The sequence below is a fragment of a genome, unplaced genomic scaffold, assembly GCF_019419815.1.
Source record: "Pyrus x bretschneideri cultivar Hongxiangsu unplaced genomic scaffold, Pyrus_bretschneideri_v1 Contig34, whole genome shotgun sequence".
NCBI classification, from domain to species: domain Eukaryota; kingdom Viridiplantae; phylum Streptophyta; class Magnoliopsida; order Rosales; family Rosaceae; genus Pyrus; species Pyrus x bretschneideri.
The window spans coordinates 139,116-211,204 of NW_025999657.1; the positions used below are offsets into that span (position 1 = coordinate 139,116).

Sequence of the window (72,089 nt, forward strand, 5' to 3'; positions counted from 1 at the left end):
AGTACTACATGAAGGTTCCAATCTGTCCAAGGCTTATGTCTTCCGTGCACTGCGATTTCAAATGTAAAGTCAGTATAATGATCCCAGATTACTTAAAAGTGACAAGTACTTGCAGAAGCCAAGGACCTTATGGTGTTTCCACTCACCTCGTTGTAAATTTCATGATCATCCACACATAATGCGTTGTATGGATCCACATTGATATACTCGCCATTGCAATTTGTTTCAAGTGACTAGCAAAAATATAAAAGTTGTGAGTTGAGAGACGATGCTTGTAAGACATATATTTTTGAATGCTAAAATCCAACATTTTGATCAAATATAGTCAGACTAATCTGAATAGCCACAACTAATCTCTACTTGAAACCAACAAGAGGCTATTTCACCTGGATCAAAATCTTGATGAAATGTAGTACTGTAACTTTGCCAAAATCAATAGTCTGTACCCTGTTTACGAGTTAGTCTTTATGATCATGAGTTTGGTTGAATGGCTTGTATGAAGTAAACTGTTTTTGTACGGTACTTTGATCATATCTATTGGTCTAATGAAGTTTTGGTACCATTGATTGATTACAATGTCTGCTTACTAGAGTGTTTACTGGGCATCCCGAAACATGTTTTAGTTGTTATAAATAGTGATTAAGATAATCTTTAAAATTTATCACAGATTCCTAATTACCCATTCTTTTTTGTTTCACTTGATGCACTTTTTTTTGTTGGTTATGAAAATTGATTAGTTTCAAATGCAAAAAAGGATTAGTTTCTAATGTTATATTTTTATGGTTCAAAAAGTGTATAGATATCGCAGTTGATCTCTCGTCGTCGGAGTGTGACCAATGTGCTTCTCGCATTGTCAGCATCTACTGCTCCAGGCGAGTACTCCATTGATTGGGGAGCCTACACGTCTTACTGAGGCTACTCCTACAGCATCCTAGGTGCCCGTATCATTGACATCATCAGTATCGGTTCAGCCGCTCTGTGCACGGCGGCCTCACCGGCGCCGTTGCGAGCCGGAGCCTTTTGATCACACTTCCTCGGCATCCAGAGTCGAGGGTGGGGCCCCCCAGCCAAGTAGTTTTTTCTAATTCTCACTACGTTGTATTTTTTTTCATTTTAAAACTATTATTTTTATGATTGTGAGAATTTGCTGGATTGTAAAAATGTATTGCGGGTTGTGAATTACTCTTATTTTACTGTTTTAAGGTTTTGGGAAATGATATACTATTAGGGGAGGTTTTGCCTAATTTTCTGTAGAAATTTAAGCTTAGAGCGTACGTTTGTCCACCTCCTTGATCAAGATTGCGTATGACTCGCGACATTGTGAAGCGACTACCTCACAGCAACATAGCAGCATCGCTACTAGTTGTGGTGATGTTATTCGACATTGTTGTCGTGTGCAGTGGGAGTCTTGTGCACAAATTCCTGAGGAGACAAAGAAACTGGTGTAAGACAAGTTGTCGGTTAGTATATTAATTTTTAGCCTTTATCATTTTTTTAATTTTGTTTACAAATATTATAAACCAAAATATATTATCTCAATATTATTAAATTTCTTACTATTATTTTATTGTTTTTCATATTTGTAGGTCATTTATGATCTTTAGGACATATCCCCCAAGTTCATGGCCTACTTAGAGGTGACCCTAGCAACCCAGTAGAAAAATTGGAAGAGCGATCTTCACACACATTTTAAGCTATGGGATGTTCACGTGCATTTTAAGCTATGGGATGATCTGGAGATTGCTCGCCTAGAGGGTCGCCCAACCGAGTTGGAGGATCGGCCAGAGGATTGGGAGTGGCTCTGCAAACATTTTATGAACCCAAAATTTGTGGTATGTACATAATATTTTAATAATAATTTATTACTGTTTTAGTTATTTTTTTAATCTTTTTTTAATAATTTCTTTCAAATAGTCGCACTAACATTTATATTGTGCATTTAACAGAAGAAATTTGTTGCTGGCAAGATAGCTTGGGAGTCACAGACACCTCTCCACCATTCCAATTCGAAGGCCTTTTCATATAGCCTTGAGGCACAATGTCAGGTAAAAGTATATTAATTTTGAAATTTTATACAATTTATTTTTAATTATTGATTAATAAAATTTTCTCAATTTTTTTTTTCCAGGAGGGTTCTAAGTTCCCAAAGATCGGCCTGTTCAATTTACATTCGACCCGGCGATGAGACTACTGAGCACTTCATGTAAGTATATGTAATTGTTATTATTCTTATATTTATGAATCATTCAATTATTTATATTTTGTTATTAAACATTATATGTTTTTTCTTTATTATTACAGGATGCTATGGTGGAAAAGCGCACTGCTATTCTCCAAGAAGCAACATCGCAGCTTCCCCCGGAGACCTCGATCTAGGACGTCACTATACCCGAGGACGCAGGTTTTCAGATCCTGACTAAGGTTCTGGATTAGAAGTTCGGTCGTCGTCATGGCAAGGTTGATCGGTGTATGGGGAAGACACGGATTCATGAAACGGGTGCCTCATCTTCCAAATCGACCACAGAAGAAGTCAATGCCCTGAAAGAGGTGACAACCCTAAAAGGTCAGCTTGTGGTCTAGGGCGAGCAAATGACTATGACTGTACAAGCCTTACAGATGTCCGGCCTCCAAATCCCAAAGCCAGCACCTGATCTTGCTCCACCTTCGACCTCCCAGCCACTTCGCCCAATTGATACCCAGTAGCCTGATGTATCAAACTTAGAAGACTACTTGTTGTAGTTTTTTCCTTTTTGTTCGGACATCTTGTATGTACATTTTCATATATTTTATAATTAAATACTTTTTCTTGGTTTATTAATTATTTTTTACAATTTAATTACAATATTTATTAAAAATTAAATAAAAAATAGTTTTGCCAAAAAAAAAACAAGTGTTTGGGCGACGAAGAAGTAACATGCGTCACTCAAAGTAGTTTTGCGTGACGGATAACCTACGTCACGCAATGTAGTTTTGTGCGACATAGGGACTTGTGTCACTTAAACCCTGCTTTCAATACCTTGGCGCGATGGTTAGCGCGCGATGAAGGCTTCGTCGCTCTAATTTTCAGGCCACGTTTTTTGACTTTGCTCGACGAAGGACTTGCATCGCTCAAAGTGTTTTTTGTACTATTGAGAAGTAGTCATAAAACATTCAGTTAAAGTTTTCGATTTCTGTCAAATGTTAAAGGAACAAAACTAACCAAATGATTTTGTATAGTTTTTCAATCACAAGAATCACTTTGCTATAGATATCTGGAATAAAAATGTTGAGCTCACAAAGTTTATGATTGTAGATCCCATGACTAACACTTTACTAGTGGGAGTATTTGCAAGGTATCTGTTTCATTTTAGGCATTTATAAAGTAAAAATTACCTTTTGTATTGAAAATTTGAAGTGTTAGTGGCTAATACTTTAAGAGGAAATTTTGTTCATAAGTTTTAATAAGAGGTCTTGATTTGTAAATAGTATGTCATATTTTACTTGTTCTCTTATCATATTCTAAATTGATAGAAAAGTTGGATTTTGGTACCAACGTTATTGAGTTCTTTTGTGAACTTCTTTTGTTTTGAGGAACTATCGTTTTGTTTTGTTAGTTCTCAATGTCGTGGCTCTAGTAGTAACATAGTGTTTCAAGTCAAGTGTGCATGTGATCATAGAGTGCAAAGTGCAATTTAGACGTGCTTTGTTTTCCATGGTTCTGCATTTTTCTTGGAATGACAAGTTACTAAGCAGAGTAGTTGCAAGCTTCTGTAGACTCAATGATCATCATGAGTCTTACTATATTAAGGTATATCATTGACATTCAAGTGGGGGAATGTAAAACTTTATATGAATGACAATGAGATAACAACTGGACTGCTTGAGTTACACGTAATTTGTTGTACGAGTCCTGTGGGACTTAAGGAGTCTGAGATCCTTTACATGATAAGAATCGTGGAGTTTAATAATTGTGCAACTAACTAATTGAAACTCTTATTAAGTAATTACGGATATATAGAGTCACGATGAGACTTAATCTTGTTGAAGAGATAGAGATTATCACTCTTACTGATAATAGGCTGATTCGAGTGAAACTCTAATATGATAATGTGAAGATATATATATAAAATAGGCTGAAGAAGTCCCTGCTTCCACACAATTAGTTTCTCAAAACTAAACCCTATTCGATAGTAGAGATCGTTGCTGTGTGCTGGAAGTAGAAGACTACTTCTGTTATTCATTCAATGGCGACTCCATCAGGTAATGTGATGTTATGATTTAGTTGTTACTGATCTATTTGTTCATGTTGGTAATCCTAACACTGCGTTGGTAATATTGTTAGCTTAATTCTTATGTAATTCTTATTGTAGCTCGTTCAAGCATTGAAGCTTAATATAGAGTTATGGCTTCCGTTTCTAGCGGATTAATGTGGTTCCGAAGACTTTCAAATGACTTGAACTTCGAAGATCCTCAATCCATAGGCCATGACTTTCTTTTGTGATAAGCATATCGAAGTTGGCCGGCATTTTGTTTGAGAAAAGATTGAGTCAAACATTCAAACAACTTGCATCTACAGTAATGAGCAGTTGCTGATGCCGTAAGGACAGAGTTGCCAAATGCACCAGATGTAGCAATTTATTTCCAGCACGTTTTCATCGCCATATCTTCAAGCGTCTCGATATTGTTCTTCCAGAACCTCCGATGACATAGGTCAATCGCTGAATCTCGAAATTCTTCTTCTGATATATTTCTTTGTTGCGTTATTGTTTAATTTCTTATATCTTCATCTATTTCATGTTTTGCTACTCCGGCGGCAGATCCAGAATTCTGTCTTGCAAAAGACATTTTTAAGCAACAAAGTGATGTACAAGGTATTTGAAGCCTTGGTTCTTTCAATCTGACGAATGATTAACTGTCTGCGGAAAGTCTCGTTGTTTAACATAATTAATTTAGATAATAAAAAAATGAAGTTCTAAAAGGAAAAGGAGAGAAGGGACAAAGTATCCTATTGGAATATATATTCATGTATGAGTTATTATTAAGATTATAAATGTTTCTTTACACCCAAGACTCAGATCTGTCAGCATATTACCTCTCTTAAGTTTTCCTCTACTAATAATCTTGAGCATAGAAGTCAATAATTTCCTTAAGATTGAGCTCAAACAAAGAAGACCAATCATTATACATCAACCACAACATGTGCTCGAACAGAATAGAATCAACATCCACAAAAACCATCCTACTTCCCTTACCAGTCCGATCATCAAAATTCTCCACCTTCTTGTCCTTGTTCATCGTCTCCATCAAAACCCGAAAAGGGTTCTCTTCTAGTACTAATGGGTCTACCAAGAACTCCTTCTTCTCCTTCCCCACGACCACGATCACTGGATTCTCTGAGTTGCCGAACCCATCTTTGGTTAAGGGCCGGTAGCCATGTAGCCGTGATCCCATGCACCTCTTTTTCAGCATTGAGATTGGCAAGACCAAGCAAGCCATTGAAACTGAACAAATGAGTTTTCTAAAATATATACAACATAGGGTATGATATGAGAGTGTATATATATGTGTTTGTGTGTGTATATATATGCAATTGGGTTGTGTATTGGGGATGTTTGTTTGGTTGTTTTGTGGCTAAATGGTGTTCTAGGATATGCTTGTTACATTTGGAAGTGAAAGCAAAGGCATTTATGGGTAAAGAGGGTGATTGAATTGGCCAGGCAACGGCTACAGACAGAGAGAGGTTTAATTTTTAATTTGGATTAAGAAATAGTGGTTTTGTACTTATATGTGTTTTATGTGGTTTGATGTGTCGCTTTGCCGGCAAAAGAGCCATTGGAAAAATCGCTTTGGTGGTAGGAGATTAGGAGTTCGACTGAGACTTGCCGAATAGGAGGCAGCTGTGGACTGCGGGCCTACCCGCGCCTGCTGGCTGTTGGCGCGTTCCTCATTGACAATGTTATCAACAGAAACTTACAGAGAGTGTGATCGGGTCGGTGGTCTATTGCCAAAATGCATGACTGAATTGGTTGCTTCAGACTTAACTTTAACTCTTCATCTTCGTGTTTAAGTAACTTGAGTTATATTTTTAAAATATTATGATTAATATTGGGTAAAGATTTACGTTCTTATTTTTCATTTACAGTAACGGGTTTCATTTTGAGATTCTCCTTTTTATAATTTTTTTTCACTACATATACAAAAATAAGTTATCAAAATTACGAGAAGAAAAATACTTACAAACAAAGGATTTGTTTGATGCATTCAATATGAAAACAAAATATCGATAGTTCTAGTAGGGTCTCCATTTTATCAGTGATTAAGTTCGTAGTATGATGTTGTATATATAGTATTACACACCATGATAATATCTCTTGACTAGTCCCATACAAAACGACATGTCAACTAAAACGTTGAATGACTAAGTCCTAAAATCGTATTTTAACAATTAGATCAAATGCAAAGAGTATACGTATACATGTACCATTTGAAAAATAAATGAGTCATAAACTAAGGTGGACTTATGAGCCATACTATGCCTTTCCACTTGCCTTCCTTGACTCCAAGAAAAAGAGAGAGGGATCTGAGAAGATTGAATAATTCATGTGTACACAAAATTTGATGAAAGGGCCATCATTATTTAATTAAATGGCACTTAAAATCGTGACAAAACAGACCTTAAAATCTGATGGGGGACTTGAAATTGTAAGTTATAACGAACACATCACTATTTAAGATCGCTCCGATCAACACTTTAAAATCAATTCCTCGCCCCCAAAGGTAGCTGAGCGGATTTTGACAATCCAAAACCAGCCAGACTTCCGGCAAGTAGAAGAAAGAGGGGCCGGAGCAGATTCCACGACACGAGATGAATGAAAATACAGTAAGCCAACTGAAACAGATCGAGAAGTGGTCATAATTAAAATGCAATTTGCAACTCATGAGAACCTAAAGAACAGGCGGCGTATTCTCAGCTATCAGCAATAGCCATGGTTCAATCATATGAAGAGTGAAGACGAGGAAGAAGAAAAAAAAAAAAAGCTCAATAATCTAGAACTAAGATAACCCCCTCGGACTCGGAGTTGTTTTGGAGAGTGAAGGATGTCAATCGGCATTTGAAATTACAACGCAGTGAGTCAAATGTGGTCGCTGTACTGGTAAACCGGCTGGGAAGCATCATCATCTTCTTAAATTTCCTCACTGTTGAGCTTGACCCCATAACTGATACATCTGCATATTAGGGGGTTGATTAGCATTACTGTAGAGCACAGGTCCCCTGTTGCTGTTGTTGAGAGGACTGCTTCCATTCTCGTCAGATGACTCGCTTGACCCTCCTCCTTGTGAGGATGGGCTCGCTGCTGTCATTGGCGCACCAAAGTTCAGCATTTGTGATGCTAGGGGAGAGGAAGTTCCCGATTTTACCAAGTTGGAGTTGGATTTTTTCCCGTCAGCAATGAAACTACCCACAATCACCTGGAGTTAAAATTCAAATTGAGTTAAGAGAATAACAGGATTATACTTTCCTGTCAAAAAATTCTCAATACAGTTAACTCGAAAAGTTTCTTGCCCTGAACATCCTTTACAACTGCAGAAGGTGAAGATAGTCATAATTTTATATAACTTATACGCTTAGCAAATAGTAGCAGAGTGGTACCTGTACTGGTGATGCTGCCATAAGCATGCCAGCAACTCCACCTCCCAAAACTTGACCATCAGACCCTGCCAAGGATACACTCAAACCACCACTTCTGCTGCGATTCCCATTATTTTCAGAAAACAAGTAGGAACCTGACAGAGAAATAATCTCGTATCGACCCTGCAAAGAAAAACACAGAGATAATAAAAATTAGCACAAAGAATAACTAATTAATTAAAAAGCTAAATATAAAAAAAGAAGCAGCCAGGTATATAAGACTGTTGAACAGAAAACACCAGAAATGGATCGCGTGACTACATAACATCGAGTGCTCAAACAAATTTGTAATTTCATTGGACAAAGGCCAACCCACTTGAAAGGGTATTACATTACCAATGTATTGGTCTGTGTAAGTGCAGTGGACATGAAAGTGAGTCATGCTTGTGGGAAAGAAGGAGTAATTCATCAGAACTACTCCAATTGATAATAAAGACTATTTTAATTTACAGTAGCAAGTATTTAAATCATATATCGAAGAAATTGCTATCCATTATACAAAAATTAAAAATAAAATTAAAAAAAAACTCATTCTATATAAACAACATATTTTGAAAGTATAGTAGAAGGTTTGAAGTGATGAGCTTCAGCTGCATACGCTAAATCTTCAAATCGTGAGACTACTTTATGTTCAATGGTTAGCACTGCATTTCATTATCTGCCTTGTTACAGATCAAAGAGGTAACTCTACTATGTTTCCCTAACTCGCCCAAAATCAGATAAATAACTCTTATGAGCTCAAATGTCTCGTAGCACAAGTTTCCTAACTCAATGGAGTTTACGTTAAACGGAAAACTTCTATTGGTCACAATGCATGGTGATTCATGCTTGGATTTTATATCAAGGGTTGAAATTAAAACTTCAAAAGTACATCCAATTATTCTGCACCATGAGATCTGTTAGCCTCAATTATCATACAATGAGAATATATGGTGCAAGCTTATGGAGGATACAACCTATAGCCTCCAAACAATAAAAGCATATCATTATTGGAGGAAACAAGGGAAAAATACGGTTCATTTTCACAGCAACAACAGCATTGCAGTCTGGAAATAGCAGAAAATGAACTGTTGCAAAGGAAGATGATCAACTTTAGATGCCACCACTCCACACTAATAACTTCAAAATGACTTCTTTTTTTCCCTAGATCATGACACATTGAGACAGATAATGTTTTTCTAAAAGATACAAGAAAAGTAAATATCAGCAAAATCAAGAAGAGGAGGATAACAACATAGCTCCACACAAGTTTGTAAATCTTTGCATCTGTTATCTCAAGTCCACTCAAACTAAATTCTTGTGCTACAGGTACTGCAGTATCACAGTATGCACATAATAAACCAAATATATGTTCCAATCTCCATTCAAATATAACTGCTATAAAAACATCAAAGGTACCTCATATGTGACAGTACCACCAGACATTGCTGGCTGGCGAAGGGTAACATTGCAGGTGGCACCATTTGCAGAGAGAATACAAACTGTGCGTGGTCCCTGCTGTGAAAAGGCCATAACCTTTGCTGCTATATCCTGCAAACCATAAGGCCAAACAAATGAGAACGCATACCATAACTGGACAAATATCTTAATATAACCATGCAGAAAACTCAAATTGGGATTAAAAAATGGAAAATGAGAACATAGTCCTGAAGGCTAAAATACCATAAATCAGTGCATACAAAGAAATGCTATATACATTGTCTATTTTACCCAATTCAAGTGTGTGACCATTCTGGTTCATAAAGTAGACTCAGACAATAAAATATCGGCATCAAAAGGGTGCAAAAATAATTTATAAATATAAAAGAATAATCCTGTATATGGTCCAATGATGCAGATCAATGCAAAAACAACCCAAACAATCCAGGTTATCTCAAATGTTTCTACTCCAACTCCACAGCCAGGGAATCAATTAATTATAAATGAACAATTCATCCAACAGCAACAAATTTAAAAATTTACATAAAAACCATGATCATTGGGTGGAGAATAATGGTTCTGTTTGCATGCAGAAACAGTCATATGTACTAAGGAACTAAAGTTTACAAATTGAATTTTAAATATAATGCATGCAGAAACCCATCATCAAACTGAGCTACAATTATGTTTGATATACATCATTAGGGCACAATGGAAACAAAAGGAAAACAAATTCATACATTGAAATGCAGGTTTAGAGAGATCTGACAAGCCATCGCTTATAGGGATGTGCAAATCATGGTCACAACCAATCAACCCAGCCCAGTCGAGGCAAGCTGAACCAAGTTTAAGAAAATTAAAGTAACTATCTGTAAACCAATAAAACCAGGTGTCACATACTAATGTCTAGTACTAAATACTGATGTGACTACTCCCACACCAACACCCACTTAGCCTTAATCCCTCTTAGATTTTCATCAAAAAAATTATAATTCTTCCTAATTCTCCAGCCTTTACCAACTCTCTAGCTTTACTTCCTGCCAGCATTACAGCGCCACAAAGCCACTTGTTCCGCCACAGCCCTGCCTGTATCAGTCTCCTCTCAACCCACTTATCTCAATTTCTCTCCTTCCTCTCTCTCACCAACCCACCCTCTCATTACTTCCTTTGTCTGCACCATACTGTCGCACTGCTTCCCTTGCTCTTTTCTTCTTCCTAAAGTGGATTATTTTTTATATTGATTGAGGATTTTTATACAGAAGTTTGGAACACTTATTTATTTATTTATTTTTTTTTTATAATTTGTCTTTCTAACATTTGAATTCTGTTTCTTAATTGTTTTTCCAATGATATTGATACAAAATGTATTTTCAGCACTGTACCAAAATTGTCAATATTTAAGACACTTACAATGACAACATCCAAAGGAAACTTTCACGAGAGATAAAAGTAATCCATACCATAAACAATCAAAACGAAAAACCTATTAAGTGGTATCTTCATTTGTTAAAACAAGCAGGATATAAGTGGTGCAGCCATTTACTACAAACTACTTAAATATTTTTCATTCCTTACTAAGAAAAGTTGAAAGATTTTCTCACTTTAAAGCCTGATTTCCTAATACTTCCACGTAAGCACATTGACAATTGATGCTATATACAGATTCCTGTCTTCTATTTTCTTTTATGAATGCAATTTTTATTTCATGATCATGACCACATAAACCGAAGAAATGATACGATTTGCCAGATGACAAAAATAAAATAAATGCAGACACACACACTCACCAAATTTGTTAAAGGAGCCATAATACCAAATAATACAACTACTTACACAATTGATAAACTAAACCACATATTATCTTTTGCTTCAGCAACAAACAACAACATCCATGAAATACACTACTATTTTGTTATACCACTGAAAGCCAATATTTTCCCAATTCATACAAACTAGAACTTTACTTCCCTTTCGCACAACTATAAATGTTTTTTTGTCGATGAGGTGCAACTATAAATGAGATTGAAGGCCATTCTATATTGCACTAAACTAACATTAGATATGTGTGTAGATATATATTTGAATAATGCATCCCTTGATACCATATATAGAGATATAAACAACCCAAAAATAACAACTTTCTTCATAGAACTACTATAACTCACTCTTTACTAACTACAATTTGCTCCACATCAACAAAGTCACATACCTCGCCAGCTTGCACCATAATAACATGAGGCGTGAATCCAACTCCGCCAGCTCCTGCACACAACAAAACCAAACAACAATAACTACAATGTACATCAGTAAACTATAAATCCACACCCAAGTTTCGCTCTTTACAAAAATTCAAACTCAAAATCTCAATTACCCAATGCGTCCAACTGCTTCTTGCCCGAACCAGGGGGCCTCCCCCGGTTCTTCTTGGCCGGAGGATCTGAAGACATCGTGCCACTAGACTCTCCATGGGTCCCAGCCGCGGCCGAAGCCGAAGAAGGAATCTGCGTGGGCGTCAATCCCAAAGCAATGTTGCCGTCAGGCGAGTACTTCCTGGGCCGCCCTCTCTTCTTCTTGGCAGCTGAAGCCGAAGAAGAGTCGATGTTGAACCCTCCGCCGCTGCCGCAGGGCCTCAACGCTCCATCGTAGGGACTGGGGCTCAAAGAATCCATCTGCGGTTTCGACGTGGGCTGCTGCTGCTGGGCCACCGCGTTGAAAGGGAACCGTCCCGGGTTAGGGCCGCCCATCATGGAGCCCGAATTAGGGTTTATGCCGGCGGTGGGCATGGATGTGGGATAGGAAGGCAAGCCGACCATCATGTTCGGATGCTGAGGCGGGTGTGGCGGCTGTTGCTGCGGAACTTCCCGCGAATCCATTTGTGGGGGGATCAAGAAGGGGGCGAGCTGATTTCGCGCAATGGGGGTGTTTCGACTCCGGGAAAATGTACTACTTTAGAGAGAGAGAGTACAGGGAGAGAGAGTACAGAGAGAGAGAGTACAGAGATGGTGGTTAAAAACGAGGGTTTAAATTTTGTTTTAGGGTTTTGGTGTTTATTGTGGCCTTTTTATAATAAAACGAGTTTCTCTAATTTTGTTGTCAACGGGCGCCGCTGCGTATCTCTTTCAATTTCCGACGTGGCAGGGAATTAGAGTACTAATAAAACTCTTCCTCTAGCAATGATTATTAATTTTAATCCAATTAGAGTAATGATTGTTCAACAAAAAAAATTAATGATCACTAGTCCCATAACTCATCAGCACGTGTAGTTATGATCCTTTTTACCGTCAAAATGAGTCACTTGACATACACATGAGGTCAAAATCAAAGGGCAAATATGAGAAACTAAATGAAAAAAATTGTAAAAATTGTCTCACAACTTAAACTCAATTGAAGAAATGATCACTCAACTTTAACACAATTAAAGCAATGGTTCCTCAACTCTTACTCAATTGTAGCAAAGATTCTTCCAACACTACTCGTTTTGACAGAAGTTCTGACAGAGTTGATGAAAATGACCATAACTGCATATTTTGAAGAGTTAAGGAACCATTGGTCATTGATTTTTTGTTAAGGGACCTTTGATCCAATTAGGTTAAAATTAAGGGACCATTGCAAAGGTTCTAAAAAACGTTAGGGTTCTAGGGGCCTAGGTGAATTTATGTAAATTTATTGTATATCTTGTAAATAAGTGTCTATTTACACTTCAAAAAAAAAAAAAAGGGAGCTTTCTATATAGAGACAAAAACTTTTATTATGAGCTCATTTGGATGTGCTTTTAAAATGATCAAAAACACTTTTGGTGAAAATGTTTTTGGAACCAATTCTTAGTAAAAATGTAAGTAAATTCTGGAAAAATACTTAAAGTGCTTTTGGAACCAAAAAAACATTTTCTCTAAAAGCACTTTCAATAATTTTAAAAGCACATCCAAACGAGCCCTATATTTCAAGGAACTCCACTAATTTTTAAACATGTCAAAAAGAGACAAAAGCATAAAAACAATTAAAGCCCAGCCCAAAAACATGAAAAGAATGTTTAAAATACCCACCATACCCCTAGGATTTTAGGGTTTTAATAAATCTCAGCCATCATAACTCCAACAAAATTAATATGTGATATAAACTCAACCCATCCTCGACTATTTCTGCTGAATCAGTTTTAAAACCATATGTAGAATAAGTTTGTATCATTTATTACTACAATCAGTTCAATTAGTCCCGGCCTATTTTTGCAGAAACAGTTCAACCACGTTTTTGACCATGTTTGCATAATTACTTCAACCCATCCTCGACCATTTTCCCAGAATCAATTGACTCGTCTTCGACCATTTTTGCAACATTAGTTCAACCAGTTCTCGACCATTTTTGCAGCATCAGTTCAACTCGTCTTCGACCATTTTTGCAAAATCGGTTCAACCCGCCCTCAACCATTTGCAAAACCAGTTCAACCGGTCTTCTACTATTTTTTCAGAAGCAATTCAACCCGTCCTCTACTATTTATGCAGAATCAGTTAAACCTGTCTTTTTTTCCAGAATCAGTTTAACCCATCATCAACCATTTGCAGAATCAGTTCAACCCATCTTTTTTTGTAGAATCAGTTTAACTTGTCCTTGACCATTTGCAGAATCTTTGACCATTTTTGCAAAGTCAGTTCAATCTATCCTTTGTCATTTTTGCAGAATCAATTTAATCCGTCCTCGACCATTTTTGCATAATTAGTTCAACCCGTCTTTGACCATTTTTGCAGAATCAGTTCAACCCGTCTTCGACCATTTGCAAAATCAATTTAACCCGTCCTCGATCATTTTTGCAGAATAAGTTTAAACCGCCTTCGACTATTTTTTAAGAATCAGTTCAAACCGTTCGATCATTTTTGCATAATCAGTTTCTTTACACACCCGCATACCCTTTGGGACTTGCCCTGTGTGCCTGCCCCAGGCCCAACATGCCAACCTTCACGGCTAGATTTACCAAACTGGACCTATGGCCTGCAACCATGATTTGGGCTGCCCCTAGCAGCCACCTGAGCCCATTAAACTATATAGGCCTTGCCCTACTCATGACACCCATGCCCACCCTGTTTGGGCTATGATTTTTCAAATCCAATGCTAATTTTTGGCATTCTAAATAATTTTTGACACGCCCCAATCCCGATGTCTGGGGAACATCGGGATGGCCACGTGCTGACCAACACCTGAGGATGACACAAGCCATTTAATGAATGCATATGCCAAGAACATGTGAAACAGGCATATAAATTTCGTGCGAACTAAGCAAAGTAATATTCAAATAAAAACCTTACCAAAATAATATCATAATATTCAAACGTCAAATAAATGATAGTGATAATGCATGACATATTCAGACCATACATCTAATTCAGAATATAAGCGGAAGGTGCTATTACAAGTGATGTCAAGCAGAGAGGATGATATGATATCACTGGTAGGGGAATGCCTCGTAGCTTGGATCATATGCCTCGTTCGTATGTCCTGAGGGAGCGCAAAATAAATATGAATAGACCAAGTTGATATATATATATATATATATGCAAGTATAAAATACTAAAATAATTATTCATCAACGTACTAACCCCTAAAGTTTTATGGAAACTCAATAGTATAATAGGTAATAGGTTTTCCGAAAACCCTAGCATGCCATAAAACCTTTCATAAAACATATATCGTATATAATGTGCTAAATAGTGGTATTCTAATCCACTGAAGCCCTACATCACCTGACCCATAGGTCAAATATAATATATCTTCCGACCCGTAGGCCAAATAAGTATTACCATCCGTAGGCAAAGCAGTGACCACTAGATAAGCACAAAACATTGAATATAATCTTTCCAACATATGTACATATATCTCAAAACATGTTCATAGTATATAGTCATCTATCATATATACTACAAAGAGTGTAAAAACATGTTCATAAATAGTATATAATCATCCATCATATATACTACAAAGAACATAAATTCGATAAAGTATGGTATTCCAAAATATTCTCAGTAAAGCATGATAATCATAAAGTGTAAATCTAATTCACTCATAAAACGTAATCATTAAAGGGTTTGGGCTTGAAAGCCCAGCCCAAAACTCTAGGCTAGGGGACCCTAGGCTTCCGTGTTTGGGTCAGCTAACCCATTTTTCGTCGAGGAAGAAAACCAGAGCCTCCTAAGCTCCGGTCGACCCAATGCATCACCTTACCCTACTATCTACCTACTAAAATAAAGATAGAGATGAGAGGAAGAGTTTTGTACCTGTCTCATGCCGTGAGGTGGCCGAAGTTGGCCAAATTTTTGGCTCAAAGGCCACAGGGTTCGACGGAGAGGTTTGGGTGGCCTCTGGGTGTCTCGGTGCTTCACAGAGGGGAGAAAGAGAGAGAGGAAGAAGGTCTAACCTGATGGTGGTGGTGGTGATTGTTTGTCGCCAGTGTGTGTGGGTGGTTGTGTGTCGCCTAGAAGGGAAAAGGAGAGAGGTCCTAGAGAGAGAAAGTTTGTGTGAGCTGAGAAAGAGTGTGTGACTCGGGGGAGAAGAGAGAAGGACAGAGAGGTAACTGCCACATGGCAGGCAAAGAGATGAAGAGAATTTGGAGGAAATCCAAAAAAAAGATCCGGATTAGGTAGGGGATGAAGGTATAATGGTAATTTCATAATTCCTTTAATATAAAATTACATAATTGCGATAGGGTTTCACAATTTTAACCTGAATGTTATAGTTATTTTTTCTTCTACGATCAACCCCAAATGGTCTCAATTTTTTGAATTAATTAAAGTGACCAGCAGTCCATTAATCTGACAATTAATCCAAAATTATTGGCTTGAAGTCCATTTTTGGCATTAACGATTCAATAAATTATTTTGTTTTCTTTGAACCGTCGACTATCTTTCGTAATCCCGAAGCACTCACACTTAAGTTCCTGAAGCAATCCACAAATCCACTACACTTTATTGCATATTGTATTCTGTGTTCTTGCAGGTACCCCTATATGAACTAAACGTTCATAAACTAAATCGAACTTGTAGTTTCGAATTTAGTGCCTTTGAAACACAAAGTTTCATTCAAAACTTACCATATGAAACCTATAGCTTGCCTGCATAAATTAAACCAATACATGTCTATAGAACCCGAATGTTCTACAATGTATGTCTATGACTTTCCATATGACTAACCATGTTTTGTGTTTACCCTTTGTCTAGGGATATGTCAAACTTGAACAAGTTCGATTTTCATCGCTCTGGAAGTCTCCAGAAGAAACTACCTAAAGTGGGTTCAAGACTTGAAGCTCCATCTTACTACAAAGAGTATTAGAGCTACCCTTTGCCCCGAAGGCCCCAAACTTCAAGAACAAGGAAAAAGCTACCATTTAATCAGATTTCACTGAAATAGAAATGTGTTACCGTTGTGGATGAGGCTATTACCTAGTATCATTCCCATCGTGAGTCTAACCTTGCACATGTAGAAATCCCCGAAGCGGCTACTATGTCCATGAAGGTTTCAGATTTTCATGAAACGTCCGCTCATATGGAAAAATAAATTTATACATGTTTTTAGGATGTTTTAACCCCTAGCGGCCGAACCCACTAGGAGTGGCCGAACCCCCTCCTTATTTTCTAGGTATATGGCTTAATTGTCAGACAATTTTTCTAGGTCTTTGAAATTATTTGTTTGATTTTGGTTTGTTTTGAACTTATGGACAATTATTTTTTGGATATTATTTCTCGAATTGATTAATTGAATGAATGGAATTATATTAATGCATGCAACCGATTCAATTAATTTATTTCTAGGTATGACTAGTGGGGAAGTTAGTTGTTTGACTGATAGTGCAACTACGCACACCATACTGCGTGAGAAATACTATTTTACTAACTTAGTAGCTAAGAATGTACCTCTGACAACCCTCTTAGGCCTATCCAACCTAATAGAAGGATGCGAAAAGGTCCGTATAATGTTATCCAATGGTACTAAATTAACCATTAAAAAGGCACTCTATTTTCCATGTTCCGGAAGAACGTTGCTGAGTTTTTGAGATATTCGAGATAATCAATATCATGTTGAAACCATTGAAGAACATGGTTTTGAATTTCTTTATATCACTTCTTACGAATATGGCCGGAAGTGTATTCACAAAAAGTTGGAACGTCTCCCAAGTGGGTTATACATAATAACTATTCGAGCCGTAGAGACACAACATGTGGCAGGCCCTAGTGATGGGTTCCAGGACACTCTCCTAGTTTGGCATGATCAAATAGGACAAGATATGATGCGTCGTATCCTCAAAGTATCTCACGGGCATCACTTGAAATCTCATCCCGACCATCCGCTTTGCAAAGCATGTTCCTTAGGGAAGTTGAACATTTAACCCTCAATTACAAAGATTATTCACGACCTCCCTAAATTTCTTCAGAGGATTCAAGGGGATATTTGTGGACCTATCCAACCAACATGCGGACCATTTAGATACTTTATGGTGTTGGTTAATGCATCGACACGATGGTCACGTGTTTGCTTATTATCCACAAGCAATGTTGCATTTGCGAAACCCCTAGCACAAATTATTAAGCTTAAGGTTAATTACCCTGATTATCTGAGCAAGTCGATTTGACTGGATAATGCTAGAGAGTTTACGTCATAGACCTTTGGCGATTATTGCATGTCTGTTGAGATTGAAGTTGAACATCATGTACCCCATGTTCACACCCAAAACGGCCCAGCAGAAGCTTTCATAAAGCATCTTCAAATGATAGCTTGGACTTGGGTTATGAGAACTAATTTGCCGGTATTTGCCTGGGGCCATGCAATATTGCACACAGCTATGTTGGTCCGCCTAAGGTCCACCGTTACCCAGCTTCACCATTACAGTTAGGTATTGGATACGAGCTTGACGTCTCGCATTTAGGTGTGTTTGGGTATGCAGTCTATGTGCCAATAACACCGCCAGTACGTACCAAAATAGGTCTTTAGAGAAAATGGGACTATATGTCGGTTACGATTCGCCATCAATTATACGCTACTTGAAACCCTTGATAGGAAATCTCTTTACTGCATGTTTTGTGGATTATCATTTTGATGAGACAATCTTCTTGTCGTTAAGAGGAGATAAGATCACTAACATTCCTATAGAACACCGCAAATTGTTATGGATTACTTCCACTATGTCTTATTTAGATCCTCGCATGCTTCAGTCTGAAAATGAAGTGCGACGCATTCTAAATCTTCAGAGCATTTCTCAAAGTATGCGAGATGCATTTATTGATCTAGCAAAGGTGACGAGATCACATATATAGGCTACAAACGCACTTGCAAGGATGGATGTACTTAACGTACACCGAACAATCGTCGTGGAAGGCCTGATCGACTTCGAAGGTGGGGTAGCCGCACCTTCCACACGGCATGGTACACTAGTGGCTAGCTAATCACCTGCTCCTACCTTGAAGTGTGGCAAGCCTCCTGGTTCAAAGGATTCACAACCTCGAAAGAAGAAAATGGCACAAACTAGTGATCCTAGTATAAATCTGACCATTACTTACTCATTCATTCAAACGCATGAGGTTATTTAAGATTACGGTGATGCTTTAGATAAAACATGTTGTCCTTATGAGAATCATGAGATTTCGGTCCATTACATCATATTGGATGAGGTTTGGAATCAAAATGGGATGATAGTCGATGATGCATTCGCATATACCGTTGCTTCCAATATCATGCTTAGTGATGACATTGAACCACGCTCCGTTGATGAATATCGACGTAGAATGGATTAGTCAAACTGGAAACAAGCAATCTAGGTCAAACTCAATTCGCTCGTGAAACGAAAGGTATTTGGGCCTGTAGCTCATACTTCACCACATGTGAAGCCCATGGGCTATAAGTGGGTTTTTGTGAGGAAGCGTAATGAGAAGAATGAAATAGTGCAGTACAAAGCACACCTCATAGCACAAGACTTTTCTCAACGTTCTAGGATTGATTACGAGGAGACGTATCCCCCGTAATGAACATCATAACATTATGCTACTTTATCAATTTGGTAGTTTTTGAAAAACTAAATATGCAGCTTATGAACGTGGTAACCGCGTATCTTTATGGGGATCTAGATACGGAAATGTACATGACAGTTCAAGAAGGACTTCCATTAACTGGTTTAAATAGTTCTAGACCACGGAACACTTTCTCTATTAGATTGAGAAGATCACTCTACGGATTAAAACAATCCGGGCGAATGTGGTATAGCCGTCTGAGTGAATATTTGACAAGTCAGGATTATGTGAATAATGAACTATGCCCATGAGTGTTCAGTAAGAAGTCACATTCTAGATTTACGATCGTTGCAGTTTATGTTGACAACATAAACCTCATTAGAACTTCTGCAGAGCTTAAGAAGATTGCCACGCATTTGAAATCGGAATTTGAGATGAAAGATCTTGGGAAAACTCGATATTGTCTTGACTTGAAGATCGAGTATTGTTCGAATGGAATCCTAGTACATCAATCGAACTACACCCAGAAGGTGTTGCAACATTTTAATAAGGATAAAATGAAGCCTTCAAGTACTCCTACGGTTGTTTGGACTTTAGATGCTAAACGAGATCACTTCCGTCCCAAGGATGATGATAAAGAGATTTTGGAGTCTGAAGTTCCATACTTAAAGGTAATTGGTGCTTTATTGTACTTGGCTCAATGTACTAGACTCAACATCTCCTTCGTTGTTAATCTTTTGGCTAGATACAGCAATGCGCCTACATGCAGACATTAGAATGATGTTAAAGATATTTTCCACTACCTTAAGGGTACGACGGATTTGGGCTTGTTCTACACCCATGAATCCTCGAGAGGAGTTACCGCCTCCTGGGTCCTCGGGTTAATTCTCACCTCATTGGTTACTCAAATGCTGACTAACTGTCTGACCCACATAGGGCAAGTTCTCAAATGGGTTATGTCTTTATCGTTGGAGATATCGCTATATCTTGAAGGTCTACCAAGCAAACGCTAGTTGCGACTTCTTCGAACCATGATGAGATTCTCGCCTTATATGAAGCCTCGCTAGAGTGCTTCTGGTTGAGAGCAGTTATGGAACATATTCAAAGCACTAGTGGTCTTACTTCCGTCGTTGGCCTTCCTATGACGATCTTTGAAGATAATGTAGCATGTATCGAGTAGTTAAAGAAAGGATACATTAAGGGATACAACACCAAGTACATAACGCCGAAGTTCTTTTACTCTCACCAGCAATAACAACATTAGAGCTTTGAAGTCAAGCAAATCCATTCTCTGGACAACCTGGCCGACCTCTTCACGAAGTCATTGCCCAAGTCTACTTTTCAGAAGCTCATCCAAGGAATCGGTATGCGTAAATTATCTGAATTGAATCGCTTGTAATTTTATTCGTAAGTTATGTCTAAGTCAAGGGGAGTATCTTGAAGCAGACTTACTTGATCTTAATGTACTTTTTTCCTACGATTAGGAGCATTTTTCCCACTAGGTTTTTGCTACCTAACGAGGTTTTGATGAGATACCCATCCTAGGATGATCATACTTCGTTGAGTTCACTACATTTGTCCTGTTTGATGTTTATTTTATACATTATTCACACTTCTCACCTTTCTCCTTAGTCTATGGGTTTACCTCATGCCTTGGGTTTTACCATAGCGAAGTTTTGTGAGTTTTACTACCAATGCACACTTACTTACTTGTGTTTGAGACTCGCGTTCACCCTTTACGTCAATGACTTCATCAACTATTCTACCTTATCTACTGAAGATCTGATGCGACAATTTGTTTGAGTACTTACACACTCAAGGGGGAGTGTTGCAATCCTATTGGATTAAGAATGTGATTGTGTAAATCCTAGTATATCTAGGAGTATCTTATAGTTACCTATGAGAAGTTGATTATCTATTAAGAGATGTAATCCTATAAGGGTAAGGGTTCTACCCTTCCTACTACTATAAATAAAGGCATATGGGGGTGATACAACACACATCTCAGAATTAAATCTCTCTTTCTTTCTTGTTGCAGCCGGCCTTCTCTCTCTATTCCTTAGATCGCTCAGTTAATTAGGCCTACAACATCATTAACAATTTTCTTCACCAATTGCCAAATCCATGATAGTACCATGTCATTGCATCTCTTCCAAATGGAAAACTTTGCATCAGTGGTTGCAGGAACCTTAATAGACCCATCAATAAATCTGAACTTATTATTTGCGCTGAGAGCAATGCACATAGAACGGCTCCACTGTCCATAGTTGTGTCCGTCAATGAGTTTTGAGACTAAAACAAGACTTGGTGAATTCGAGTGGCGAAGGATGAGGGGATCAGATGCATTTGGCATCGCATCTATTGGTTTCTCGTCACCCATGTAAACTGTTTGCAGGGAAAATTGACTGTGTTTGTAGTGGAGGGTGAATGAGCGTCTAGAGTCACTAGGATCGGTGCTCTAATACCATGTGAAATTGTAGAATTGGTGATTTTATTGATATGTCTTTGTACAGAGAATACAAGGATTTTTACAAACAGCTGGAAACTATTCTAAGTAAAAGAATCCTAATTTGATGCTAATTATACATTTACTCCTAAAATCTCTGGAGCCAAATCGTTGACTATCTTCCTGATTCCTATACTCACTCATTAACAATTTTCTTCCTTTAAAAGATTTTTTGGGACTAAATTTTTCATGAATATATTTGCGTAATACCCCTAACAAATAAATTGACTTTCGTCTTCTTCAAACATACAGCTGTTCATCAAAACTAAATTATCCAAAAAATAGAAACCAAAAAGCTAAGTTAAATATCACTCATTCATCATAAATCAAGCATTGACAACCGAATCAATCTAATGACAATATCTCATCTACAGAAGCCTTACTTATTCATTACTGAAATATAAAGACCCAAATATATTGTACTATATTTTTCTTGGTGGGTTAATGTTTCCCACACTCAGTGAGGCGTTTCTTCTGAATATAAGCCCCTCTGTAAATTTTCAGTTCTTGTTGCGAGCTTTATCCTGAAGATGATTAGCCCCAGCTGGTGGACCGCGACACCTATTTATCGGGTTGCAGCCACGGTTGTAAGGGTTAGGCGGAGTAGAAGGTGTAATAGCATCGTCATTGGGATGAAACCCTCTCAGTCTCTTTGATAGTTCAGGATCCTCGCAGACAGTACGTACATGATGGTTAAACACCAGCATGCTAACAAAAAGCAATCACACCAACCATATCTTCATGTTGAAAAGCCTCAACAATATTTTTCTCTGATAGATGTTTTGTATTTGCTATTAGGATGACAGACATTTATACAAAAAAATATATGCTTTCCTGACCTCAACTTCAAAGCCTTCGTATTTTTGCACATATTTTACACCATTTAATATGAAACCAAATTCGTATCTAATCACCAACCGCCACATTGACTTTTTATTTTTTGAAATTGTTGTATTTGTAAACAAATACAATTAAGTTAATAATTTCATTGTGTATGGTAACTATAGTTAATAATTTTATTAATCTTTTTTTTTTTTTAAATTTCATTGTGTGGTAACCCTATACAATGACTTCCAGAAAAATATTAGGTTAATATACCTGGTTGGATTCTTTGAATTTCGTATTTATCTTTTATTCTTTTGTTTCTTTCCAGAAAGGATAAAATTAATGTATTCGGTGTTAGCCTTAAAGGTTATACAATTAAAACACAAAAGCAGCAAAGCATGGCAACACCAAGATCTTCTATAAACACCTAGCCGGATACAACTACTCTATGAGAAGCGTTATGTTGTGTGTTCTAGGGCTTATATGAACCGCTGTTTTATATAGGTTAAAAGTTAGGGTTTCCATCCATAAAGGAAACCTAAGCCTACTTTATTAGCCTCCAAGTCAAGTATCATAATCATATATAATCAAGGATTCCATCAATCCTATTTCCAATAAAAGACACCTTATATAGGATTGATATCTTTAAGAGATTAAATCACAATCAACATTATTCTCCAATATTACATTCCTATTACATGTAGTAGACCACTTAAAGGTTGATTTACATTGGATAAATCCAACATTCTCCCACTTGGTCTACAAAATGTAATATTCATGTTTATACTTGAGATTTGGAGACTAATGTCACTTTAGTGGCCATGTAACAGTGATTACATCTCGTCCTTAATGCAATTTCTGTCAAATGCATTTCTTAACATGGAACTAACAAGGTTGTAGGATTGACACAACCTAGAACCTTCATAATCACACATGCTAAGATCCTCATTCACATGAAACACAAATTATGATCAAGAGATGAAACTTTAAATTAAACTTTAAATTAACCAAAATGTCTTACTTTATATCATCTCAGGTCCACCTTATTGTAACTCACAAGTTACACTTTATGCTTATTCGAAGCCTTAAATCTGCCAATGTAGATATCCTTCATTTAATGAAACCACCATAACCTGTAGGTGTGAATACATCTCCAAAACAATCACGCATCACTTTCATTAGATCAGTAACAATACAAACGATGTTTATAGCCTACGGACACAACTGAAAATACCAAATAGGCCATGTCCAAGTAAAATATCCCAAAAACTTCATAAAATAAATTAATTCAACACTTGTGAGCAAGATGAATTAATATGTTTTTGACACTGATCTATGCACCATACCAGTTACTTTCATAGTGTCCAACACTTGCAGGTAAGATGGAAATCCTCACAATTGAGGCAGTGCACAAACCATGTCATGCCATTTAATATGCAATTTGATAACAACTTGATATTTGATATATATTTCATTAGATGATTGACTAGCACACGAAAAATGTGACTTGAAGAATCCAACTAGAGATTAAAATGAATACATGGATTCTATACATACCTTATAGGTCATCTACAAATGTAAGGCATTACTAACACGAAACTCAAACTCCCACTGATCTGCAACATCGTTACTTAATTTGCAAATCAATACTTAAATCATATTTTTGAAAATATGCCTTTGGGAATAGCCTTACTTAGTTAATGAATGCATATTACCTCAATGAAAGGTACAACTAAGCATGAAAACATTCACGACTGTTAGACAAAACATGCATCCAACAACCATCTTATATGTATCAATGAGTCCATATTTATGCTAAGTCCTTATGAGCCTCAAACAAATTATCAACCAAGAAATACAAATGATTGCAAATAACAGAAAAATGTACGCATATACCAAGTATCCATTCGTGCAACTTAAACATATTATAGACATTTGGGTACGCACAAATTCATGGACGATAGAATAATTCTTTAATAGATTCATGCAAGTCCACTTAACGCTCAAAATTTTAGAACAACTCCCACTAAGTTTTCAGAGTTTATACTTGCAAATAAGTTAATGAGTGTGAAGCCTAATTTTCATTCACTAATTCTCCCACTTGGGCAAACACTCTTTCAAAGATGTACCTAAATAAAATTGCTTCATATTTTAGACATAATAAAATAGACATTACAATCAACATAAAGTTGTCAAACAGAATTTTCAACAACGAGTTACACTTACTTTAAAATTAATCATAATTAATTTATAAGTTTGATTGCAACCAAATTTATACTGATCAAAATAAACATACTAATCTTCATAAAATAAAAATATAAAGCCGTTTTGGGTCAAAATAGTAGTCTAAAGTCACGTCTCAAAAAGACCAACACAATCTGCCAGTAAAACTGTCCATACAAGCATGGGTTACTAGTAAATTCACCATAATTAAAATACATGGAAAAAAATTACGAAAATTTGCAGACACATGGTAGACATCTATATGTTGAACATATAAAAAATTTAGTCATTTGGTGACCATTAGACATGTCATTCACCCGATTAAATCAAGACATGCAATCTGCCAGAAACAATTATGTGCATCTATCATGAATTTATACATCCAAAACAATTTCAATTTCGATGTCCAAAGGAAACTTTAGTAGTCAAATTTCATCCTCTAAACCGACATCATAGTTCAAATTGAAAAGATTTACAAGCATAAGACTTAAACAATGCGTACCTTAGCAATCCTTAATTAACCTTCATGGGTCCAATACTTTTGCATCAACAAGTCTCATGAAGAGACACAAAATACGTCATGATGCAACCGATTTCCATGCCTTCAACACAAACTTTTATGGGGCTCATTGTGGAACTATTTGTTACTAATGGCATGAAACTTTATCCCAATAAACTTCATGAAACTAAATTAATTTACACTTGTAGGCTAGAAAATTAACTAGTTTCTAGTACTATATTTTATGTCACAAAAGTACCTTCATGAAAAACTTCAACACCTGTAGGCAATATGAAGATTTTCACAACTTCTGTGAAATAAAACTCATACTATGCCATCTTAATTAAACTAAAAGAAATAACCCACACCTGTAAGCAAGAAGATTATCCCTTTTATTGTAATTAAGATACAAAGTTGACCGAAGTAACTCAAAAACATAGTCTCATCGTCAACTAAACCATTGTGGCTTGCTTAGTTGAAAAGGCATTGGTCAACTCTGCCCTGAAACGATACAAGAAGTCACATGGATTAATTAACTGTAAGTGAAAAAATTATGATAACCTAATTCGAGCTTCGAGTCTTGCCAACAAATGGCACTAATTCCTTCATGACTCCCTTTGACATCAAATTAATCTCAAAAAACCTAACAGCATACTTGAAAGAGATTAATCACATATAGAACAAGTTTTATTCCACCACAAGAATGTCAAAACTTATTATTATGGAGTCAAATACTTAATAGAAATACTTTATGTAATGGGAAAGAACAATACATTCCTTTATTTTAAAAGCTAAATCGCTCAAATGTTTTCTTAAGTCAAACGGGTTCCTTTTCTTTTGTACCTTTCTTTGCGTAGTACGAGGCTCCTAAAACATTGGCATCAAAATCATGCATTAGCCTTGTAAATACCAAATTAAATAAGGGAACTACCAAAATTCTTTTCTTCCAAAAGAAACATCTCCAATACATGCCATACATTAGCCTTGTATAAGTTTCTTTTCTTCTCACCTTATGACACATAAAAATTTACTAATCAAAGCACTATTTAAATTCTTTAGGCATAGGGAAAAACCACAAACAATAATACATGTTTGAAAATTCATGCTTATCAATTAAGCCACATACTTTGAATGGATTACATACCTCATGCCTTCATATGTTCACCACTTCTTTGTAAACATATTGTCACATAATTACTACAAACCTTATTCATTTGCATAATATCCTTGTTCTTGTCACCGGATGCTTTTTGTCATTCTCAGTCAATCCACAAATTATACATCAATTTTTCATAGTTAACTGGTCATGTATAATTTAAATGACTATTGATGTAGGAAAGCAAATTATAGAAAACCCGATTATTAGGCATCTGACACTGTTAATGGCATACAATTTTATACACATCTCACGAAAAATTGCTTCAAGCAAATTAGTTACAATTTATCATATGCCATGGTCACGGAAAAATTAGAAGAAATTGTCTCACCTTACACATCCTTGAAACAAATAGCCATATCCGTGATGCTATAGATGCAATAACAAAAAGTTGCCAAAATTTATATTGAACTGCTTTCAAATATAGACATAAATAAATTTAGCATACGCATGCATTCCTGCAACACAACTTTAACATATGTTATCACAATCATAGGTAGGCACAACATATTCCAATAGTATTGATAAATTATAGGATATGATAAATTCCGTCTCCTACAATAAAAAAGATGTCACGACATGGTTGGATTTTACGAGAACAATATAACACTACATGAATCCAACATAACCATTCCTGATATAATTTATCATGAAGACCTAAAGGAAAGATCATACCAGAATTTCATATACTGATGTAATACGAACCTCTTCATTGGGCTTGTTCGACTGAGGATCTTAAGAAATCCTCCATTTCAAGGTTAGAACAAATGTAAATACATACACATGCTTATAAAAACTTGAGATTACAAATGTATATATATAACCTATACTTTTGCCGAGTTTTGTCACGTGAACTTGTGACGTTAGGCATTGACCCGTATTGGGCTGTTGTCGCTGTCCACCTTGGACGCACCTAACATAGGAGGTCTATCAAGTGGTAATATAATAGAGCCCGCCTTGAAACCCTTAAGGCGGCAGACCGCAGCTGCTGGCTGTGTAAAGAGGAACCCCAACCTCATGGATTCAACTTATACATAAGCAGTGCATGGTCAACCAAAATATTAGCATTAAAATTGGAATAAAAACTCTGAAATATTCCATGGTTTTCAATCCTAATTAATCCAATGAATTGACTAATCAAATTTTCTTTGTCATTCCTTTATTAGAGCTATTGGTGGTAATCAAATTTAACTAATCATATTGGCTTTTAAAAATTACATGCGCTTGCTTGATCAAAATACTAGCAACTTCCAGACTTTGGTGGTTCAACAAAAACAAATTATATGCAAAAGGGCCTGCATAAAAATGCCATCAACCTGACCATATATTATATGTAATTATAATAGGTATAATCTGGAAAACTGTTGGAATTCGAAGCAAACATCACCATATAAATTTTATACTTCAATCCATGTTTGGATCCCACTGCAAAATATTTACATATTAGCACGATATACATACATACATACATACATACATACATACATACATATATATATATATATATGCTTCCCCCAAATTCCAATATGATTATAGGATTGAAACACGGTTTACAGTTATTTCTGATAAAAAGTTTCAAATTCGTGCCATAAGATTAATTAGTAAGAAATAATCTTGATACCATAAACAACACATTCGTAAGCCCCGTCGGCCTGTGCTCTTTAACCGACCTCCATCTTTTATTTTTAATATTTAACTAACACTTGAATTTAGGATCAAAAGGAACTGATCATAGAATATATCTGAACATATCATATTAGTACGCCGAGGATATGGAATCACACTTGAATTTAAGACCAAAATTCAGTTTATGTATTTTGTAAAACGACTCTATGTATCATCGAACTTAATAGGTTTTAATTATATAACCAGAGGTGCTAATATCAACTGTTAGCTTTATAAGGTTATACAATTAAAACACAAATGAAAGAGTCACTAACCTGATTCCAATGGTTGCCATGGAAGTCGAACACAAAAGTAGCAGAGCACGGCAACACCAAGATCTTCTATAAACACATAGCCAGATACAACTACTCTATGGGAAGTGTTATGTTATGTGTTCTAGGGCTTATAGGACCAGTGTTTTATATAGGCTAAAAGTTAGGGTTTCCATCCATAAAAGGAAACCTAAACCTAGTTTATTAGCCTCCAAGTCAAGTATCATAATCATATTCAATTAAAGATTTCATCAATCTTATTTCCAATATAAGACATCTTGTATAGAATTGATATCCTTAAGAGATTAAATCACAATCAATATTATTCTTTAATATTACATTCCTATTACATGTAGTAGATCACTTAAAGGTTGATTTATATCGGATAAATCCAACATTCGGATGAACCCATTCAATTCTCTAATTTCCTTTTATCCTTCGTTAATTTTAGAAAAATTAAAACATTTGTAACTGGATGGATTCTTCCAGTTTTCTCTCTTCCTTTTATACTTTGTTAAATCTCCAGAAAAGACAAATTTGTTGTATCTCTCCAATTGCCTTTAATTTTGTACTGTGTTTTTCTCTTGCGTAAAAAGTTACGTGATCACCTCCGGTACTAAAAGTATAACCTAGCTAAATGATATTACAAATTTACCACCATACTTCACTTTTAACGCTTTCAATGTGAATGTATTCCATCTGTTAATCTGCTTTAAATTTGAGAAATTTAACGAAAAATTTTAGGTATTATTTATTTCAACGAAAAATCATATTTTTATACTAAAAAGTTAATCATGGTATTATTCATTTTACCCTTTTTTTTGTCCTTATCATTAAAATTCAAAGTTTTTAAACTCTTTTCATTAGTTTTTCTTTAGAAATTTTAGTATTGCCCCTTAGAGCACTTTTTAAACTGATGTGTCTGCTTGACTATGATCACGAATTGAGTGAAATTTCCCATAATATTTTTAAACTAGAAATGAATGATTAACTGTAATTTATTACCAATTATCTTTCTTATTTTATAAAATAAAAAATAAACCGGAACGGACCTGATTAAAAATTAAACAAAAATACCGAAATGGGATTCTTCTCAGTCCATGGAGACAATTTGTCAATCATCAGAAGTCAAATGCTCCAATCTCACCCAATCACTGCCAGACTGTCTTTTCGTTCCTAATTGATTATAATTGATTTTGTATGAACCTCCATTGTATTTTCTTAATTTTCAAAATAATTACATAAAAATGATTTTAAAATGTCTTCAAGATTTAAACCCAAAACTTCAAAGTAAAAAACAACTTGTTGAACTAGACTAAACAACTACTTTTGGTATGCACTATCTTTATTAATATATATTTAATCCACTCTCAGATCACTGTCCGTCAACGACTTCAAAAAAATCATGTAAAATGTTAAAAGTTCTCTAATTTTATTACATATACATGTGAAATCAACAATTTGCACTGCCTAAAGCAACCACATGTAATTTATCTGTTGAATATAGTCTCACACGTCACTCTCAAGTCTTCCAATAGTCTTCATTTTTGTATTTTCTATAATAAAATGCCCCGGTGGGCGGAAAAAGAATTTTAGTCATCGGAAAAATATTCCAGCCGGAAAAAATTCCGTTGACTGGAACAATATTCCAGAGGAATTTCGGCCGCCAGAAAATTTTGCGATGACCTTCTCCAGCGGATAAGGTAGTTGGGCTTGGAACTTTGGAAATGGGGTAGAATAAGATTTTGAAAGTTTGAATATAGAGGAGAAATCTGGAGTGTTGAACCTAAACTTGTGTGACATCCACATCGCCCAGGGGTGATCCTTAAATGTATATTCCTATCCCTACCTAGCACGAGACCTTTTGGGAGCTCACTGGCTTCGGGTTCCGTAAGAACTCCGAAGTTAAGCGAGTAGCACGCGAGAGCATTCCCAGGATGGGTGACCCATCGGGAAGTTCTCGTGTGAGTTCCCAGAAACAAAACCGTGAGGGCGTGGTCGGGGCCTAAAACGGACAATATCGTGCTACGGTGGTGGATCGGGCTCGGGTTGTGGTGGGGGCCCGGGCCGGGATGTGACAACTTGGATCCTCAAACTAACATTAAAATGAGGCTGCATTTCAGCATTTGGGTAACCAATTTGGCTTCGACGAAATCCGACGTCGGAACCAAGAAATCTGCAAGAGTATCTACTTTCTAGGGAAAGAAAAGAAGAGAAAACCAGTGCATGTAATATGAGATTGGTAAAAGAATGTCTCCTCCAGCAACAGAAGTGTTATTACAAATTATGGAGGATCCTAGTACCCAACCACAAGTTCAATGTATAGAAAAACTGCTTCTGAATCAGAAAACGAAGACAACTAATCAAAGTTTACTAATTCCACAGCGACCAAATAGCCCGAAAACAAATTATCATCCCAAACTTGACCTCGTGACCTCATATGCCAAGAAGCATGCTGCGTTAGCTGGAACACTTCTAGCCATAGCTGGTCCAAAGCCCTTATAGAGGCCTTTGACTCCCTCTGAGGCAAGAATCTTTTTAAAGGCATCAACTGACCCCGAATACTTGGGATTTTTGAAATCATCTACCTGAAGTACACTCTTGACAACATCAGTTGGGTAGACGGAAGCCCAGAAGGCTGCTCCCCCCAATCCTCCAGCTACAATCAGAGATCCTCTTCCCAACCCGGAAGTGTCCTGGCCTCCAGCAAAGAACTGCTTGAGGGCTTCATAGACACCAAACATTGCAGCATTTCCAGGTATTTCTCGTGCCATAGTAGGAACCAAGCCCTTGAACAGACCCCTCGCACCACCTTCCGACCTAAGTACCTGCTTGGCCACATCCAACGGCCCTCCATACTTCACTGCACCACTCACTGAGCCAGCGTCCCCCAATGCACTCTGGGCTTGCAGCCTGTTCTACCATGAAATCCAAACAGAATGTACGTAAGGATTCCTATTTCCTTATTGAAATGGCAAAGTGATGAAATTTAAATTTAAACTTTTTTCACTAAAAAGCTAATTTTAATGATACGAATCAATCTGTACATACAAACCTTACACCTTGATTGAAAAACAAAATAAAAGGAAAGGAATAGGTTAAGGTGTTTAACATTTCCTTCAAGGAACAAAACTAGTATAGAGTGGCTACAGATATATTGAGCAAGTGCCAAATAGAGAATGCAGGCATGAGAATGAACCAAACTTCAGGTTTCGATAATGTATTGAAAATTGGAATCGTGTTCAATTTTAAATAGAAAATAGCCATTACACTGACCTGCACTTGATCAACTCAGTGGGGCATGCCAGAAAGGACACAGCTACTCCAGCCCCTGCCCCACAAATGACCTGCTGGCTAACTGTAAGCGGGGCACCAGGTTGAGACCTCAATAATGTCTCCATCTGCCCCCTTGCTGTGAAGAGGACAGCATTGAAGGCAGCAACAGTGGCAAGTGGAGCTCCCATTCCTTTGTAGAGACCCCCTGCTCCCTCAGCAGTTACTGTCTGCTTGACAGCATCAAAAGCACCTGAGAACTTCGGAGGTTGTCCTGGGAGCGGAGTAGGCTGGCTTTGCAGTTTAACCTTTATGGTATCAAATGGGTGGCCAACTACTAACTGCGCTGCCCCTCCAACAGTCCCAGCTGCTAAGTCCTTAACTACTTCCCCCATCTGCATTTTCAGAATTAGAAAACCCAAAAAGTTAACTTTTGGTATATGAATATGCTACACAAGGACCTTGCTGATAAGTTTGATGGAACAATGGTTCTCCTAAAAGTTATCAATCTATAGCCAGAGGCCAAAAAGATTTCAATGCTTAAAACAGAAAGCTTTTTGAAACATCACCTTATCATACACGACTGCCCATGTGTATCTCTGTGTGGGTGCGTGTGTGAAATTCTAGATATAATATCGATTCATGACAAGCGGAATAATATGTGGAAAGTAGGTCTTTTGATTGTTGTAAGACTCTGGTATGTATTGTTGTAAGACTCTGGTATGTCATATTCATAGAGAAATTTAGGGAACGAAAAGAGGTAGTGCTACACAAACTTCTAGTAGTTTGTGACATTTAGAAAACGAAGATCAACCATCGATTCTTCTCCACCTTCAGATTTGCGGTTTTTAACATTTTAATCTCAACCTTTGATAAGAAATCCGATAGCTGATGATTATAATCCTTGGTCACCCAGTGACAAGAGAACCAGACTCGATTAACAACAGTGGCTGAAATGGAATCTATATTGTAAATTATCAAAATGCTCCAATTTTGCAGCTTGTTCAATCTCAATATGAGTCGCATGATAAGCAATCAAAGGCAATCGCATTGGACAGAATTAACACTTTGAAGCAGAAAAAAGGGGAAGAATCTTACTTGACAAATAATTGGCGGCACCCAAAATCAAAGGAAGAGCTCTCAAGAGTCCAAGATGGTCCAATCTGCAAAAACCCAAGACCCATTAGATCCATTAAATAGAATCTGTGAAACCAAAAAACCCAAAACATGAAAAACCAAAGCGGGTAAAGAAAGAATACCAGAAATTCAGAAAAAGGATTTCGGTGAATGTTGAAATTGTACGAGGACGAGAATCTGTGAATAATAAGGGAAGGAAATGAATCTTGGGGGATATCAGAACCACATACACAAACCAACCACCAGCTCTGTTACTGGGTGGGGTGTGAACTGGAAGAGAGAGAGAGAGAGAGAGAGAGTAGGTGTGGTTGAGAGAGAGAGGGAGTGGATTCACATTCAGATGAGGACGCAGTGGTTGGGCAAAAACGAGGTGTCAAAAAGCCAATCACAGCCACTCTCTCTTGTTCTCTCCGATTGAATTTCCAAGTGTGTTGGGAGCTTATATTTATACGCAACAAACAAGTGAATATGTCTGTATCATGACTCGACCCTCCGAATTCAGCCAATTTCGGTTGAATTCGAATTTGGAAAAATAGGCTAAGAAGAAAAACATAGCGCAGCACCTACTCTATCACGAAAATACAGCCTCCTATGTTTTATTTTGCTCTCATTCAACTTTCTAACCTTATCAAATGTATGCTGCCCCTACCCGGGTCAGTATAGAAAATTGTCCCTCCCTTTCCACGCTCGTAATTTCTTCGTTTTAATTTGGGATTAGGCGTTATTTGCACGCGTCTGAAATCAAGTTCTATCCATCTATTCTAAACTCACATTCACACATCAAAGTGAAATTTAAAATGACCAAAACGCCTGAAATTGTTTTTTCAAATACGTAAAATAAATGAATAATAAATTCCGAAACATTTTTTTTATGCTTCTTTCCTTAATACGCAAATACATTTGTTTTGGAACCACATCCAACAACTTTCTACTTATATATTTAAATTAGAAAACAATGCAAGCTTATTTAGTTCTTTCACAAAACCGATTAAGATGATACTACCGTCTACAATGCGGTAAGCACCGTATCAACAATTATAAAGTATGAAGACATCAACCTCTTCATTTTATATTTTTATTACTCTTAGTTCAACATATAACTCTACTCTTAATCCAATATATAACGCAACAATAAATAGATTACCGAGGAAGATGGCGATTTTCATGTAAAAACTATGCAAAGAAGTTATCTGAATAAATTAATGTCGTTTTTTCGTCTGTTTTTTGGTTTGTACAGTAAGCTGCTCTCATCAGGTCAGTTTGGTCTTCTTATGATGCTTGTCCATGCTATTTGGCGAGCCAGGAGCCCTCTCTTACGGGATGACAAAGGTGAAGGCCCTGCTCTCGTGAGTTATCTTGCAGGCCTTCGTCTCTCTGATTTTATTAAAGCTCGCCAATAATCTCTCAAGCCAGGCCACTTCAGTCTCTTCCTCGCTGGCCTCCTCCCCAACCGCGATGGATCAAAATTAGTGTTGATGGTGCTTTCTGTGCTGCTACAAATATAGGGGATGTCGTGTGATATTTCGCGACAAAACCGGTAACTGTGCCGGAGATTTTGCTCGCAAAGTATCTCATGCGACTTCCCCAAGATGAGCGAGGTCTTTGCAGCTCGAGATGGTGTTTGCCTGGCCTTGGAGCGAAACTGGCAGCAAGTTATCCTGGAATGTTATGCTTTGCAGATGGTCCAATCTCTTGGAAGTCTGCATGTATGGTGGCTCTTCCGCTTTTGACTTGCTGGTTAAAGACATTAAAACTAGCCTATGGAGTTTTGTTGCATCAAAAGTTTGTCAGATTCGTAGGTCAGCAAATGTAACAGCATATAGAATGGCCAAGTTGGCCTTAATTTCCAACTTTACGAGTTGTTGGTTCGGGAGGCCCCGAAACTACTCTACGATGTCCTCCTTGAGAATTGTATGCTTTCTTCACATTGAATAAAACTGCTATCATTTCTTATATAAAAAAAAAAAAGAGATTAAACCATGAATCTCAAAAAATAGAGATTAAACCATGAAAAGAGACTAGTTAGCACACCTAAAAGCGGATGACAGTTTTTTAATCTTTTCTCTTATTATGCATTTAAAATGACTTTTACTATATAACAAGTATCCTTCTCTTAAATTTCCTATAACTTATCAACTTCAAAGAAAATTATATGACATAAGAATATAGTTTAAACTGTGATTTTTCATAATATTGACTAATTCCTTCAAAAATATATTGTAGGATGTTTCCGCTGTATGCAGAGCAACCATTATACGTTTTGATACAGGGAACGACTAGTGGTACAAAGCATGTTCATCTTGCCACAAACAACTGAGAACCGCTTCCCATAGTGATAAACTGATTTGTCCGAACCATCCCACAAAGAATCATACTCCTCTTCCTTGGTAATACAAAAACTCATAATCATTTTCATCTACTGTTTTATAATGTTAAAACACAACTATGTCTCATTATAAACCATTGTATGTAGGTTCAAAAGACGTTTGGTTCTTGAAGACAAAAGTGATGAAACTAATGCGATGATAATTAGAAACAAGCAGGGCAATTGTTTGGAGTATCCTGCTACGATTTGTGGTTGAAAAAAGTTTCACTAGCCAACAAGAACTTCCAGATGCAATCCTTCATGCGCGAGGCCAGTGTAAAAATTTCCAACTTCGGTTTGGCACCACGAAAGGTGATTTTAGCAGAAATGAACTTATCCAGTCGATCTTTGATGACGAAGTCCCGCTTCTTGAATCAAGTTCTAGCATATGTGATCAAACAGTGGTTGAACATGAAAAGAATGATGCAATTGTTCCTACAACTGCACCACTTCTCTCAAAAGAAGCTTCAGCAACACAACTTACCATGTCAAGCAGCTCCCCTTCAAAAGATCACGCTTCCAATTTAGGAAAGAGAGCCAGACAAGGTGAAAAACGATCTTGTCGGTTCTCTTAAGCAAACGCAAAAATATAAATTTAAAAGGTTAAGATGCATATAACCATTTACTGTTTACACTAATACTTTGTATTATTCAATATTTACTAACCCCCTACTTTGCTATATATTCCGCATCTATAAAAGAGATACTGCAACTTCCATTGCACAAGCACCAGGGGAAAGTGCAACCGCAGACATCACATCTTCTTTTCCCGAAAGAGAGAGTACACCTTCTTCCATTTTCATATTATTCATTTCACTTCAAAGTGATCTTCAAACAAAATTTTCCATTTAATCTTTGATCATCCAAATATATATAGTTTCTTTGATTCACAAAGTAGCTTATTAGTAGGGAACTTAATCTCTTGTTTATCAAATTTAGCAACAATCTTTGATCATCCAAATATATATAGTTTCTTTGATTCACAAAGTAGCTTATTAGTAGGGAACTTAATCTCTTGTTTACCAAATTTAGCCACAAATAAAAAGGTAAAATAAAAAACATTTATATGTAGATTTTTGAGCATCATATGGCTCGCTTTTAGGGTGCCGAAATTATATTACACAGTGACATAGGGGGACCAAAGTGACCAACAACAAATATAGGATAAATAAGATAATTGCATGCCACCATGCATAGATTTTTTGTTCCCCTGTATATTGCATTACACATCAGAAAGAATATAACATATTGCACCTCTGAGATATATTTGACACATATATACTTTCCCATTTTTTTTCTTATATGTCTTAACGTTTTGACTTAAATTTAACAATCCACGCTAACAGCTTCCCTTTTCAAAAATTGTAGCAATCAACTGGAAACTTTGCAGAGAAAAATTTAGAAGAGAAAACAGTTGTATGTCATGAAGATAAAGAAAAAATTGATTTTTCAAAACCCACTAAAACAAGCGACGAGCCTAAGAACAGTGAAGTAGAAAATTTAGTCATGAAAAAGAGAGCATGTGAATCATTTTTGTTGTCATATTATCTTAATGTAAAGTCACTAGAATGTAGGTGCAAAGTGAACAAATTGATAAATTAGACAATTTTAAAAATTGTATATAACTAAAATTTAGATGTTCGTTCTTTTTATTGTACATAAATAAGCTCTTAATGTAAAGTCAATATAAATCTGTCTTGTACATATTCTACTACTTCAGTAATAAACAAAACTATTTTCGATGTTTCCGGTTATTCATTTACTCATCCTAATTGTATTTATGACATTTTTAACTCAAAACAATACATATGTGATGAAGCTACAGTTTATAACTTCAGGGCATTCTTACTAGTTTGCAACTACAAGAGCTTTTCCACACCTTCGCCACGTGAGGCAACAAACTACAGGATGGCTTGTGACGTGTCCTTAATCGGTCAACCAAAAAAGGAGGGAATGCATGACGGCTCTGCGTGGAAGGCTTGCAGAGAAGCAGTCTGATAAAAACCTTATACCAGCTCTTTTATTTGTTTTTTGTATTTTATTTTAGGAAAAATTAGGTTTTCATCTTTCCTTTTACTATTTTATTGATTAAAATCTTATACATTTTTAATTTTTTATCATGGTCATGGGGTATTAATAACATCATTAATTATTTTAATAATAAAATATTTTTTATTTCTAAATATATTCATTTAGTGTTAAAAATGTTACAATTAGTATATTTATATTTATGGCTACATTTTTATCATATATTTTTATTTTTAGTTTGTACCCATTTTTAATATGCAAATCTTTTTTAATTTGCACCAATTTTCTTTTCAGTTTTAATTTGTATCCATATGTTAATTTCTTTTTGTTCCCATATGTTTTAAAATTTTATTTGTATTTGTGCCCATGTGTTTACCGCCACGTGACATTGTATAATTAATCAATGATAGAAAAATTACATATGGTATATTTATGTTTTATGACTAAACTTTGTATCATATATTTATATTTTTAGTTTGTACTCACTTTTAATTTGCAACCTTCTTTTAAATTTGTAGTATTTTCTTTTTAGTTTTAATTTGTACCCATCTATTAATTTCTTTTTGCGCCCTTATTTTTTAAAATTTCATTTGTACTCATAATTTTTTTATCTTTTATTATACCCTAATTTATTTATAATGTACTCATTCTTCTTTATTAATGTACCGCTTTGTCATATGTGAAATGTACCAATTTTTTTAACACTATGGATACATTCTTTTGCCATTTATTATTTCTTATTTTTACATAATTTTTATCCATTTATTCAATCAAAATGTCTGAATTTTTTTATTGTAGCCATTTCTAATATTATAATGAGGGATTTTAAATTTATAGGATTATAAATCTCATAAAATATCAACAATTAATGTCAAAACTATAAAAATATAAATATTAATAGTAATATAATGAGGTGTGCAAAGTCAAGGGGCTTTGATCAAACTTTGAATACCATTAAGGTTTTAGTCAAAGAGTGTTAGAGACTAAGGACCGCATCCAGAGTATCCCTTTATTTTATTTCTCTGGGTCGTCTTCGCTGCAAAACTAGCTAGCTTCAACCTTCAACCTTGATTATACAACTTAATTATACAAGAGCTTATTCAAATCCAATTTTAGAACTCTTGATTTAAATATTTTTATATGAGAAAAGCTACCTACAACATCATTGTGGATGCAAATTTCCGCCTTCTTCTTCTTCTTGGACAAAAATGTACTTGTAAAACAATTAACACCTAGGATCAAGGCCAAAAGCCTCACGTGCCCACGATGAATAGGGGGGCTTTGGCCGAAGAATCTCCGATGCTGAAGTTAAAATTTGAGAGAGAAAGTGTTTAGAGAATTTTAGGAGAATAATCAATCCATGTTTTTGGAGAAATGAAGGGCTATATATAGGGGTGTGGCCGGCCACTTATGGTGGAAATTGGCTCCAATTGCAAGATATTATGCCAAATAATATCTTGCAATCAATTAGGTAATTACTCAATAAATTAGGTAATTAGTCAATTAATTTGACAATTATTCCCAATTTGAAAAGCATAATTGGGAGTTACCTTATGGGTGAATATTTGATGAGGAGTGATGAGAGGATTTTAAAAGAATACCATTTTGATCGCCTTTGACCTTGATTGAGCCATTATTATCTGTTGCATGCGCGTGGGAGTCCCAATATGCCTCAGGGGTAATTTTGTCTTTTTAACCCCAAAAGTCCACGTGTCGCCTTCATAATTTTCTTGGTTATTTTTGGTTCCACAAATGCCCCCACACCTATTGGGCTGCTCGCAGGAAAAGGTAGCAGGTGTAAAGATCTTCTTACTTTAGGAAACAGAGGATTGTTTCCTATTTTGATGTAGATTCCCTCTTTGATTGGAAATTAGATCCTTCTAGGAAAGGGAAATAAATTACTTCTAAAGTCTATTTAAGTCTACCTTAAGTAGATTATTAAATCAACTTTAGAGAGCAATTTATTCTACCCTACAAAAGAGAGAAAGCTAAAGGATATTTGTTACCCCCTTCCTTAGCAATCTTCTACACTTGCCCGTGCAAATGACCCTTTTTTGTTGCCTTTTTGTCTTCATGCCGCACCAAGGTAAGAAAAAATTTGTCTTCGTAATTTTTGGGAGCCTCGAGGCTTGAAATTTGGCTCATTGGGGGTGGAGAAAGTGTGAAAAGTGACTTGAAGAGGCCACAACACTATTGTCGTGGGTAGCATGGTGCGGTAAGGCTCGTCTTGGGCTAAGGACTGACGGCACGAGCTTAGGGCTTCCACGCATGGCTGGCTTGGACTAAGCCTGGCATAGGCCAGGTTGGTGATGGGCCAAGGAGGCGTGGGCCTCATTTCCTTTTTTTTCTTTTTTTTTCTTTTTTTTTTCTTTTTGCTAGGCTAGAGCCACTGCATGAAAGGAGAAAGAAAAGGGCAGAGAGTTACTAGGCCTACGAGCCGCTGGGCTTAGCCAGCTTGAATAGGCTAACGGGAGCGCTGGGCTGCATGTCCCTTGCTTCTGATTTAGGTTGAGAGACCTATTGGGTTGAGTGGAGTAGTGCGGTCCAGGCCGTGGGGCCTGGCGCTGCTGTTGGGTCCTGTGGTCTTGGGTCGTGGGGCCTGGTGTGCCGAACCTACCCACCATCATTTTTTTTTTTTGTGCAGCCGTCTAACAAATTTTCCTTATGTCTTTGCAGAATTTCTTCGAGCATATCTTCCTCGAGCCACAAGAGTAATGATGGCATACCGCCATTGTATCGTCAAGGTGGGTCTTTGAGTAAGGTAGGCTATTTCAAGGCTGCTCACTTCAAAATTAGCTCCGATGACTCATTTAGAGACTTTCTTAAGGCTTATAAGCACGTCATTCCATTGGGGGTGCATGTGAAACGTGTCAATGATGGTAGCTGCCGTAAGCCATGTAGTGGGGCTTAGAGAACCATCAAATTTCACCTCTACTACTTTGTGTTGGGATTTACTTTTCCCATGCCGCATTTCTTCCAAGAGGTGCTTTGCTCCATAAAGTGTGCCCCTGCTTAGTGTTTTCCAAATGCGGTTCGTGTGATGGTAGGGTTCCTCAATCCAAGCCAATTATTTAACCTAGATCTAACTATCAATGAATTCTGGTATTTCTTTGACATGGGCCACATCGAGGGAGTTGGACAGCCTGGGCCATGAAGACTTTGGAGATAAGTGGACAGTGGGAGTTTGATTCTTCCCCTGAGTTGCATGTTCCGACAGTTTTCATCACCGATAAGTAGATTGCTTAGTCTCTAGGCTGCTTTGTACTTTCGCTAAGCTGCTTTCTAATTTATTGATTATCCTCCTCTGCTCCTGTAGATTCGGAATTCGGCTTAACTTCTACGACTTCTCCGGATAGGAAAAAGGTGCATATTGCATTAGGTATCCTTTCTGTGTACCGTGAATAGTGTTGGCTGCTTAATCCTCTTCGCCGAGAGAAATGTGGGCTGCCCCTGAGATAAGAGATAAAGCGGATCAAAGCGGAGACATTAGCTTGTCCGATCGTCGTTATAGAGCCTGCTGCAAATGAAAGTGGGAAAAAGAGATATTCCCCGCCTGTTCAAGAAATGTCAGCTGAGAACCAAAGACTTCTTCCGCTGCTCGTAAGGGTTCGCCGACTGCCCCCAGGCTTGTGATTGACTTGACTTCCTCCAAGGGCGAGAAAAATGAAGTTGTTAGATCGGCGCTAGTGACGCATTCCATTCCAAAGGTGGCTAGTTCGATTGCTGATAAGATTGTTCAGCGTAGAAGTTCCGTCGTGCCCTTAGTGCCAAAATTTATGCCAAAACATCTGTCGGGGGCTAAGTTTGGTTCACATTTAGAGAGACTTGCTACTATGAAGAGCGATAAGGTGGACTCTGCTGCTAAAGTGGTGCCAAAACCTACTCCCCTCGCTACTGAGACTGATTCGCCTGTTGAGAAAATGGAGACTGCTCGTGTAGGTAGTTATGAGAAATCCACCAAGCTAGTTTCACGGGTCATGGTGCCCATTCATACATTTCTCAACTTTCTCAACTACACAGGTATTATACTACTTTCCATCTACTTTCAAAATCAAACATTCATCTCACATGCTTTAAAATCTCATAACAAGTAACATAAGAGGCATGCACATTAAGAACGAAATCTTGATAGCCTTTGAAATCATTTTAAACTCACCAAAATTGTAGCAAAGAAATTAAAATCATTAGAATCAAACCATAGAGAAACTTTTGCTTCACTTCTTTCACATAATCAAAAATGGAAAGAAAACATTTTAAGTAAGCTTGAAATAGTGCTCAAATGCCAACAATTCTTTATCAAGTAAAAATGAAAAAAAAAAAAAAAAAATTTATGGTTAGAACTCCCCTACCTCAACACAATTTCTTGGTATTCAACTTCTATGGTGTTCGTCGACTTGTTTAGTAGTCACCTTGTCCTTCTCTTCCTTATCTATAAGTAAGAAAAGTCATCACACACTGCTCATACAAAATACCAGACAACATACCCTAATTCAAGGTTAATTGGGTACTTTAAACAAACATTTGGTGCTCATCTCTAAAACTATAACATGCAATATGATACTTTCATGTTTCCTACTCCCACCCAAACTAATTCATGGGTTATCAAACCAAATATCAAATAGATTTCCATGGTAAGAAATAGATATCTCTAATGGAGACAAAGGAAGAATCCTCACTTGGCCTAATCTTCACAAATAAAGGAAAAGGAAGCTAAATTCCTCCTCCTTAAATTATTATTATTATTTTTTTGGAAGTTTAAGAGCTAAAGGAAAGAAATTTCTTCATTTCTCTCAGCTAAAGAGGAGAGCAACAAAGGAATAAGGTTTCTCTAGAATGTGCTTAAACATTTTCTCCTTACTAACATAAGCGTCCTTTTTTAATTTTTTTAAGGCTTGGTCTCAATACTAATAGAACTTTTAATGGGCCAAAGGCCAATTGATCTAAACCTCAAACAAGGAAAATTAATTTTGCTAACAATGGCCACAAGTAACCCACTGTTAATCACCACTTAAAATTTTCGGGATATTACACCAAGCCTATTCCTCAGTTGAAAGGATCAAGAGGTTGGAATATGAGCTTGTTGCTTTGAAGGGGTTTAATATCTTTACCCCCATTTCTCTGCAGCTTGAGACCGCTTCCCAAGAGATCATAGATTCGAAGACTAGGCTTGACGCGATCCAAGTTAAGTATGAAAGCGTAAAGAAGGAGATTGGATGTTACATACCTCAAATTCAAAACCTTGAGCATGCCGTCTCTGAGCTTCACTGCGCTACTTACATAAAGGATGAAAGGTTGATTGTTGCGTATAATCAAGTGATCCTATTCAAGAAAGTCATCGATAGGCTTGAACCCCATGTGTTTGAACTCTAAGGTGTTTTGAAGATTAATGAAAGTCTGAAGAAGGAAGTAGAGGAGCTACAACACCCTCGTGTTGGTCTGCTCGAGGATAATGAGTAGTTGAAGGGCGAGAAGATTGGGCTTGAGGCTACACTTGCTCAGAGTTTAGCCGATTTCTACAAGTTGCGTTATGCAAATCATCTCTTCGGTATGCCGTCTGACTTTGAGTTTGCAGGGAAAGACTTCGAGACCTTCTTTATTTCTCCAGAAGACTTGCTTGCCTTTACTTTTGAGGCTTCCATTAGTGAAATAGTCGGAGAAGTTAGTGCCCAAGTTGAGAGTGTTGCGGTTGCTGAAAATGTAGCGACCGAGTAGTCGTGGGATGTTTGAAGAGTAGTCTTCTAGATAACCTTTAGGATTTTCTTTCCTTTCCTTGTTGCTTTTGGCTTTGCTTTAACTCATTCGATCTTTGCTAGTTGTTTATATATTTTGCTAGAAAATTTAATAAACTTGCTTCCTTCGCTTTTCTTCATCTTCGCTTCTTTTATTCTCACCTAACCTTAGACTTTTTAGACCAGCGGTATGCGTGTTACTTTTCTATAAGTGAACATGCATCGTAGCCTATGCAGTCGTAGGTGTTGGTGTAGAACTTTTGCAAAGTTGTTAGCCATATGGTCAACAACCGAACGCCTTACTTACAGAAACAGACGAGTCCGCGTGACCACTTGGTTGTTAACCTTGGCTTTCTTAAATCCTTTGAACTATGTAGCTTGCATCACAACATACTTTATTTAACTAATTCCATAGGTTGAGTAGTAAGTATCACAACACTTTAGGAATTAGTGTAGATCATTTCACACTTTGGCAGAAATGAAGCTTATCGACTGCGTAGCATATCGGCAGTGGATGAAGCTTCATATATGCGCGCTAACTTGTTTAACCTTTCACAAAAACGTGCGGTTGTTTAAGTTTAATGTGGCTTACTGCTCGAAGGGCAAACAATAGACAGTCTTCTAGAAACTGTAGGCTACTTTAGTACACTCGGTAGTAGCTTTAGGGTTCTAAGGCAGCTGTCCATAAGGCAAACTGTGTAATGTGCTTACTCTATCTCTGAGGCCCGATTCCCTGTGGATTAGGCCAAGAGACCCAAAATCCTTCAGTTAGCTAAGCCTTGAAAAAAACCATTGTGACTACTTCTAAGGATCCCAGTGTAAGCCATCGTGCACCTAGTTATACCACGGCAGCCTGGCTTATCCACGTCTGGATATTTGGAGTGTAAAGTTTATCCTCCCGCCTTGGAGAGCAGACCCATGTGGATCTCGAGGAATTGGTTTACCCTATAGCATTGGAGAGCATGGTTGGTTCCTCAGGGGGCGCAATTCCTACAATAAGTCCCTAAGAATGGCGTGGTCTTTTTTTGAAGTGGAGGAATCATCAATTGTTGTAAACATGTAGTCGAGCCAAGTTGTAAATTAGTTCTAAATTCCTCATTGAAAAACGAGTGAAACGAACAAAAACTTAGTTGTAAAGTAGAGACTGCATAACAACTGGATAATCCTCGGCTCACGAGTGGTGCCCGTTGAGTTACTTAAGTCTTTGGGCTTTGATGTAGCAGAAGGCCACACATGGTACTTCCTCATATTGTAGGCGTTCCACTGCTTTTCAATCTCTTTGTTGTTCATGGTGGCGAGGGTGTAACTACCCTTGCCATCTACTTTACTGATCTTGTATGGACCTTCCTAGATGAGATCCATATTTTTAGAGCCTTTTCTGCGGGCAGTGATGAAGGCTTTTCTTATGACTAGATCTCAAGGCTAAAACTGGAGGATCTTGGCCCTGTTGTTGTAGCTGAAGAGAAACTGTTGCTGGTAGGCTGCGATGTGGGTGATGGTCTGCTCACATTTCTCCTCTACCAGATCTAAGCTTGTGGTCATGTTCTTACAATTTTGCTCGATGCTTAGTAGTAGAGTGTTGATACTCAGCACGATGATGTTGGGAAGAATGATTGTTTCTGAACCAAATGCCAAAGAGAACGGAGTCTCACTGGTTGCTCGTCGTTTGGTCGTGCAATACGCCCATAGACATTCGAGGAGTTCGTTTGGCCACTTTTTCTTCTTGTCGGAAAGGGATTTCTTAAGGTAGTCGAGAATTGTCCTATTGGATGCTTCGACATGCCCATTGCCTTGAGGATACCTCGACATGGACAAATGATGCTTGATGCCATATTTTTGGAATAACTTCACCAAATCTTTGCCTATGAATTGTAGGTCATTGTCTGTGGGTGTAGTACGCTAGCAGGCAACGCTTGTATCGGCTTGTAGAGTTGGCAATAGTCGCACTTTTGAACTAACTCCTTAGCGTATTGATGCATGGTGGACCAGTAATAGCCTGCATTAAGAGCCTTATATGCCAATGATCGACTTCCAGAGTGATTTCTGCAAACACCTTCGTGGATTAAGCTTAGAACCTTTAAGTCGTCAAAAGGTGCTAGGCAGTAGAGATGTGGTCCAGTGTAAGATCTTCGGACGAGAATGCCGTTCCACATGTAGTAATGTGCCGCCGTTATTTGGAGCTTTCTAGACTCCAATCTTTCTGTGTGGAATGCCATTAACCATGTAGTCTATACTGGAATCTTGCCAATTCGGAGTTGTACCTACCTGTTCCACATGTAGTAATGTGAGATACTTCTTCAGGTATTGGAAAGCTCTTCCACACTCATCATCCCATTTGTATCATTATGCTTTCTTGATAGCTTTGAAAAAAGGCTTACATCGATCAGTGGACCGCGAGAGAAAGTGATTGAGGGCGGCTGCTCGTCCGGTCACGCTTTAGATCACCTTTAAGGTAGTTGGAGATTTCATCTCTAGGATTGCTAGGATTTACTAAGTACCCTAAGAATCTACCTGAAGATGCTCCAAATGTGCATTTGGCTGAATTAAGCTTCATCTTGTACTTTCTAAAGATGTTGAAAGTTTCCACCAAGTTGCCGATGTGGTCTAACCGCTGTTTACCTTTCACCATGATGTCATCGACGTAAACCTCCATGGTTACTCCAATTTGTTTCTTGAATATCATATTTACCAATCTTTGGTAAGTGGCTCTCGTGTTCATGAGGCCAAAAGGCATGACCTTGTAGCAGTAGGTGCCTTGCTCGATCATGAACGTAGTTTTCTCCCTGTTGAGCTCATACAGGGCTATTTGGTTGTAGCTGGAGTATACGTCCAAGAAACTGAGCAGTTAGTTCCCAGAAGTTGAATTTACTAGTAGATCGATTCGAGACACTAGATAAGGATCCTTCAGGCATGCTTTGTTGAAGATGGTGTAGTCTACGCAAACCTTCCATTTAACCTTCTCTTTCTTCATTACTATCACGACGTTCACAAGCCATGGTGAGTGCACCACCTTTTATATAAACGCGACCTCCAATAACTTGTCAATTTCTGCTTTGATGGCCGCCACTGGCTTGGGTGCAAAATATCTTCTTTTTTGGATAACCGGTTTTGCAGCAGGTTCAACATGCAGCTTGTGATAAGCTATCTTGGGGTTGATGCCAGGCATGTCGGAAGGTGACCACGCAAAGACGTCACGATTTTCCCTAAGGAAAGTAATGAGTTCCTCATTTGCTTTTGGGCTCAGAAATGAGCCAATTCTAGAAGTCTTCTCCAACTACTAGGGATAAAAAAATGATGTGCACGGCGTTCTCTTCGGGTTTCCATCCCATCTCGTCTGCTGGTGCGTGGGTTTGGACACCATCTTCTTGATTTGCTTGCTGTAATTGTTATTTGGTAGCCTTGTTGTCCCTTTGGACCTCAGTAGCCTCTACAGTGGTAAAAGTCTTCTTTTCTGACTCATGCAATACTTGCACAGTGCATCGTCGAGATACGGCCTGGTCAGACTTGATTTCTCTGAATCCTCCTCCCAGGATGCAAAATCGAATTTTTTTGATACTTGATGGAAGTGACAACATCTAGCTTTATCAGCCAAGGTCGTCCTAGAATCCCATTGTAGGAAGACGGGTTGCTTACTATCGTGAAAGTCTGCTTTGAGACAATTGGCGGTGTTTTCATGTCAAATGTGATGTGGCCGATGACAAGCGAGGTGTGTCCGTTGAATCAGGTAAGTACCTCCGCTCGACGTATGATTACGCTTTCCAGACCCATCTTCTGAATTACTAAAAGTTAAAGTAGGTTGACTGCACTTTTGTTATCAATCATCATCATGTCGACTATAGCATGGGCTAGTTGGACAAATACCACCAGTGCGTCGTCGTGTGGGAAGTTAACGCTTTTAGCATCTTGCTCGGTGAAGCCAACGATGGGTCCAAGTTGGGTGTTGACTGCCTGGACCTGTGAGACCAGTAAAGCATGCTGGATTTTCCTCTTCTTAGAATTGTTGGTGGCTCCCAATTGCTCAAATTCGGCGAAGATGTCATTAATCCAAATCGTCTTGTTGGGTGGCTCTTCATCGGCATCTGCATTCCTTTTAGGCTGCACAGCTGGCTTGTCCAAGTATCTATCAACCTTGCCTTCCTCCATGAGTTTTTCTAGGTAATTATTTCAAGTATAGCAGTCGTCGGTTGTGTGACTGGGACCTCAGTGGAATGCGCGATACTTGGTGTGGTCTATTTTGGAAGTATCTCCCTTTGATTGTATCAGTAGTTTTAACCATGGTTCGTTTTTTATGTCGCGAAGGATTTGGTAAATCGGGATCGAGAACTTTGAGTAGGTCTTACGCGCCAGGCCTTCTTTAGTCGGGGATTGGTCCCTTCGCTTAGCCCCCTGCTTGCTTTTGTTGTTGTACTGTTTTCCGTCTTCCTTCTTTTGAGCTACTGTCAACTCTTTTCGAGGTTGCTCGATGCCTTTTCTACTCACCAACCTTCGTCCCAAAGTGCGTGCTTTTCTACCAGAGCAAAAGAGTCTGCCAAAGTTATATCTTTTTTCATAATCAATTCTCTAAACAATAGGTGGTCTGTTAGGAGTCTTTTTTGGAAGGCTACACGTGTTATCGAGTCGTCGCATCCGACTATATTCACCTTCTCTTCTTTGACCCTCTTCACGTAGTCATAGAGCTCATTTGGATTCTTCTTCACATTGAACAAATGGTCGGACTTCTTCTTGATCGAGCGGTAAGATGAGTATTCTTTGGTGAAAACCAATGAAAACTCATCAAAACTCCAGATGGATCGTGGTCGTAGGGTGTGGAACCAATCTTGCGCCTTGTCTTGCAAAGTGGTGGTGAATATCTTGCACACAAGGGCATTGTTGTTCCGATAAAGGACCATCGTGCTTAGGTAGTGATTCAAATGTTTCTCCGGATCTCCATCTCCTTTGAAAGATGTAAAATGTGGCATCCTAAACTTGCGTGGAGCCTCTGCTTGCTCAATTTCGTCCATGAAGTGTGACCTGCTCATGTTAGTAATGTCCCGTCGTAGTGCCTCATCGGTGACCTCGTTGCGTTGGAAGTCATGCAATCATTAGGTCAATAGCCTCTATACTTCTTCCTGAAATTGTCTTTGTTAGTGTAGTGGAGCTCTCGGCTGCTCCCGGTCTTGACTTGCTGGTCTAGGCTGCTCTTCTATGTGCTCGGCTCGTCTATTCTGCGACTGCGGTACGTGTGGCACATCCTTAACAGGCGATTGGATTCCCCGTGGATGATGTTTCTTACAGGCCTAGTCGTGAATGAACACTTCGCCTAGAAGATTGCTCATGTTGATTATCGAAGTGTAGTCTCAACAGTGAGTGTATGCTCGTCCGTGGGCCTAACAGAGAGTGCACGCTCCTCCGCGCGCTAAGACAAAAGTATACGTTATCTTGGGGACCCAGTCAGGAGTATACATTGCCTAAATGCTCGATCCGTGGCTAGTCGAGTGGCTGCTTACCGGGATGCTGCTGGAAAGGTTCTTTGTCTGCCTTTGTCTTACGTCAGGCCACCTCGGTGCACTGCAAGAGCTGATTCACTAAGGTTGTCTGCCTCGTCAACTCTATGACTTGTCGAGACCAATGTTGTTCACCCTTTGGGTTGGAAGAGCTTGGACGGAATACGTCTCCTTGAGTAGTAGAAGTGTGGTAGACTCTTAGCGCGAGATTTGAGTTAGGAAATGTCATATTCACAAAGAAATCTGGTGAAAATGCCGCCGGTTCAATTGTCAACCTAGAAATTTGGAGATGGGAAGGTTGAATCGGTCTTTGACCAGTTTGGGCTGCTTAGGACACCACGGGAGTGGGCTGCTCCACGTGTGACATGCATGAGAGTTAGGTCTTGGCTCAGCTTGGATGCGCGCGGGGCTCGCGTCGGGTAGTGGATCGGGCCTGTGTGGTTTGGAAGTGGTGTGGGGCGTTGGGCTGCCTTTGGCGTGACTTAGGCTGGTGTTCTTTGGGCCGTGCGTTGAGCTTGGGCTTGCGCTGCTAAAGCAGCGGCTTGGGCTGCCCCTAGCCTCTGGGCTTATTGCTCACCGTGGGTTGTAGGTTTACCAATGGTGGCCACATTGGTTGCTGCCATGGTGGCCATCGTGGTAGCTAATACAGTGGTGCCTCGTGAGGGTGGTGCCACTCCACTCGTCGTCGCGTTACACCTCGTGGATCGCCGTGGTCCAAATTCTTGAACGTTGGAATTTCCGTTCGTCGTGGTTTCCGAATCTCTTGTCATTGCACTTTTCTTTTAAGTTTATTCAAAGAATTTTTGTATAAAAAATTCTAGAAATAAGAACGTACGAAAAATTTATGAATGAACAAAAAAATTAGAAACCTTCAATACGAGAGTCTTCTACGAGCGTGTGAATTAAGACTCTTAATGAAAGCACCAAGTTGTGGATGCAAATTTCTGTCTTCTTCTTCTTGGATGAAAATGCACCTGCAAAACAATGAACACCTAAGATCAAGGCCAAGAACCTCACGCGCCCACGATGAATGAGGGGGTTTTGGCTGAAGAATCTCTGATGCCAAAGTTAGAATTTGAGAGAACAAGTGTTTAGAGAATTTTAGGAGAAGAATCAACCTATGTTTTTGGAGAAATGAAGGGTTATTTATAAGGGTGTGGCAGGCCCTATTTGGAGAAATAGAGACCCGCCACTTATGGTAGAAATTGGCTCTAATTGCAAGAAATTTTGGCGAATAATATCTTGCAATCAATTATGTAATTAATCAATTAATTTGGCAATTATTCCCAATTTGAAAAGAATTTTTGGGAGTTACCTTGTAGGTGAAGATTTGATGAGGAGTGATGAGAGGGTTTTAAAAGAATACCATTTTGATCACCCTTGACCTCGATTGAGCCATTATTGTCCGTTGCATGCGCATAGGAGTCTCGATGTGCCTCAAGGGTAATTTTGTCTTTTTAACCCCAAAAGTACACGTGTCGCCTCCATAATTTTCTTGGTTATTTTTGGCTCCACAATCATGTTTTAATTAGATAACAAAGATAATTGTTTATATACAATGATTTCCTGCCTTCGTTTTTTCTGTAGTGAAGAAAGAAGTGTTGCGCTTCATTCAGCTCTGCTTAGAGATGGAGTCGAGCAGCACATCATCATGCACTTCAATCACTTCAACACAAACATCTGGGGATACCTACTGGAACCATACGTCCAAGGACGAATCATCTTGCTCGCTCCCAACTTTTACTACCAACCCACTTTCTTCACAATAAAAGACCATCCCAAACTCCATTCCTCGAGGCTTGAAATTGAGGTAATTATTAGTTAGTTAAAACTTCCAAATAGTCTCCGTAATATCCATTATATCTTAGTATTTACATACAGACCTATTTGCATTTTAAAAATGTGTAGTTAACGTAGAAAAATCCTACTAAATAAATCATAGATTCATACTCATTATTTATCGCGAACACACCATGTATTGAGATTTTTTTTTTTTTTGAAGGAAACGATGGTAGATTTAATTTTCAAAAGTTATTACAAAAGGTTCGCTACATAAGCCATTTAAGGCACAAAGCTCTCCTCAAAAAGTAAATCAAAGATTAAACTTGGAGGAGAATCATATCATTCACAAACTTGACTACATGAGAGACCAATTCTTGCAAGCCTATGGGCAACAACGTTAGCTTGTCAGTGGGTATCGGTAAATATTGCCTCAGTGATTGTTAGAAGTAACTCCTTGATATCTTCTACTATTTGTCCAACTAAAGACAAATTAATAGAGGAGTCCTTTGACACTTTCACAATCTGAAGCGAATCACTCATAATGAATTGTTTGAAAACCCCTGTAACCGCCCAAATTAATCCTTCTTTGACTACCATAGCTTCTGCCTGAAGAGGGGAGAAGGCATCCTCCAAGCAGCCATACTTCGCTGCCACAAAGTTGCCAGTATTACCCCGAACAATGATTCCAAAACCAGCCACCCTCCTATCACGGTTCCAAGAGCCATCAATGTTCATCTTGATATGGCCTGTAGGTGGGGATAACCATTTGGGAAGGGCCAGCAACCGAGTTCTACCCCCATGTTGCACAGAATTAGAAGAAACAAATTCGAGCCGTCGATGTATAGCGTTAGCAGCACATGTATCTGGTAAATCCGAACTATCCGACTACAATTTTTCTTTTCTTGCTCCTCACAATGCCCAACAAATCATTAGGAAGGGGTCGAAGTCGACATGATAGATTTTTCCAGCGGTTACCTCAATCGAAGCCATCACCGACAAGGAATTAAGGTCTCTCAACACAACCCCCAAGTGTGAGTCATCCACGCACATTTTGCGTATGGACAGTCCACAGTATGAATAGTAGTTTCACCATGATAATTACACATCACACAAGATAAATCAATAAAAATGTGGTGTCTAGCTAGATTTGCTCAGTGGGGGTGTAATTGTTAGTCTCCAAATGCACGCCTTGACCTTTTATGTCATCCAACTTGTTTTTCTTTTAACTCCTTTTGTGGATTTTGGAAATTCCAAAGTTTTTTTTGCCCTTTTGGCAGTTTACAAAAAAGCCGAGGTAATTATGGTACGCATATATCATGTAGTTGATTTATTGTGGATCCTGACAACATATATATTAGGCCATTTAAGGAAAGGAATCTTTATTTTCTTTTAAATGAGAATTAGTTGTAGGATCCATTTCATATAGAATTTCAACGATCTGAACGGTTTATTTTGTAAGTCTCGATTCATAAATTACCCTTGCAAAAATTCAATTTAATCCGAAACCATTTGTCTATTTAATTATTACAATGAACTTTCATTGTTTCTTATAGAACAAAGTATTCGTCAATTTCTTTGAACTCAAGTAGATGTCTCAAATATTTCTGATTTAGCTAATATTTTGTAAAGATGATCTATGAGTGCAACTTAAAATATAGATGGTTCAAATCATTGAAGTTCAATGTCATGTGACTCACAACTAATCTCCATTTTTTTTTTTTAAATGATGATCATTTCCCTTAAAGGCCTCCTACACACACACACACCAAATGGGACGGAACTAGCGATGCTGATGAGGGCAACAACAATGCAAATCATGTGAATTGGATGGACTGGAGATTTGATGTGGTGGATAACCAGGATTGAATAAACCATGAAACCAACTATTATAAATGAATAAGAAAAACCGAATGAATGAGTCATATGTGTTTACCTTGAATTTGAGATATTCGATGAATTGACTGTGAGTAAGAATTTTATGCCATTCAAAATTAGTAGTTATGAAAAAATTCATAATGAAAATAATGAATTCAAAATAATGATGCAATTATAATTTGAAAATAAGTTTTATTGCAAAACTTACATTGGGACTTACAATTAATTTACTGACGATTGAGTTAGCAAATAATAAATTGACTGGTGAAAAGGATATTGGTGCATGCAGGCATCCTTGACATTTGAGAATTTAAATTGTTTACAATTTGGTTTTCTTTGAATACAGTGTGAACCCAAAGAAATTTTGACTGAGAAAAGATATAAAAATTAACTTGATGTTTTCTTCCTCTGAGTCATCTTCATATAGACTTAGAAAAGAGACTTGGATGATTGGTTGCTTTACTGTTGAAGTATAGGATGGATGATGACTTGCTTTTACTGTTGATGAATAGTGAACTTGTTGGAATAATTGATGTTTTTACTGTGGAATGTCTAGATGACTGAATGATTCCATGCTTTGTCAGAATTATTGATGTGAATATTGTTTGAACGCTTTGCATGGTGACTTGGAAAAATGACTGAATTTTCACATGGCAATTGTCATAGTGTTCACACGATGACTTGACATGATGACTGAATTTTCACATGGTAATTAACTGTGTTCACATGGCCTTATGCAAAAGGGTCTTGCGAATCTTGGTAGTCGACCCACTTGGCTGATTGTGTTTTTTGACTTATCGAATTGGATGGTTGCTATGAGGATGCATCTGAAGATTCGGAGTCTGAAGCTTCTTCTTCTTCAATGTGGAGCATCGCTGCTTCTGCAAGTAATTGTTCTGCTAAATCTTGGAGTTGAGTGGTTTTATTCTTCTTTGAGACTGACGATTTGGGAGACTTGACTGTTCCTTTGAGGGATGAGGATGGACTAATGTCCAATAATGATTGAGCTGGAATAGCTGGCATTACTGTCTGCACTGGGATGACTGGAGGATGAGTAATGGGAAATTCAGAGAGAACCAAACTGATGACACTCTGATGGTTGAATTTATCCCATCACGTAACTGATCTGACTCTGTTGACTTCACCGGTTTCAACTTCGTAATTCCACTTCAAGATCCACGGGACTTTGTATTTGGCCATGAATATTTGGAGAAGTTTAATTCTGTAGTTGAATTTGGTTCTATCAAATTTTTGTTGAAAACTAACGGAGAGTATATGCATAAGTTCTTCTAGTAAGAAACTGGCTATTGGGGCATGGATTGATCACCATTTTGAGAACCATGTAGGAAGGTTTAACCTAAAACTCTTGTCAAAATTAATGAACCATGAATGACTGAAGTCTTCTGTCTGATGGAGTAAGATGTTAGTCCATGCATCAATGTAATCAAAAGAATTATACTGAATATTGAGTAACTGGATATATTGGGTGTGAAGAGGTTGGGTTTTGTATAAGGCGATTCCCCAATCATGTAGGGGTTGAATAATAATCATATTAACTGACTAATGCCGTTTGGTAATTGGGACGTGGTGACTAGTAATTTGGCCTAAGGTCTTCTTGCTATCATTCTTCCTACTGCAGAAATTCTTTGGTTAGGAAATCAGGGATGCAATTTTGACTACCTTTGATGTATTCGATTTCAAAATAAAAAATACTTTATATAGCTTGCCATGGTGCAAAAATCTGTCTTGATGCAATGTTTTTGAACATCTTTTTGTAAAACATGTTTTACAGATTTGCAATCGACCTTGACTAAAAACTTTTGATTTAATAAATTATCTTGAAATTTAGTAATACATAATACTATAGATAATATTTCTTTCTTAATAGTACTATAATTACTCCTTGTTGGGTTCTATACTCCTGAATGGAAACGAACAATTTATTCATGAGATCCGAAAGAAATTGACTGTTTGAGAATACTCCCATAACCAATTTCAGAGGCATCAGTTTCAACGATCTTGAATGAATTAGGAGTTAGAATGCCAAGACAAGGTAACGTCTTCACATGTGACTTGATCTGTTTGACTATGGAAGTATGAGTATTAGACCATGAGGAGGGATTTTCTTTTAGATGATCAAACAAAGGTTTGCATTGTTGCCTAAGATATGGATAAAATTCTGCAACATAATTTAAAGATCCTAGAAATCTCTGTAATTGGGTTTTGTCAGTAATTTCATCTAGGAATTTATCTGCAAACTGAATTACTCTATCTATTGGCTGAATGGTTGACTGGTGGATATTGTATCCTAAAAACCTAATTTTGGTCTAGAATAACTCCATTTGACTTAATTATCCTAGCAAACATATTTAAGTGTTTCCAATACTCATCTATCGATTTGGAATAAATGAGAACATCGTCAATATAAACAATTGAGAAATGATTGTATTGATTAAATATTTCATTCATGATGTTCTGAAATTTGCTGGGTGTGTTTTAAGACCGAATGGCATTACATTCCATTCATAATGACCGAAATGAGTGACAAATCCATTTTTGTATTTATCAATCTCATGAATTTGAATCTGCCAAAATCCAGACTTCATGTCGAATTTTGAGAAGATTACAGCTTGACTAAGTCTCTTAATTAAATATCTTTTGTTAGGAATTGGTTATCGTATCCATTCCAAGACTTCATCAAAAGGTTTGTAATTAATGATGAACCTAGGAGTTCCTATTTCTAATTCAACGTTTTCTGGATATAAAAAGAAGGACAGGACCATGGTGATTTATGTTTTCTGATTATTCCTTTATTGAGAAGTTCTTGAATTTCTGTTTTGCCGAATTCCATGACTTCTTGGCTCATTTGAATTGGCCGGTTTTTGTTGGTATTTTCTTTTCATCAAATTCCTTATTGTAAGGAAGTTTAACAATGTGTTGCTGTTAATTGTTCTTCAATTCTTTTGTAATTATTTTCTTCTTTTAAGAAATTAATTTGTTGTGATTTTTTGGTGACTGGATTGATGGTTTTTGAGATACTATCTTTTTGTAATTGTCTTAATTTTTTTGAGATCTGTTTCCGTGCAGAATTCAAATGTGATTTTTTGTCCAAACATTCTGGTAGTTATACGGTTGTGGTGTGCCTTAAAAGGATATAGGAGAGTTATGAAGGGAAGCCCTAGAATGATTGGGTCTGAAATGTTTTTTATTAAAACAAATGAGGTTTTGAAACAAACATTGTTTTGACAAACATGAATTTTTGGAATTTCATATTTTAAATGCATTGGGGGACTAGTTTGTTGCACTAAGGATTTTTGTTGATTTATGAAAATACTTAGTGGAAATTAAACATTCTTGAATACAATTCAAGTACGCACCTAAGTCAATTAAGACAATTGTTTCTAACTGGAAGACTTCAGTTATTATTTTTATTTTAGAATACCATTTCTGGATTCTAATTTTTTGTAGTAATCCTAGAACTAGGTTTTCTGTTGGATTTTCTAAGGACTTGGATTCTGATTCTTGGTCGGAGGAAGAATTATTGTGTTCTTCATCATTATTGCTAAGAAATGCTTGTGTTTGGATACTACTGAGGTGTCATGTCACATCCCGACCCGGGGCGGATCACTTCCCGGGCCCGATCCACCACCGTAGCACGATATTGTCCGCTTTGGGCTTACCATTCCCTCACGGTTTTGTTTTTGGGAACTCATGAGCAACTTCCCAGTGGGTCACCCATCCTGGAAGTGCTCTAGCCCTCTTCTCGCTTAACTTCGGAGTTCCTACGGAACCCGAAGCCAGTGAGCTCCCAAAAGGCCTCGTGCTAGGTAGGATGGGAATATACATTTAAGGATCAGTCCCCTGGGCGATGTGGGATGTCACAATCCACCCCCCTTAGGGGCCCGACGTCCTCGTCGGCACATTTCCGGCCAGGGATAGGCTCTGATACCAAATTGTCACATCCCGACCAGGGGCGGATCACTTCCCGGGCCCGATCCACCACCGTAGCACGATATTGTCCGCTTTGGGCTTACCATTCCCTCACAGTTTTGTTTTTGGGAACTCACGAGCAACTTCCCAGTGGGTCACCCATCCTGGGAGTGCTCTAGCCCTCTTCTCGCTTAACTTCGGAGTTCCTACGGAACCCGAAGCCAGTGAGCTCCCAAAAGGCCTCGTGCTAGGTAGGATGGGAATATACATTTAAGGATCAGTCCCCTGGGCGATGTGGGATGTCACATGTGAGCGGATTTCTATGTTTTCTAATTTTAAGGACTTATTTTCTTGCTTAATTTTGTTGACTTCCCTTTGTAGGCCTTTGACTGTAATTTCTTTCTTAGCCTTATTAAACCTTTCCGGGGTTGTGCTAAGACAGATTTTTGGGACTATTTGGGGTTCACTAGTACTAGCTTCTTCAAGAGAGACTAACTTCTTAAGTTTCTTTAAATAAAATGACTTTAATTCAGGGTCATCTACTTTGCTGATTAACTCGATAAGAAGATTTTCTTGTTCTTCTTCTTTATTGAGGACTGAAATCTTTTTACAACAAGCATCTGTGCATCCTATCTTAATGTCGAGGAATGAATGACTACTTGAGGAATTACTAGAAGAGGATGAATTAAAATCTAAATCGTCTTTAGATTGACTATGGTCTGTGTCTCTTAATTCTAAGACTTGGATTAGCTGGGTCTTCTCTTCTTTAGAGATTTTCAATTGATTGATTGTTTTCTTGACTCTGCATTTGTTCACACTTGTAGCAATTCCCTTTTTGTTCTTGATTTTTTGAGTGGAGTATTCCTAAGGGTTTCCTTTTCCACTTGCTGAACTTGGGTTTCTCGTAAAATTTATTTGTTTCAAAATTCTTATTTTTGAATTTGTTATGTTTGGGGTGTCTCCGACTGGAGTACATATTTGGGTATCTATTGTAGGCTTCTGATTTTTTCTTTTTGTTGGATAGACCAATAGAAGGTAATCCGTATTGTTCACAAAATGTTCCTAATTCATATTTGGCTATTGACTTGTTTTGTAATTTTCATATCAATACACATTTTCAATCTTTCTTTCTGAATAATATTAATAATATTTCCATAAGTAAGGGTATGATATGGTATGATACCTTCTTCATTAACTAAAACGTTTCTGATTTTATGGGCAAATAGATTTGGTAATCCATTAATGAATTTTTCTTTCCAAAATGGTTGATTACTATCCACTCTCAGCATGACTCTACACATGAAAACATATTTGTACCACCTAAAATCGCTTAGGGTTGGACACATTAAGTTACTGAGTTGGTCATAAATCCTAGAGGTGACATTACTATGTGTCCTTATGAAATGTTCTATGATAGTGAAAAGTAATGTGTTGACCGCATCTAAGACTCCTCTTCTGATACGTTCATCGAAAATAGGTGTTCCTTCTTCATCTATCTTGACTGCATTTTTTATTTCATTTCTAGATTGTTTAGTAAGATGTTTTTCCCACCAGAATGGAGCATGGAGCAGTGACCAAAACGTCGACAACTTGGGTTTGACTGAGGTTATTATAAGTAATATAACTATTAGCAACCATGGAGATGTGTTGTAATTTATTCAAAAGTTCTTGTTATGATAATCCATCTATGTTCCATTCATAGAGTTTATGTAACATCCCACATTGCCCAGGGGAGTGGATCATGCAAGTCTTATATGTATATTCCTATCTCTACCTAGCACGAGCCCTTTTGGGAGCTTACTGGTTTCGGGTTCCATCAGAACTCTGAAGTTAAGCGAGTTCACGCAAGAGCAATCCCAAGATGGGTGACCCACTCGGAAGTTCTCGAGTGAGTTCCTAGAAACAAAACCGTGAGGGCGTGATCGGGGCCCAAAGCGGACAATATAGTGCTACAGTGGAGTCGAGCCCGGGATGTAGTGGGGGCCCGGGTTGGGATGTGATAGTTTATCAGCCGAGATTGAGAATTGGTTTTGGATGTTTCTTTCCTCAAATTGAATATTCAGAGGTGTTGGCCTTGCATACCATTTTTTGGTAAAAGTTGTCGGGTTTACTTTTTTATTTGTGATTCGTTTTAGTTGAAGATTTTGAATAGCTTCTTCTACTTTTCTGATGGAATTTGTTTCATTCTCGCCTTTGAATCCCATATTACAGAAGTTGTTTCTGGTTGAGATTCATTTGGGTATTGTAAAATATTGACTGTTTTTTCTTGTTTTAACTCTTGTAACATTTGATCTATTTTTTAACTTATGGAGATTGTTTTCAAGGCTGTTGTGTTAGATAAGGCTTCTGGGAAGTTGACTAAGGGTTTTTCCTTAATTGTTGGTTTGGAATGTGAAAGTCTATTTATTTTGGTTTATATTTTATCTAGCTGTTTTCCTCTGGTGTGTAAACTCTAGTTTGTGAAATTGTTTTGTTCAATGACTAGCTTGACTCATGCATCTTCTTTGGGAAGTTTGAAAGGGTGGTTGGTACCTGTGTGTTTGCAGTTGTAATTAAAATTGTTTCTTGTGCAGGGTGGCTAGAAGAGACTATGGTTTTGTCTTCTTTAACCCAATTTTCTTTGCTGATGACTTCTAATTTCTTTTCAGACTCGTAATAGTTTTCAATGAATTCGAAGGAAAATACTTCAAATCTTTGTTTTTTTCATGAAATTGGTCCATTTATTGTAAATGTCTAATTTTTGTTCTTTTGTATATTTTTCCCTAAAGGTGTTTCTTCTGTGAATGTTTTCTATTGCTTCAATATCAGCATTGAGTTTCTTCCATCGAATTATGAATGGTTTGTTTAGGACTACCAGTTGGTGGTTGACTTGATTTGCTTCAAAATCAAATTTTGTTGGAGAGGTTTGTTCTCCTTGATTTTGGGTGTTAGGTTGGTATCGTGGATGAGTGACATGAGAGTTTGTTTCTATTGATTTTAACTTCATGTTGATCAAATCATTAATTAATTCTTGTTGGGTAACTACTGTGCTAGTTTCTACTGATTTTAATTTCTTATTGACCAAGGAATTAATTAGATCTTGATCTCGACCCACCATATCGGCTGATGTGCATTTAGAAAAAAAGTTTCAATCTGGCTCTAAAGATTTGTGTGATTGGGCCAACTCATGTAAGTAGACACTCGATTTTCTGCCTGGAGGGTTGAAGTTGATTTTACTATTCCGTGGAAATATTGTTCTATGTTGTCTAGGTTGACTAAGCTATTTTGTATGCTTAATGGTTTACTTTAATTGATCAAGCACCAATCTAAAGGTAAACTAATATTTGAGCATTTGATAGTTCTGGGTATTTTGAGGTTGGCATTTTCTTGATTGGTTTGTATCAAGAGTGTGTGGTCTCTAGAACTTTTAACTAAGGCTTGAAAATTCATATTTGTTCCTGTAACTTTCTAGTAAACTCTAAAAATTAAGGCTAATGGTTGGACTCCTTCAAGAACTTGGTACCCTAAAGTTTTGATGTTTAATGTGAATGCTTTCAACGTGTGGGGATCTGAAAGACTTATCGTGAGATCTAGGAAACAATCAAAATGAATTGGTGTAAAGACTTGACTCAATCATCCTAAGAATACTATCACTGAAGTCAGTAAATGTTGCATCTCAGAGGCATAACAAAATACAGGTATTGAGGCCTCTTCTTGTTAAGGGTTTGACTGTTATTTGGACTAGACCTATGTGAATGTAATTGTAACCATCTTTTCTATGAGTTTTAATTTGTTCTGGTGTGATAACTGACAAATTTCTTGTTCTTTACTAAGAGCATAAGTTTTGTCAATTGTTTTGATGTGATGTTCACTTCTAAAAGAGACTACTGGCCATTTCTTTTTGTAAATGTTTTTACTAGAAACCTTGGGGATACTCCAATCTCCAAAGTTGACACTGTCATCTATTTGAAATTCCAATTTTTGTTCTTCGTTTACTATGTCTACATTTCTACTTAAACTGGATCTGGAGCTAGTGCTGGCCATTGAATTAAATCTAAACAATCTACTCATAATGCTCAAAATGCAAGTTTTCAATATACAGAAATCTTACTGGCTTTACCTCTTGCTAAACTCTCTATCCGCTCATGCGATCCACTCATGCCAATCCTATGGACTTGTTGTTTAGAACACGCCTTATTGTTTGGGTTGAGAGTAAACAATTTTACTTAGAAGGTTAACAAATAAGACAAACTATAAATGAAAACTGAAGGATGAACATAACATAGTGATTATAAAGATAATAACTCAATCACCACTTACTTGGCTCTGATCAGGTCTTCTTGCTGTTATTCTTCCCCTGCAAAAATTCTCTGGTTAGGAAATTAAGGATGCAATTTTGACTACCTTTGATGTATTCGATTTCAAAATAAAAAATACATAATATAGCTTGCCATCATGCAAAAAACTGTTTTTATGCAATGTTTTGAACATCTTTTTGTAAAACATGTTTTGCAAATTTGCAATCTACCCTGACTAAAAACTTTTGATTTAATAAATCATCTTGAAATTTACTAATACATAATACTATAGATAATATTTCTTTCTTAATAGTACTATAATTACTTTGTGCTAGATTCCATACTCCTGAATGGAAACGAACAATTTGTTCAGGAGATCCAAAAGAAATTGATTGTTTAAGAATACCTCCATAACCAATTTCAGATGAATCAGTTTCAACAATTTTGAATGAATTAAGAGTTGGAATGCCAAGACAGTGCAATGTCTTAACATGTGACTTGATTTGTTTGACTATGGAAGTATGAGTATTGGACCATGATGAATGATTTTCTTTTAGACGATCAAACAAAGATTTGCATTGTTGCCTAAGATGTGGATAAAATTTTGCAAAATAATTTAAAAATCCTAGAAATCTCTGTAATTGGGTTTTGTCAGTAATTTCATCTAGGAATTTATCTGCAAACTGAATTACTCTATCTATTGGCTGAATGGTTGACTAGTGAATATTGTATCCTAAAAACCTAATTTTGGTCTAGAATAACTTAATTTTGGTTGCTGAGACAACTAATCCATTTGACTTAATTATCCTAGCAAACATATTTAAGTGTTTCTAGTGCTCATCTATCGATTTGGAATAAATAAGAACATCGTCAATATAAACAATTAAGAAATGACTGTATTGGTTAAATATTTCATTCATGATATTTTGAAACTCACTGGGTGCATTCTTAAGACCGAATGACATTATATTCCATTCATAATGACCAAAAGGAGTGACAAATATTATTTTGTATTTATCCTCCTCATGAATTTGAATCTGCCAAAATCCAAACTTCATGTCAAATTTTGAGAAGATTACTACTTGACTGAGTCTTTTAATTAAATCTCTCTTGTTGGGAAATGGATATCGTTTCCATTCCAAGACTTCATTAAGAGGTTTGTAATTAATGACTAATCTAGGAGTTCCTCTTTCTAATTCAGCATTTTTTTAGGCATAAAAAGCAAGATGAGATCAGGGTGATTCACTTTTCATGATTATTCCTTTATTGAGAAGTTCTTGAATTTCTGTTTAGTAGAATTCCATGACTTATTGGCTCATTTGAATTGGCCTGGCTTTTGTTAGTATTTTCTTTTCATCAAATTCCTTATTGTAAGGAAGTTTAACAATGTGTTGCTTTCTGTTCCAGAAAGCATTGGGTGTCTAAACAAATTTCATTAACAAGTTTCTTTTGAAAGTTGTCAATGTTTTGTAACAAAGTTTTGTTTGTTAATTGTTCTTCAATTCTTTTGTAATTAATTTCTTCCTTTAAGAAATTAATTTGTTGTGATTTTTTTGTGACTAGATTGATGGTTTTTCAAACACTATCTTTTTGTAATTGTTTTAATTTTTTGAGATCTATTTCCATACAGAATTCAAATGTGATTTTTTGACCTAACATTGTTGTGGTTATGCGGTTATGCGGTTATGATGAACCCTAAAAGGATATAAGAGAGCTATGCAGGGAAGCCCTAAAATGATTGGGTTTGAAATATTTCTTATCAATACAAATGGTGTTTTGAAACAAACATTATTTTGGCAAACATGTGCTTTTGGGATTTCGTATTTTAATTGCATTGAGGACTGGTTTGCTGCATTAAGGATTTATGTTGATTTATGAAAATATTTAGTGGGGACTAGTCCTTCTTGAATACAATTCAAGTCCGCACCTAAATCAATCAAGGCAATGGTTTCTAACTAGAAGTCTTCAATTATTATTTTTATTTTAGAATACCATTTTTGGATTCTAATTTTTTGTAATAATCCTAACACTAAGTTATGTGTTCAATTTTCTTCTGGTTCTGATTGTTGATCGAATGAAGAATTATTTTGTTCTTCGTCTGATGGGGATTGGATGTTGTTTTTCCTAAGAAACTCCTGTGTTTGAATACTACTAAGCTGTGAACGAATTTCTGAGTTTTCTAATTTTAAAAACTTAATTTCTTCTTTGATTTTATTGACTTCTCTTTGTAAATCCTTAACTGTAATTTCCTTCTTAGTTTTGTACTAAGATTGATTTTTGGGGTTACTTGGGGTTGACTAGTACTGGCTTCTTCTTCAGAGACTCGCTTATTTAATTCCTTGAGATAAAATGATTTTAATTTAGGATCGTCGATTTTACTGATTAACTCAATAAGAAGATCTTTTTATTCTTTTTGTTTATTGAGGACTAGAATTTTGTTACAACAAGCATCTGTGCATCCTATCTTAATGTCAGGGGATGAGAGACTACTTGAGGATTGACTGGAAGAAGACGAACCTAAATCATCTTCGAATTAACTATGGTCTATGTCTTTGAGTTCTAAGACTTGGATTAATTGGGTTTTCTCTTCTTCAGAGATTTTCAATTGGTTGATTGTTTTCTTGACTCTACATTTATTTGCATAATAACCGAATTTGCCACACTTGTAGCAATTCCCTTTTTGTTCTTGATTTTTGAAGTGGAGTTTTCCTAAGGGTTTCCTCTTCCACTTGCTGGACTTGAGTTTCTCGTAAAATTTATTTGTTTCAAAATTCTTATTTTTGAATTTGTTATGTTTAGGGTGTCTCCTACTGGAGTACCTATTTGGGTATCTATTGTAGGCTTCTAATTTTTTCTTTTTTGTTGGATGGAGCAATAGGAGGTAATCCGTATTGTTCACAAAATATTCCTAATTTGTATTTGGCTATTGACTTGTCATTGTTGACTTGTTTTGTAACTTTCATATCAATACACATTTTCAATCCTTCTTTTTGGATAATATTAATAATATTTCCATAAGTAAGGGTATGATATGGTACGATACCTTCTTCATTAACTAAAACGTTTCTGATTTTATGGGCAAATAGACTTGATAATCCATTAATGAATTTTTCTTTCCAAAATGGTTGATTAATATATTCTCTAAGCATGACTTTAGACATGAAAACATCTTTGTACAACCTAAAATTGCTTAGGGTTAGACATCTTAAGTTACTGAGTTGGTCATGAATATTGGAGGTGACATTACTAGGTGTCCCAATGAAATGTTCTTTGATAGTGAAAAGTAATGTGTTGACCGCATCTGGGACTCCTCTTCCGATACGTTCATCGAAAATAGTGCGTTCTTGTAAATCCAGTGACCAAAAGGTTGACAACTTGGGTTTGACTAAGGTTATGATTGGTAATATAACTATTAGCAACCATGGAGATGTGTTGTAATTTGTTCAAAAGTTCTTGTTTTGATAATCCATCTATGTTCCATTCATAGAGTTTATCAGCTACAATTAAGAATTGGTTTTGGATGTTTCTTTCCTCAAATTGAATATCCGGAGGTGTTGGCCTTGGATACCAATTTTTGGTAAGAGTTGTCGGGTTGACTCTTTTGTTTGTGATTCGTTTTAGTTCAAGATTTTGAAAAGCTTCTTCTACTTTTCTGATGGAATTTGTTTCACTTTCGCCTTCTGAATCCCATATTACAGAAGTTGTTTCGGGTTAAGATTCATCTGGGTGTTGTAAAACATCAATGTTTTTTCTTTGGTGATGACTTCTAATTTCTTTTCAGACTCGTAATATTTTTCAACGAAATCGAAGAAAAATACTTCAAATCTGTGTTTTTGGAAATTGTTCCATTTATTGTAAATGTCCAATTTTTGTTCTTTTGTATATTTTTCCCTAAAGGTGTTTCTTCTGGAAATGTTTTCTATTGCTTCGATGTCAGCATTGAGTTTCTTCCATCGAATTCTGAATGGTTTGTTTAGGACTAGCAGTTGGTGGTTGATTGATTTGCTTCAATATCATATTAGGTTCGAGAGGTTTGTTCTCCTTGATTTTGGTTTTAGGTTGGTATCATGGATGAGTAACCTGAAAGGTTGTTTTTACTGATTTTAACTTCATGTTGACCAAATCATTAATCAATTGTTGTTAGGTAACTACTGAGCTAGTTTCTACTTATATATATATAATATTATACATAAAACTACCTCAACTATTGGGCCAATCACAGTTTCATACCTCATTTTTTTAAAATGTCAATGTCATACCTCATCTTCGAATTTGTTACGATTTCATACCTTCCGTCAGTTTGTCTGTCACTTCTGTAGTTAAATAGTGACGTGGCTTGAGATGAGGCCCATTCTCTATTAAAAAATTAATAAAATATTAAAAAATTAATTAAATATTAAAAATTAAAAAATATATATATCCTTTTTTTTTTTGCATGGGGGACCCACCCCTTATCCCACTCACCCTTCTTCCCCTAATCCCCCCACTCTCGTCTTCCCCTAATCCCCTCTTCTTCCTCCTCCCACACCCAAAAACCCACCTTAAACCCTAACCCTAATATCATTTCCCCTCATCCAACAACGTCGTGCTCTTCTTCTTCCTCCTCTTCTTCTCTCTATCATATTAATATTCATAACTCCTCTTTCGCTACAAGCCATCGTTGTCTCCATCGCACGGCTTGCTCAGCCACTGCAACGTCTTCCCCCCTCTCTGTCAAAGTAAAGTTTCCATCTATTTTCATATAATTCTCCAAATATCGAATCTTTATTTGTTCTTCAATTCTCCGAATCTGTTTTCAATTTTTTCTCTGACTTTCTCAGGTGCCAGACAGATCGCTGAGCTTCTTCTGTTTAAATTTTAAGTCTTTCAATTGGCTTTGGTTTGTTCCGTTGGATCTCAGATTTGGATTCGATGATTGCGAGCTTACTTACATATGTTTCTGTTCATTGCTGTGAATATTTTGATTTATCAATGTGTGAGTAGTTGTGGAAACGAATTGCGGATTCAAGAAGAACCGATCATGGCCCTTGCAAATGAGGTCGGTGATCTGAAACCGCTCCTAGCCTTTTCATATAAGGAAGAACTAGTCGTCAACAAGGCGCTCGTGATTGACGACCTCGCCGATGCAACCGACATCTGCGGTACCGGAGACGACGTCACTGTATATTACCCTGAAGCGGAGATCGGTCTGGAGGAGGGAATGCATCATAGTGGAACACGAAGATCTAGAAGGAGAGAATGGCGCTTGGGAATAGGACGAGGGGCAAGGGGAAAATGGGGAGCTCGACGACGTCGCCTGATTTGGGCTAATTGGTGAGGTGGCACTCAAAGAATGAGGAGGCTATGCATTTGAGGGATCCAGGTCATTGGCAGCAGCGGTGGAGGCGGGGGAAGGAGGATATCAAGGTTAGGGTTTAAGGGGGATAGGAAGGGAAGGTGGGTTTATGAGGGAGGGAGGAAGAGGAAGAATAGGGGATTGGGGGAAGACAAGAGCGTGGGGATCGGGGAAGAAGGGGGAAGGGGATAAGGGGTGGTCTCCATGCAAAAAAAAAAATATATATATATATATATTAAATGAATTTTTTTTAAGTTTTTAATATTTTATTAACTTTTTAATAAAGAGTGGGGCCCGTTTAAAGCCACATCACTATTTAACGGTAGAAGTGACAGACAAACTAACGAAAGGTATGAAATTGTAACAAATTTGAAGATGAGGTATGACATTAACATTTTTTAAAGATAAGGTATGAAACTATTACTAGCCCAATAGTTGAGGTATTTTTATGTAATTTACCCAATATTATATTGTGCAAATCCTAAACCCTATATATTCCATAAAACCTTGTTGAAATTAGGTTTGATAATTTTTTATACGACTCTTTAATCCGACAAAAAAATAACAGGTTTCGTGGTAACTTATTAACGAGTCGGGTCATTATCGAATCACCCATTAGATAACGCGTATGACACAAAAACGACACGAATATGATCTATTTGTTAGGTCTAGGCATTAGGCACGATAATTTCTTGCATAACCTGTTAGCCCGACGTGAAACGATACGACCTATTAATGAACCGGATCATTATCAAGACACTTGTAAATGATAAAGAGTCTAATAGTAGTTGTATAGTTGGAGTTAGTTAGACAAGGGCAATGTGTAATTAGTTGTGAATGCTAGGGTCAATTATGTTAATAGAATTGTATCTATATATACTGATGTAAATGTATTATTCTATAAGTGAGTGAGATAAGAGGAAGATATTTTTTACATCTTTAACTTTTCTTATAAGCTAAGATTTAATATGGTATCAATCGCCACCGCCTCACGGCCTTGGTGAATATTTGATCCTCACCGCCTCACCATCTCACCACCTCACGGCTTCTCCGCTTCGATCTTTGGTGAATTTTCTCTTTCCTCTCTGTATTTTGTTTGGCTATTTGGTTGAATCTTGATATTTCCTTCAAGCATGGCGTCCGACTCGTCGTCTTCTCTCCCAAATTCCTCTTCTCCAAACCCTAATTTAGTGCAAAGCTATACCTCTCTCACGATTCAGAACATTAGGAGTATGGTAGCGATCAAGCTTAAGAGCTCGAATTACCTTCCATGGCATGCACTATTTGCTCCAATTCTTCATCGCTACAAACTTCTCGGTGTTATTGATGGTTCTGAGCCATGTCTATCTCCTCTGCTTCCTGATCGTTCACTCAATCCTCTGTTTGAACAGTGGTATGAAAAAGATCAAAATCTCCTGATCTGGTTAAATTCTACACTCTCGGAAGAGATCATTCCTTTCACAGTTGGGGTTTCTTCTTCTTGTGATTTATGGCTTAAATTGGAACAGCGTTTTGGTGGAATTTCTGATGCTCATGTTCATCAGCTTCGATCTCACCTTCAGTCTATTTAGAAAGGATCTCAATCGATTTCTTAGTATCTGCAAAAAATCAAGGCAATTTTCGATTCATTAACAGCCAATGGTGCTTCTGTGTCCGATCGTGACTTAATTGCTGCTACATTACATGGTCTACCAGAGGAATTTGACTTGTTTGTTGATTCTATCACTTTTCACTTATCATCTACTACTTTAGATGAACTTCATGGTCTTCTTTTTACCAAAGAATTGTCAATGGCTCGTCGCAAGAAATATGTTGCTACTGAACCACTTTAAGCTTATGCAGCTCAGAATCAGCAACCACTACTTCCTACACCACATTCCTCTCAAGCTTATGCAGCTCATAATCAACCTATGCAAAATTTCTTTCGCTACAACTCTAATCGTAGCCGAAATAATAATCGTTTTCATCATAATAGAGGCAATCGCAACTATCATGGCACTAATAGGGGAAATCACTCTAATTCTGGCTTCAACCGGTTCAACAATCAAGGATTTCATTCTCAGGGTTCCTCTAGCTTTCATAACACTTGTCAAATTTGTGGATCCACAAGCCATGAAGCTATTGATTGCTATGATCAAATGAATCTAGACATCTTTGGGAAAGTACCTCCTACCAAACTTGCTGCCATGTACACTCATTATGCATCCAAACCATCTCCTTCTTGGATTCTCGATTCTGGTGCTACCTCTCATATCACACATGACATCTCCAATATTACTTTTCCTACTCCTTACACAGGTGAAGATAAAGTGTATATCGACAATGGCAAAGGTTTGTCCATTCATCATACTGGCAATAAATCCTTAAATATTGCTCGTGCTTCTTTTAAATTGAACAATGTTTTACATGTTCTGAAAATGAAGCACAATTTACTCCCTGCATATGAATTTCTCAAAGATAATTACTATTCTTTGACTTTGAACTCAAATGGATATGTTGTTTAGGATTGTTCTACGAGGAAGATGTTTTTGCGGGGGCCAATTAGAAATGGTTTCTATCCTCTTCAAGGTATCCCTACTTCTTTCTCTTAATCTTGTTCCCCATTTCATGCTTTAGTATGTACTAAAGCACCTGTGAATATTTGGCACAATCGCTTGGAGCACTGCTCTTCTTCTATCTTCAGGAGAGTTGTATCTACAAATAAGCTTGCATTGCAAAGGAAGCACTCTGTTGATTTCTTATGCTCTGATTGTGCAATTGCAAAGAATCACAAGCTTCCATTTACTCAATCTAGTTCCTTTTCCACTACTAGTTTAAGTCTATTACATTGTGATGTTTGGGACCCAGCTCCAGTTGTTTCTGTTTATGGTTATAAGTACTATCTCTTAATTGTGGATGGCTACAGCAAATATACTTGGTTCTTTCCTTTAAAGGCCAAATCTGATGTATATTCCACTTTTGTTGTGTTCAAAACCCATGTTGAAAATTTTGTTGGTAATAATATCAAATGTTTGAGATCAGACTCAAGGGGTTAATTTACTAGTAACCAGTTTAAATTATTTCTTCAACCTCATGGCATATCTCATCAACTTAGCTGTCCACATACTCCTGAACAAAATGGCTGTGTTGAAAGAAAACACACACATTTGGTTGAGATAGCAAGGACTTTATTAGTAGCATCCAAAGTCCTTCATTTGTATTGGGTTGAATCATTCTCTACTGCCACTTATCTAATAAATAGACTGCCCATTTCTAGCTTGAAAAGTTATCCATGGGAAATTTTATTCAAGTTTTCACCAAATTACTCCAAGTTAAAGGTTTTTGGTTGTTCCTGTTATCCCTGGTTAAAGCCTTATGTTCACTCCAAGTTAGAAGGCAAGAGTAAAAAATGTGTATTTTTGGGTCATAGCTTGCAGCACAAGGGCTATCAGTGTCTTGATCCTACTACTTAGAGAATATATATCTCAAGATATGTGCAATTCAATGAAACCCAGTTTCCATTTCATCATCTTTCCACTGTGTCAATTTCCCAGAACTCTCACTCTCAATCTCCTGTTATTGATTTGCACTTCTCCGTACCACAAAAGTCTATTACAGCTTATCAGGACTCAAATTCATCTTCAAGTCATGAAGTTCAATCTTATATGCCTTCATCAACTGAGAATGTTTCTTCTTCAGCACTATCATCAAATCCTGCATCCAATTTTGCTGCTATCAACACCCACCATATGCTCACACGATCTAAGGCAGGTATCTTTAAACCAAAGGCTTATTCTGCAACTAAGCATCCCTTACCTGTGGATGTTGATTTTGTTCCTTCTACATATTTACAAGCCTCAAAGTATGCACACTGGAGACAAGCTATGCAGGAAGAGTTAAATGTTCTTCAACTCACTGGTACTTGGAACTTGGTACCTCACTCTCAATCTCAGAATATTGTAGATTGTAAATGGGTGTTCAGGATTAAGAGAAAACCTGATGGTATAGTGGACATGTATAAAGCTCGTTTAGTAGCCATAGGGTTTCATGAATAAGAGGGTATTGACTATCAAGATACATTCAGTCCAGTAGCTAAGCCAGTCACAATTTGGATTTTATTAACTTTGGTTGTTCACTTTGATTGGTTTCTTAATCAATTGGACATTAGCAATGCCTTTTTACAAAGGGATCTAAAGGAAGATGTTTTTATGACTCAACCACCTAGTTTCATTGATTCCAATCTCCCTAGTCATGTTTGTAAACTCAACAAATCTATGTATGGCTTAAAACAAGCTCCCAGGGCTTGGTTTGACAAACTTTTTCAAGTATTGCACACATTTGGTTTCAAGCAATCCTCCTCAGATGCTTCACTATTTGTTCTCCTAGCTCCAGTTCCAGTTATTGTTTTGGGCTATGTTGATGACATCCTTGTGATAGGACCAAATACAGTTATATGTCAGCAATTCACTCACAAACTCAGCCAAGTATTTCCTATTAAGGATTTGGGACCCATTCATTATTTTTTGGGTTTAGAGGTACAAAGAACTTCTAAAGGCATATTCATGCATCAAAGTAAATATTTACTTGATCTTCTTACCAAGACTAATATGGCAGGTGCCAAGCCTTGTGTAACTCCTTTTGGTACTTCTAAACTTGATCATAGTGGTCATTTTCTCTCTAATCTCACTGAATATAGATCTGTAGTGGGTGGCTTGCAATATATCACTTGGACAAGACTTGATCTCTCATTTGCAGTGAATCAAGTTTGTCAATTCATGCATGCACCAAGAGAACAACATATGCAAGATGCAAAACAGATTCTCAGGTTTCTAAAAGGCACACTTACAGAAGGTCTATGGTTTAAAAATGGTTCACTAGACCTCACTGCATATTCTGATGCTGATTGGGCAGGTTGCACCTATGATAGGAGGTTTACAAGTGGTTTTTATGTTTTTCTAGGTAAGAACTTGATTAGTTGGAATGCCAAAAAGCAACCAACTGTAGCAAGATCCGCAATCGAAGCTGAATATCGATCTTTAGCTCACACTGCAGCTGAAATTACTTGAATTTGCAAAGTGCTTTCTGATATAAGTTTTCCTCTGTCTAAAGTTCCAAGCATTTTGTGTGATAACATTTCAGCAATCTCTCTTGCCTATTTTCATGCTTGGACAAAGCATGTTGATGTTGACTATCATTATATCTAGGAATTAGTCTTGGTGCATCTGGTTAAAGTTCTATATGTCTGCAGCCAGGATCAATTAGCTGATATACACATCAAATCTCTATCAAAGCACAGATTTTGTTTTCTACAGTCCAAGCTTCCTCTTGGCACTTTTCATGCCCCAAGTCTCAGCTTGAGGGGGGTGTAAAGAGTCTAATAGTAGTTGTATAGTTGGAGTTAGTTAGACAAGGGTAATGTGTAATTAGCTATGAATGCTAGGGTCAATTATGTCAATAGAATTCTATCTATATATACTGATGTAAATGTATTATTCTATAAGTGAGTGAAATAAGAAGAAGATATTTTTTACATATCTGACTTTTCTTATAAGCTAAGATTCAATAAATGACACTTTAAAATATAGATTTGACACAATATGGTCAGTTATGATAACATATATGAACACGACAAATACAACCCATTTACTTATATATAAAGTTTCACTTTTGTTTCAGTTAATCTACCTCAATCTATATGTATTCCACTTCTTTTTGACTTCTTTCAGTTCTATCCAGTGTAGAATTTATTAAGTGGAAATGGGACCTTGGAATAATGTTTGGCCTGTTTGCATTGCATGCAGGAAAATCCCTGATAGAGAGCACCCAAGAAAGAAACCCTCAAGTACCTGTCCTACTCAGAAGCAGCAGCAGCAACTAAGTAGGAAAAGGAATAGGATAAGGATGAAAAATCTAGCAAAAATGGCAAGAACAAAATCTCTTCCAATTGGCCACCAGTGAAATCATTAGGCTGCAGCTAGTTCACTATTTCTTTAACCTCTTCACCTTTTGGATATTTGAAGTTTGCTCCTCTAATCCTATTTCTTTTTCTTCCTTTTATTTTTTCCATTTTTTCCTTAGAAATTTGACATGGGATGGAATGGTTGTTAATCGTATATATACGAAGTCTTTTAATTATTCCCTTCTTCTTTCTTTTTTTTTTTTTTTTTTTTTTTTTTTTTAAGTTTTCCTTTTTCAGCTGCAATGAAAGTACTATTAGAATTAGTTGGTACTTCATTATTTATTATATAGTTTGAGTGCTTGAAAACATTCACTTTTATATTCTGATCATACGTTCGATTTTACCCTCTCAATACTGGTGCCATTATAAATAAAATGTAACTTAATGACAAAGTCGTTTTAATGCAAAATTAAGGCCTAAGAGGAGGATAAAATGAGGCCTTCCGAACTCGTCTCTTAATATACATTTTTTTACAACAATATGGATTTAAGGTACATCATATTAAATTATGATAGAAAGAGATTTCTAATCAAGAATACAATGAAAATAAAAAAAAAATTAATGAAAATGGCTTCAAAACTTTAAGTTTTAATGATAAGGACAAAATAAAAAGTAAAGTGAATAATACCAGGACTGACTTTTTAGTGTAAAAATATGGTTTTTTTTTGTTACAGTGAACAGTAACTAGAGTTTTTCTTTAAAGTTCCCATGAAAATATGA

General features: G+C 37.1%; 3 protein-coding genes and 1 long non-coding RNA gene across 4 annotated transcripts; 1 reads left to right on the top strand and 3 right to left on the bottom strand.

Annotated features, from left to right (window-relative positions):
• Window positions 1-4,987: 4,987 nt before the first annotated feature.
• LOC103939058 lies at window positions 4,988-5,627 on the bottom strand. Its single transcript, XM_009349112.3, has one exon. The coding sequence runs from the start codon at window positions 5,473-5,475 to the stop codon at window positions 5,092-5,094; it is 384 nt and encodes a 127-aa protein (XP_009347387.2). The 5' UTR covers window positions 5,476-5,627; the 3' UTR covers window positions 4,988-5,091.
• A 1,259-nt stretch (window positions 5,628-6,886) lies between these two features.
• LOC125480573 (AT-hook motif nuclear-localized protein 8-like) lies at window positions 6,887-12,126 on the bottom strand. The gene is made up of 5 exons (XM_048591532.1): window positions 11,460-12,126; window positions 11,298-11,350; window positions 9,068-9,199; window positions 7,631-7,792; window positions 6,887-7,449 (listed from the first exon to the last, which is right to left on the bottom strand). The coding sequence occupies exons 1-5, from the start codon at window positions 11,959-11,961 to the stop codon at window positions 7,174-7,176; spliced, it is 1,125 nt and encodes a 374-aa protein (XP_048447489.1). The 5' UTR covers window positions 11,962-12,126; the 3' UTR covers window positions 6,887-7,173.
• On the top strand, window positions 12,034-33,304 carry LOC125480575. The gene is made up of 3 exons (XR_007260912.1): window positions 12,034-12,049; window positions 15,563-15,569; window positions 32,905-33,304. It is a non-coding gene; the product is annotated as an uncharacterized LOC125480575 (long non-coding RNA).
• On the bottom strand, window positions 30,427-32,905 carry LOC125480574 (mitochondrial carnitine/acylcarnitine carrier-like protein). Its single transcript, XM_048591533.1, has 4 exons — window positions 32,750-32,905; window positions 32,589-32,653; window positions 31,494-31,885; window positions 30,427-31,130 (listed from the first exon to the last, which is right to left on the bottom strand). Exons 3-4 carry the CDS (start codon window positions 31,883-31,885, stop codon window positions 30,629-30,631), a joined length of 894 nt encoding a protein of 297 aa, XP_048447490.1. The 5' UTR covers window positions 32,589-32,653; window positions 32,750-32,905; the 3' UTR covers window positions 30,427-30,628.
• Window positions 33,305-72,089: the final 38,785 nt, after the last annotated feature.

What these genes read in the sequence shown, in the direction of transcription:
- LOC125480574 (XM_048591533.1), bottom strand. Translation starts at nt 31,885, where the DNA reads ATGGGGGAAGTAGTTAAGGACTTAGCAGCTGGGACTGTTGGAGGGGCA. An exon ending in ACTGAGTTGATCAAGTGCAG is followed by an intron (nt 31,131 to 31,493) that starts GTCAGTGTAATG and finishes ATGGTAGAACAG; the next exon opens with GCTGCAAGCCCAGAGTGCAT.
- LOC103939058 (XM_009349112.3), bottom strand. Translation starts at nt 5,475, where the DNA reads ATGGCTTGCTTGGTCTTGCCAATCTCAATGCTGAAAAAGAGGTGCATG.
- LOC125480573 (XM_048591532.1), bottom strand. Translation starts at nt 11,961, where the DNA reads ATGGATTCGCGGGAAGTTCCGCAGCAACAGCCGCCACACCCGCCTCAG. An exon ending in TTATGGTGCAAGCTGGCGAG is followed by an intron (nt 9,200 to 11,297) that starts GTATGTGACTTT and finishes TATGGTTTGCAG; the next exon opens with GATATAGCAGCAAAGGTTAT. An exon ending in GTGGTACTGTCACATATGAG is followed by an intron (nt 7,793 to 9,067) that starts GTACCTTTGATG and finishes TTTTCTTTGCAG; the next exon opens with GGTCGATACGAGATTATTTC.